This window comes from Poecilia mexicana, unplaced genomic scaffold (genome assembly GCF_051168715.1).
Source record: "Poecilia mexicana isolate PSO_F unplaced genomic scaffold, ASM5116871v1 scaffold_23, whole genome shotgun sequence".
NCBI classification, from domain to species: domain Eukaryota; kingdom Metazoa; phylum Chordata; class Actinopteri; order Cyprinodontiformes; family Poeciliidae; genus Poecilia; species Poecilia mexicana.
The window spans coordinates 22,520,269-22,580,757 of NW_028263392.1; the positions used below are offsets into that span (position 1 = coordinate 22,520,269).

Sequence of the window (60,489 nt, forward strand, 5' to 3'; positions counted from 1 at the left end):
GTGAGTGTGAGAGCCACTGTCCAGGATGAAACATCCAAGATCCATAAATACATCAAGGACAAAGCCTCAACGGACGATGTGCTCAGCGAATGTCTCAGGCAATGGGGAACAGAGGACGAGGTGCTGGAGGAACCATCATGGGAAGACAAGCCTCTACATGGGATGTACCACCGACAAATAACTGAAGTGGCTGATATCAGGAAATCCTACCAATGGCTGGAGAAAGCTGGACTCAAGGACAGCACAGAGGCCCTCATCCTGGCCGCCCAGGAACAGGCCCTAAACACCAGAGCAATAGAGGCTCAGATCTACCACACCAGACAAGACCCAAGGTGTAGGTTGTGCAAGGAGGCCTCTGAGACAGTCCAGCACATAACAGCAGGGTGCAAGATGCTGGCAGGGAAAGCGTACATGGAACGACATAACCAAGTGGCGGGCATAGTGTACAGGAACATCTGTGCAGAATATGGACTGGAAGCCCCGAGGTCAAAATGGGGGACACCCCCAAAGGTGGTGGAGAATGACCGAGCTAAGATCCTGTGGGACTTCCAGATCCAGACAGACAAGATGGTAATGGCGAACCAACCGGACATTGTGGTGGTGGATAAAGAACAGAGGAAAGCCGTTGTGGTGGATGTAGCAATACCAAGTGACCACAACATCAGGAAAAAGGAGAAACTGGAGAAATACCAGGGCCTCAGAGAGGAACTGGAGAAGGCCTGGAAGGTGAAGACCACAGTGGTGCCTGTGGTCATCGGGGCCCTCGGGGCAGTCACCGCCAAACTGGAGCAGTGGCTCAAACAGATCCCAGGAACAACATCAGACATCTCAGTCCAGAAATGTGCAGTTCTAGGCACAGCCAAGATACTGGAAGAGAACCTCAAGCTCCCAGGCCTCTGGTAGAGGACCCGAGCTCAGAGGATGAAAGAGACCACCTGCGGAGGGTGAGAAGGGAATTTTATATATATATATATATATGAGATAGACAACTTTATCATTACTTACTATGTACACCGGAACTAAGGATACACAGCTTCCAGCCAAAACGGAAGTTGTGTGACGTCATGTGAAAAGGGTCTATTTGTTGAATATTTTTTTTATTTTAAACATTGTAGTTGGTGGATGATGCCTGTAAAATCCCTCGTCCAGGAGCAGAACTCAACACATTATAATAGTTTAAAATAATTAAAGAATTAGTAAAATTATATATTGTGACAATTAAGTATAAGTAATCATATAAATAATTATAGAAGTATCAATAAATTGAATTAAAAATCATTTTTATATATTTTCCAACTCCATTGAAATTTGTCCCTAGTTTTTGTCAACACTGTCAGACATAAAAAGAATGTAAAAAAAAATCAGGCATTATTGGGGGGCACCAGAACTTCTGAGGACCCCATGACCTCTTCCTTTCTCTTTCTTTGCTAAGAGGCTAGTTAGCTCTGGTTAGCTTAAGTTATTCTTTAGTTTTTTCTTCTGTTTTATTCCTAAGTTGTTTGTCACAACCATGATGTGTCAACTCCATAACTGACAATATACAAAACTTTGATGAAATTTTGTGAAATAAAAGCTTAATTTTGGTAAACTGTAAAGATTTCATGGACCTGATGAGCTACAATATGGCCTCCTTCAGAATAACATCATATAAATTGAGGTAGTTTGGCTTTTTGTCAACTCCGTCAGAGTTTTTCTGACTCTTTCAGTGAAATTGTTGACAAATCTGAGTTAAATGTGCAATTAATTCACTTTAATGTATTTTACATAAATTGCATTACTTCACATGTACCAAGTTTTTCATTTTATTCACTAATTTGTCACCAACTTCAGTTCTGTGTCAGCTCCATCAGATGGACTTTTTGTTGTTTTTTGTTTTAAATAATATTTCTTTTGTTTCTTGAGAAGCATTTGTCTGTAAAATGAGTAAAAATATCACTAATGGGGTATTTTAAAAATCATTTTAGATTCATTTTTGTCAGATGGTGATGACAAAGTCCTGGGTCAGGTCGATTAAAAATGTAATTTTTAAAAAAAATGTTGCAACTGGGAGCCTGTACCTTAGCATCTTTACATTTCCTAAACATTATTTGTCATATTTGCATACATAAGGTTGAGAAATAACAAAAAAAAAATTATGGGAAAATTAAAACCCATTTTGTCCCTATTCTGAAGAATCACTGGTTTATATAAATCTGGAGGAAGCCAGGTTGTTTACATGTAGGCAGGAAGACGAATGTATTTACGATTCATAAATAAATTTGCTTTAATGGACTTAATGTCCAACCAGGGACTGGTGCTGTGAATTAGCTGTTGGTGCAACAAATCCGTTACAGACTCGTTCTGTTCTGTGTTTGTGTCAATGAACCAATAAATGAAGTGAAATTGAAGGTGTTCAAAGTATTCAGTTGTGCGTCACGTATTTCTGCTCAGAGGTTTATGCTTTCAGCTCATGCTGCTTCCCTCCCAGCAGAAATGTGAAGACAACTTGTTCCAGCAAGAACACTGATCCAAATCTCAACAGGGCCAGTAGAAACACATCCCAACTTTCTCCCTCCTCCTCTGCTTCACTTCTTATAAAACTCTGTGGACACTTTAAGGCTCCCAGCTCCCTCAGAGTTAGTGCTGCACAGGGACATTTTACCCCATGCTGTGACTGCAGCCTCTGCTGCACATTGACGGTGATTATTGGTGCAACGACTGCCAGAGGGCATGGCGCCCTCTGGCAGTCGTTTCCTGTACCTGCAGGCGTCAGCAGCTCCTGTCCTGCTGGACGGCTCCAGCACCCGACTCTCCTCCTGGGCAGGTCAGCAGTTTCTGCAGCAGAGATTCATCCAGAAGCTGCTGACCTGCTGGAGTCTCTCCAACAGGTGCAGAACGTGTTCACACCTGAGGCAGCTGGCAAGAGGCCAAGCTGTTCCTGTAACATCTGAGGTCTTTCTAGAGAAACGAACCCGGAGGAGGAGGAAGAGGAGAGAAAGGAGAAGGAGGTAGAGGGGGAGGAGGAAGAGGACTTTTGTTGATTATAAAAGGACTAACTGACAGATTTCCAACCCTGAAGCCAGATCACCTGTTGCTCTGTTCTCCGTCTGATCGGAAGGTTTTCTCCAGAACTTGTGAGGTAAAGTTGGTTTCTTATTTTGTTTGTATCTTTTAATTCATGTAAAGCATTTTGAATTGCTTTGTTGCTGAAAATGTGATATATAAATAAAATTACCTTACCTACCTTCATTTTGTCTTTAATATCACAGTTTTGTGTTTGAAGCATGATGCATAAATCTCTCTTATTGACTACCGTATTTTCCGCACTATAAGGCGCACAGGATTATAAGAGGGCAGAGTTACGTTATGCATCCACTAGATGGAGCTGCACTAAAGGGAATGTCAACAAAACAGTCCGACTCCGGTTGGCAAGGAGAGTCTTCCGGCGACTGGACCGGGGCGTGGCCGGACGGACGATGGTCACCCTTCTCGGTTCGCGCACAGCATGTTGGTGGAGAACGTGGTGCTAAATGACCTGCAGACGACCTGATTCTAGACGGTCGGTAGGTAGATAGGTCAGTCAAACTTTATTTACAAACCAGCATTCTGACAACCATCCCAGCATGCACCGCGCTCTTCTTCTACGGGCGAAAATGAAGTTGGCGGCTGTTTACCGTAGTTGCTAGACCTGTTGTGGCTCAATATTGGTCCATATATAAGACGCACTGTCGGCTTTTGGGGAAATTGAAGGTTAGTGCGGAAAATACGGTACTTTCATTGGAAACATCAACTTCCTTATTAAGATTTGCAGGAATAATCAGGTGAAACCAAATGAAGCAGGAAGCTGTGGTGAGGGAACGCTGGTCTGATCCGCATCATAATGTTGATCTTGTTTCTTAAGCAGCGTCTTCACAGTGACTGGATCCTCATCGAGCCTCAGCGCCGACACCAACTGGTCCTGTTTGAAAAGTAATCAACCCCTAACCCCTACTAACGTCTCCTGTCCGGTACTGGCAGGGTGCAACCCAACAGATTTACTTTCACTAGTGGAGCGTGACAGCTTTTACTGGATTAGAAATGACTTTGGGTTTGCTAAGATGTAAAAGACATGGAGACAGAAAACAAAGGGAGGAAGGTGATAATAAGTTTAAAGGGAAAGAAGGAGCTAAGAGAAGACTACGAGAAACAGAAAGAGACCACAGCAGCAAATACATGCAGAACACACAGCGCACCGATTTCCTCCATCTTGGGAGATGGGTTACCGGCCGATTTTCACATGTGAAGCTGATCTTATCCACTGGGTGTAAAACTCAGCCGCTATCCTCTGTCTCCGTTAGAGAGGTCAGCCTACTTCATGTTGTCAGCGGGACGGCTATACGCTGGAGCAAAAGGGGGCAGTGCCCCCTCAATCAAACGTCTTGCCCCCTCTTGCCGCAAATAACGGAACATCTCCTTTATCCAAGGTTCTGCTGCGCACCGTGCTGAGCAGGCTGCGGTCTGTCTGTCTGTCTGCGGTCTGTCTGTCTGTCTGTCTGCGGTCAGACTGCAGCTGAAACTACTCAGCCGCTTCTAAACAGCCAATCAGCTTTCAGTATTCAAACGAGCCTCACTGGAGCGAGATCCCGCTCCCTGCTAGCCAACCTGCTTGCTAACGATGCGACTTTATCTGTCAAGTTGTCTAAATCTTGCACTAAGGAGCACAATGTTTTGCTAACATTTTACTGACATTTCACAGGTCAGTAAAAGGTTTTAATTTAAAAAAATATCGAGGGAGGTGGAAGTAGGTCAGTTATGTTCCCTTGACTTCAACAACCTTAGCATGTTGTGCTGCGCAGTTCGGTGTGTTTCGGTTCCGTTTATAAGGCGACAGTCACACCAGCTCTGTGACAGAGCATCAGTCCAGCAGGTTTTTAAGTTATGAACCCCGCTGGGTTTACTTGCAGTAATCACAAAATAAACACAAGGACAGAAAAAAAAAACTGTTATGGACTGAATATTCTGTTCTTTGTGTGGGAAATGTTTGCGTTTTTGGCGCTGAATCCTGATACTTAACGCAGCGCCTCCTCTGTCAGCTATTGGATTTGTTGTTACTCGGTTGTTATGGCAACGGATCTGCGCGTAAAGCATACATTTGCTCCAAATTAATTTTTCCAAGAAAATGAAAGAAGATAAACTAGGTGAGTTCCGGAGACAGTTTGAATTGTGTTAAATATTAATAACACATTTAACACAAATTTGCGGAACTTTGCAAACTTCCGCAAAGTGTAACAGTCGTAATTGTGTAGTATCTCTTTAAGACACTCTAGTATTTCTAAAGACGTCACGTGTATGCGCCACTGCTTCTCTGTGGAGAGCCTGGGAGAAACGTGCTACATCCCAGCCAGCATGCCTAGGTGGGCCCCATGTGGGGGGGAAAAGAGGGCTGATATATGGGTCCCATATGGGTTTGTCCGCGGGTTCCACGATGGCCCCACATGGGATTGCCCATGTAGGGCCACAGCCCACATGGGCCCTACATGGGCCCTAAATGGACAAACCCATACGAGACCCATATATCAGCCCTCCTTTCCCCCCACATGGGGCCCACCTAGGCATGCTGGCAGGGATGCAGTAGGATACCTGGACTGAGACGGACACGTAGCTCTCTTAATGTTTAGTGACGTTACGGGTTATCTTGGACTCTGCTTATTTCATGTATGAATGTATAGCAGCCGTTCAACCGGGCTTGTAAGGTTGGTGAAGAGCATTTTATTAAAGGACGACACTGGAGTTCTCAGTACCAGTGTGGTTGTGAGTTACTAACCGTCCAGTCGAGTTTACCGCCTCCTCTCCTCCACACAACCCAAACCGTTACAAAAGGCTACCGGAATAGGGGCTTTGCGTGGCGAAGTAGTTGGCGCAGCGTGGTGCCCCGCATATAAACTTTAGACCAGGGGTCCCCAAACTTTTTCCTGCGAGGGCCACATAACTGTTCCCTTTTCTGGTCGGGGGCCGGTCTTAGTTTTTCGAGAAAGAAACCTTAGAAAACTTTTGTTGACCGGGGGGGGGTGAAACTGTGGACCGGGGGAGGCGGTGCTGGATTACTGCCGACGACATATTCGCGTTTGTAGATAGATTTTTACCCAGAATGCAAATGGAAAAAAACCGTGAGCGAAACGGTGACTGGTACTGACTGGTATATATTCCATTGAGGGAAACTAAGTTTCATATCTGTTCAAGAGCTCCCCTGGTGGTGGAAGAAAAATCCACATATATATGGAAAAAAAAACACTGAATGCTCTCTGGTATTGTTCAGGGGGCCGGACCAAATGAGGAGGCCCGCGGGCTGTAGCATGGGGACCACTGCTTTAGACCGTCATAGTTCGGAATCTGACTCTCGTTCGCTTGTCTCTCTCTCTGCAACTTTTCTGTTGGATTGTTGTCATAAAGGCAAATAGTGGTGAAAAACTTATTTTAAAGAAAAAGACTACTGGAGTAATGTGCAACAATGCGGCATGATGTCGGGCTTTTCCTCCATCCAACTGATCAGCGCCACTTTGCTGTTGAAGCTTCTAACCTGGCAGCTTTACGCTCTTATAAAAATACTTTTAGACAATATCTGGAAACGAAGTTAAAGCTTCAATCTGAGGATCTCTGCCGCAGTCTGCATGTTGGTTCATCCCGCAAAAAGAGCCGCTGCTGAGTCAGCGGACCGTCCTGCTGCGCATCGGGATGGAGGAGCAGCAGGAGGCAGCGCTGAATTTAACAGTAACTAAACAGGATCCGTTCATAATAAGTTTGGGTTGTGATGCACAAACCAAAAGCACCGTTGTGTCTCTGGTCAGTGTGATAATTTGACTATGCTTGCTGAAATGTGCTATACAAATAAAATTTGATTGATTGATTGTGCTGATAGCATAGCTCGTTGTTAGCTCCTCTCCTGACGGACTGACAGGAGATCGATGTGTGTGTGCCCTGGCAGACCCTGAACCAGCAGCCATGCCTGTTCACGGTGTGTGTAAGAACATCATGAGCGCTCGGCAGAAGGACCGCGGCTACGGGACGTCGCAGAATCCGGAGCGGTTCCAACAGCAGGACTACCTGCAGCTGAAACAGTTCCTCCAGACCCAAAACAAGCTGTTCAGAGACGAGGCGTTCCCTCCAGACCAGCGCTCCCTGGGCCAGGGCAAGCTGGAGCCGGCGCAGCTGGCCCAGGTGCAGTGGCTCAGACCAAGAGTAAGCACAGCTGATCTTCCTACTGGATCTACCGGATCTGTTGAATCTGCTGAATGTGAATCTGCTCAGGTTGGCTGACCTCTGGACTCGGCCTCATTGGAGGTTTTTCAGAAAACGCTGGCTGTCTGGAGTTTATGTTTCTTTCCTGCTCCAACATTTAGGAACAGCTGAATGATTTTTTGTCATTTATTTCAGGACATTGTGACCAATCCATTCTTCATCCTCGATGGCGTCTCCAGGTTCGACTTCGGTCAGGGACAAGTTGGTGAGTTGGGTAAAGCAGGTGTCTGCAGGCGTGCGATCCGTTGGTCACCGGCCGTCTTTTCTCAGGAAACTGCTGGTTCCTGGCGTCTCTCGGAGCGCTGACCTTCCACAAAGAGATCTTCGAGCTGATTGTTCCTCTGGAGCAGACCTGCCAGGGGAAGGACTACTGTGGGCTGTTTCACTTCAGGGTAAACGACTCCGGGTTCCGTCCTCCAGCCGTATCTTCTCCAGGCCTTCTCAACTGATCTGCTCCAGTCCGTCTGCAGCCCAGCTGGCCTCAGATCAGATACACAAAATTGTTCCACATATGTTGAGATGATAAAATAACGAACTGACAGTGGTGGGAACTTAAGTACATTTTTCGTGTATCTGTACTTTACTTAAGTAGATTTAATAATGGATACTTTCTAATTTTACTCCACTACATTTTACAGTAAGTATCTGTACTTTCTACTTCACTACATTTCTACTAAACTGTCCCGTTACTCGTTACATCCAAGTCGCGTTGCTCTTTTTGTCCGTTAAAATGTGAAGTTCAGGGTTTTAAGGTGGCGCCGTAAAATCCGAGCAATAACGTGACTTAGTGTCTGTTGTCACCCATCGCCTCCACCTTTACTCGCACGCGGAGCTCCAGACATGCGCAGTGGTTTCCTCTGAGCGGGAGAAGATGTCTAACTAATCGATAATAACTGCATAAATCATAAGATATGGCGACATGTAAAACCAGCAGCGCTTCGCTTTCACGGTGGGACTTTGTCCAACTTTTAGCGTCACTTGGAAGGAAAGCTTAAAGAAAGGTAAGATCTGTGGACGTGATGCTAGCAAAGCTAGCTGTACTGAGACATGTTGCATCTGGATGAAAAAAGTTGTCACTCATGCGCTGAATTATTGTGTGGAGGTGTTGAGTGAGGTGTCCATATATGGGACAACGCTGTGACCAAATATGATATTCAGGAACGATCCGATTCTTCTGGACGGATCTTTACTTATTAAATTTATTTCAGCTCTAAGTATTTAATATCTAGGTGTTTTATGGGAATGTGGATCTTTCAGATCAATTTGTGAAGTAATTTTGAAGGTAAAACTTAATGTTTTTGTGTTACGTAGCGCGGGGTGCTGGTCTTGATTTGGTCTTGGGTACGTGGTCTAGACTACAACTCTGCTACTGGCTCCTGGTTCCATGTCCTCCTCCACCCACCTTCTTTCCATCCCCTTTCTGTTGGATTTCTTTCAAAATAAAAGCCACTAGTGGCAAAAAAAAGTGAAGTTCATGCTATGTTAGGACAGGAGACAAGATGTTTCCATCCCTGAAATTATGATCATAGAATCACATGTCTAAGTCTAAACTATGTTACAGAGTAAACATAATAAAAACATGCTTTATCTGTGGCATTTCTAATGTATTAAAATTAAAATTAAATATGATTGGTTCACTTAATGATATTGTATTAGCAATTCAGCAAGTACCTTTACTTTTAATACTTAAGTATTTTTAAAAGCCAGTACTTTTTTACTTTTACTTGAGTACATTTTTGTCTGTGTATTTGTACTTTTACTTTGAGTACTTTCTCCACCACTGTGAACTGATAGCGCCTCATATGGGGCATCAGGTGGAAAGTCAATAATTCCCAGCAATAATGTGGGTTATTCAGTTTGCCATGAGCCTGTCAAGAGAAAAACTAAATGTTTAGTTAGAATATTTAGCTTAGTGCTAAATAAATGTAATATTTAGTGTGCAAGCCAACTAAACAATTTAGCTTGAAGCTAAATCATCTTCTGCAGACGAGGTATCTCTTTCTGTCCGCCGAGACAAACATCTGCCTCTAAATGTTCCTTCCAGTTCTGGAGGTTTGGGAAGTGGGTGGATGTGGTGATTGACGACAAGCTGCCAACAGTCAACAGGAAACCCATCTTTGCCCGTTCCAAAGACGAGTGTGAATTCTGGCCCGCTTTGCTTGAGAAGGCCTACGCCAAGTATGTAAAGACCTGCGGTCTGTTTCTCAGACATAGGATGGTGAACTGTTTGACGCCAGACATAACCTCCTACCTGAATACGGCAGGGTTTGTGGATCCTATGCGGATATGACGTCTGGGACTCCGGCAGAGGCCATGAGGGACTTCACCGGCGGTGTCCACATGTGCATCCAGCTGTCAGATCCTTCCCCTAATCTCTGGAAGCTCCTGTGCAGAGCTGGACGCTCCAGGACGTTCATGAGCTGCAGCACCATCCCAAAAACGGTGAGAAAATATACAGACCCGAACAGGGAACGCTGTGCAGACACTGACCTGTCTTTCCTACAAGGCTGCCGCCATGCTGGAGGGCAAATGTCACTGATTATGAAATGAAGAAGGGTCATTTGTTCTGACATGTAGATACGATCAGATTGATTTAAAATTTCACTGCTGGAGATAAAAGTCCTGAAAGACCAGCAGTGAGACCAGCGGTCCTCAGCTCCGGTTCGGTGTCCGGCTTCCTCTCAAAGCGTCTCTGCTCCAACACACCTGAGAGAAACAACGAGGTCATCAGCAGGATGGAGAGCCTGACTGAACGCCGTCTGGTTCCGGTGTGTTGGACCAGGGGCCCATCTACAGCGGACGCTTCAACGTCCCTTAAAGTTTTCCATATGTTCTCTGGGGAAGGATCACACCCATGGAGACCCCAGGGAGAATCTAAGACCTGTGCTTCTGTGTCTTCATCAGGAAGCAACTACTGGCGACAGGCTACCGAACGGACTGGTCCCGGGCCACGCCTACACGGTGACGGGTCTGAAAGAGGTAACGCTGTCCTGAACAGAGCCTGAGTTCTCCTTTAGCTCATCTCTGCCCAGTCAGTTCATCCATGAAAAGCTCTAATTTAACCTATTAACATAGTTTTTACTTTCATTCCTATTGTTAGGAGAGGAACATTTTAAAGCTTATTAACCCTTTTTAAAACTTTTTGACTCGTTATATCCTCTCAACCCAGAACAGCGTCCCAATAATTTATTAAAGACAGATGCATACTTTCACCACAGGAGCACATCACAACACATGAATTTACCTGAGAAATGGATAAAAGATGGAAACGACAAACAAAAAGCAGAGACGTCTTTGGAGAATTGCAAAAGCAAATCTGATTTGTTACTCCCGTGTTTTATAGTAAAGGCGTATTCTTCTCTTTAATTTCTTCAAATAAGGCGTATCTTTGCTCATCCAACCAGGAGCTGTCTCTGACCCTCTTAAGAGAGAAACTCCCTACAACTTGTTCCAAGATCAAACACCAGTTGTCTCCTTTATCTAGACAACGTGGAAGCTTAGCTTCTCCTCCACTGGCCTGAACTCAGGATGTTTTATGGCTTTTCACAGATCAGTGTGAAGCTGGAACTTCTCCTGATTGTTTCCCACACAGACAAAGGGCAGTTCAAAAGATCTTAGCAAACAATCTGCTGTAACTACAGGTAACATAAAGGTCAATAGGGCAGAATAAGTTATTAATCTGAAAACTATAATTAGGCTATTTCAATCAAGACATGTTGTTAACAACTAGATTACAAAGATTAGATGATGTGCCTTACAGATATTCTATGTTACATTCAGTTTCCCAGCTGTTGGGTTCTAAGACTTTTATGACGTTCTGTGAACAGAGGAAACTTTTGTCTCCCAGGCTCCTTCAAAGAAAACTGCCTTCCTGCTTATATGATCATTTTCTGGCCTCCTGTCCTCTTTGATAAGAAAAACAGGCCTTTGACAGAGCTTCCTTCATGTAAGTTAACAACTTACCCATCAATAGTTTTAGATTAAACCATTAACTCAAACTCCCTTTTTGACATGTGGTTAGATTAACTATTTAAACAGAGAATATTCCATTTTCCTCAACACTATGCAGCCCAAATCGATCAGTTACCCCAGATACACAGGGTAACCATGGCAACTGAGATTCAATAGCTTTACATACAAATGCAGATCTCAGGGTAACTTGGAGGAGTTGATGTCAGTGCTGACAGTGTGGTTTCCATGCTGACCAATCAGCTGCAGAGCCAGGAGACGACGGTGAACCTGGTGCGCCTGTGGAACCCCTGGGGCCACGGAGAATGGATCGGAGACTGGAGCGACAAGTGAGAGCTCACGGCTGGCACCGTTCGTTGTTTCTGCTGAAACTAATAAATTAATGCTTCCTCCTTGTTCTGCGAGGTCTCCTCTGTGGCGAAGCGTCAGCACAAAGGACCGCGAAAAGTGCCTCACTGTGGAGAATGATGGAGAGTTTTGGTAAACAGACTGAAGTTACAACTTCTGTGAATTACTGTGAAATATTAGTTTCTGATTTATTGAAAACACTCCAGTGCACAGAATACAGTCAGCATATGAAAATGTGTTCAGGATGAGCCTGGAGGATTGCTGCAGATATTACAACAACATTGAAATCTGCGGCATGAGACCCGACTTCCTGGACGAAGACCCGGCCTGCCACTGGAAGACGTCGACTTACGAGAACCGCTGGGTGGCAGGAACCACGGCTGGAGGCTACATCAACCACACAGGTAAGAACCGGAACCAGAACTCCACCATGGCCCAACATCTCTGCTCTGGAGTCATGACTTTTGACCTGCTATCGGAGGCCCGTACAGCCAGAGGTGGAGCTCTGGGTCGTTTCTCTGAGCTCCAGTAAAACGTTGCTGTTATGGTTCTGAGTCTGTGAAAGTCTCCTGGCAGAGAAACTGCTGAGCCTCGATGTTTTCCTTTCGTTGGTTCAGTTAAAGTTCCACGTTCCTGTTATTCCAGAGACTTTCTGGACCAATCCCCAGTATCGGATCAAGGTCTATGGAAAACCCAACTCCTCTCAGACCAGGAACACCCTGGTGTCTCTCATGCAGAAGCCGGACAAGAGGAACAGGCGTTCGGCGCAGCTCTTCTTCATCGGCTTCATCATCTTTGAGGTAAACATGTTTCTACAGGAAGTATGATATCCCAACCTTCCATAACTGGATCAAACCAGCAACTCAATTTTTCCATTTCGTTCACTGTTAAACGTTTGTAATTCTTCACTTTCTTTTGTCTCCAACATGGACAATTTTCCACTGATTTTCCTCAAGGTGTCAGAAAAAGTAAGTATGTGTTCTGAGTAACGGCTCCCAGAACCTGCTCCAGAAATAACGAGGCATGTTCATTTTCCTGCAGGATGAGAAACGCGCCGGAAAGTTCCCAGCATCGTTCTTCAGCAGCCATAGACCCGTTGCCCAAACCAGGAAGTTGATGAAGTCCCGTGAAGTGACGGAGTTCCTCACGCTGAAGCCTGGAGAATACGTCATCGTGCCGTTCACCGACAAGCCCAACCAGACCGCCTCCTTCCTGCTGACTATCTTCTCCCGGGAGGAGACCTGCTGCTAGTAGGTCCAGACATTTCCAGGGTGCAACGCATCAACCCGTCAGAAGAATCTGGACTGGGTCGTTAATCATTCATCCTATCGGTCTAAGATAGCAGAGCTGTGGTGGGTGAACTGGTGAACGGTCCCTGACCAGATGGTGGAAACTTTTTTTTATCTTTTTCTCCCCAGTGAAAACTCTGGACACAGTTTTAACAATCCAGTTGGAAAGGTTCGTTTCTGCAGACACGTTTTATCGATCCTGTTGTTGAGATGTTTTAATCTTTAGATTTCTCTGAACTGCTTCATTAACAGGTGAAGAAAGAGAAAAACTGCCAGGATGTTGAAAATAAAATGCTACTCTTCCGTCAGTACTCAGACAAGGTAACCTGCTTCAGACCAATGCAGCCTCCAGCGGTGAGCACCGCTAACTGAAATGCTAGCTGCTTTGGCACTAAAACATTAGTTCCACTAATGCTAAAGCGCTACACCAACACAGTATTTAGTCCAAACTGAAGCACTATACCAAAGGGTAATGCTAAAGCTACTATTGACGGTGTTGCTACTGACCATGTGTTAATGACAATATGTGCTGATGTGTTGAAACCAGGATCAAATTTGTCATGATTTAGCTTCCTGTCAGGTTTGGCTTTAGGCACCGATTCTCCTGGTTTCAGTTGCTGAGTTTTGCTAAATCTGCTGCTGATTTTGTTTACTGTAGAGCTACAGTGATGCATTCTGGGTAAAAAATAATTGTCATCTGGTATGCTGCACCCCTTCATGTGGAGAACATGAGGAGCGTTCTGCAGCAGAATAAATACATAATTACTTGAATAATTAACAGATGAAAAGTAGAACTTTATTCAACTGAACGCTTACAAAACTGCTGAGTAAATTAGTGCTTAAGAATTTATCTGGAAAAACAAAATGTTTTTAATATCAGCTAAAGCTCTAAGCTAAATATTAGCTTTGCTTTTAGCTCATTTACAAACTAGCAGAAATGTATCCAATATATTTCAAACTTACACACATTTTTATTTACTAAAAGCAGTTGACCCAATTTAATAAAATCTGAGGTTTGAAAGTCATTGTAGGAGGAACCAGTCGGTCTGTTGTCATGCCAACGACTCCAAAAATCAAATTCACAAAAGCCATGAAGTGGATCTGTTCAGCTGAATCTGTGATTTGAAATGTTCTCGTTTTCAGTATGAAGAAGTCGACGCTGAGCTGCTGCAGCAGCTTCTGAAAGGTTTGAACATGAATGGCAGTAATTCACAGCTTATGAAGATGCTAAGATGAATAACCTCTGACCTTTTCCCTGCAGGTGACCTGATATCAGGAAGCTTCAGCATCGACGCATGTCGCAGCCTGGTGGCTCTGATGGATGTATCCTGCTGGGGTGGAAGCATCTTCACTGCTTACAGAGTAAACTCTTGTTGCCTTAACAGCTCATTCAACAGGAATCTGGAGACGGGAAGCTGGACAGTCAGGAGTTTGGTTATCTGTGGCACAAGGTTACGAAATATAAGGTAGTAGATCCAAGCCCAGGAGAAATCTGGGCAGTATGGTTCTGCTTTAGTCAACAGATATTAAATAGTTCCTGTTTCCTTTCATCAGCAAGTTTTTGCAAAAATGGATGTTTCCCAAACGGGAACGCTGTCACTGACGGAGATGAGGAACGCTTTGAGAGACTCAGGTAAATCCAAGAATGTTAAGGAGCCTCATGTTTCTGTGCAGAGGACAGCAGGGACTGATCAGTCATGCTGGATGAGACTGAAGACTTAACATCTGAGTGAAAGTCATTAGCTAAAGCCCTGAGCTAAAGCCATCAGCTAAAGCTCTGAGCTAAAGCCATCAGCTAAAGCCCTGAGCTAAAGCCATCAGCTAAAGCTCTGAGCTAAAGCCATCAGCTAAAGCCCTGAGCTAAAGCCATCAGCTAAAGCTCTGAGCTAAAGCCATCAGCTAAAGCCCTGAGCTAAAGCCATCAGCTAAAGCTCTGAGCTAAAGCCATCAGCTAAAGCCCTGAGCTAAAGCCATCAGCTAAAGCTCTGAGCTAAAGCCATCAGCTAAAGCTCTGAGCTAAAGCCATCAGCTAAAGCCCTGAGCTAAAGCCATCAGCTAAAGCTCTGAGCTAAAGCCATCAGCTAAAGCCCTGAGCTAAAGCCATCAGCTAAAGCTCTGAGCTAAAGCCATCAGCTAAAGCTCTGAGCTAAAGCCATCAGCTAAAGCCCTGAGCTAAAGCCATCAGCTAAAGCCCTGAGCTAAAGCCATCAGCTAAAGCCATTAGCTAAAGACATCAGCTAAAGCCCTGAGCTAAAGCCATTAGCTAAAGCCATCAGCTAAAGCCCTGAGCTAAAGCCATCAGCTAGAGCCCTGAGCTAAAGCCATTAGCTAAAGCCATCAGCTAAAGCCCTGAGCTAAAGCCATCAGCTAAAGCCCTGAGCTAAAGCCCCCAGCTAAAGCCCTGAGCTAAAGCCATCAGCTAAAGCTCTGAGCTAAAGCCATCAGCTAAAGCCCTGAGCTAAAGCCATCAGCTAAAGCTCTGAGCTAAAGCCATCAGCTAAAGCTCTGAGCTAAAGCCATCAGCTAAAGCCCTGAGCTAAAGCCATCAGCTAAAGCTCTGAGCTAAAGCCATCAGCTAAAGCCCTGAGCTAAAGCCATCAGCTAAAGCCCTGAGCTAAAGCCATCAGCTAAAGCCCTGAGCTAAAGCCATCAGCTAAAGCCCTGAGCTAAATCCATCAGCTAGAGCCATTAGCTAAAGACATCAGCTAAAGCCCTGAGCTAAAGCCCCCAGCTAAAGCCCTGAGCTAAAGCCCCCAGCTAAAGCCCTGAGCTAAAGCCATCAGCTAAAGCCCTGAGCTAAAGCCATCAGCTAAAGCCCTGAGCTAAAGCCATCAGCTAAAGCCCTGAGCTAAAGCCATCAGCTAGAGCCCTGAGCTAAAGCCATTAGCTAAAGACATCAGCTAAAGCCCTGAGCTAAAGCCCCCAGCTAAAGCCATCAGCTAAAGCCCTGAGCTAAAGCCCCCAGCTAAAGCCCTGAGCTAAAGCCATCAGCTAAAGCTCTGAGCTAAAGCCATCAGCTAAAGCCCTGAGCTAAAGCCATCAGCTAAAGCCCTGAGCTAAAGCCATCAGCTAAAGCTCTGAGCTAAAGCCATCAGCTAAAGCCCTGAGCTAAAGCCATCAGCTAAAGCCCTGAGCTAAAGCCATCAGCTAAAGCCCTGAGCTAAAGCCATCAGCTAAAGCCATCAGCTAGAGCCCTGAGCTAAAGCCATTAGCTAAAGACATCAGCTAAAGCCCTGAGCTAAAGCCCCCAGCTAAAGCCCTGAGCTAAAGCCCCCAGCTAAAGCCCTGAGCTAAAGCCATCAGCTAAAGGCATCAGCTAAAGCCCTGAGCTAAAGGCATCAGCTAAAGCCCTGAGCTAAAGCCATTAGCTAAAGGCATCAGCTAAAGCCCTGAGCTAAAGCCATTAGCTAAAGGCATCAGCTAAAGCCCTGAGCTAAAGCCATTAGCTAAAGGCATCAGCTAAAGCCCTGAGCTAAAGCCATTAGCTAAAGGCATCAGCTAAAGCTCTGAGCTAAAGCCATCAGCTAAAGCTCTGAGCTAAAGCCATCAGCTAAAGCCCTGAGCTAAAGCCATTAGCTAAAGCCATCAGCTAAAGCCCTGAGCTAAAGCCATCAGCTAGAGCCCTGAGCTAAAGCCATTAGCTAAAGCCATCAGCTAGAGCCCTGAGCTAAAGCCCTGAGCTAAAGCCATCAGCTAAAGCTCTGAGCTAAAGCCATCAGCTAAAGCCCTGAGCTAAAGCCATCAGCTAAAGCCCTGAGCTAAAGCCATCAGCTAAAGCCCTGAGCTAAAGCCATCAGCTAAAGCCCTGAGCTAAAGCCATCAGCTAAAGCCCTGAGCTAAATCCATCAGCTAGAGCCATTAGCTAAAGACATCAGCTAAAGCCCTGAGCTAAAGCCCCCAGCTAAAGCCCTGAGCTAAAGCCCCCAGCTAAAGCCCTGAGCTAAAGCCATCAGCTAAAGCCCTGAGCTAAAGCCATCAGCTAAAGCCCTGAGCTAAAGCCATCAGCTAAAGCCCTGAGCTAAAGCCATCAGCTAGAGCCCTGAGCTAAAGCCATTAGCTAAAGACATCAGCTAAAGCCCTGAGCTAAAGCCCCCAGCTAAAGCCATCAGCTAAAGCCCTGAGCTAAAGCCATCAGCTAAAGCCCTGAGCTAAAGCCATCAGCTAAAGCTCTGAGCTAAAGCCATCAGCTAAAGCTCTGAGCTAAAGCCATCAGCTAAAGCCCTGAGCTAAAGCCATCAGCTAAAGCCCTGAGCTAAAGCCATCAGCTAAAGCCCTGAGCTAAAGCCATCAGCTAAAGCCCTGAGCTAAAGCCATCAGCTAAAGCCATCAGCTAGAGCCCTGAGCTAAAGCCATTAGCTAAAGACATCAGCTAAAGCCCTGAGCTAAAGCCCCCAGCTAAAGCCCTGAGCTAAAGCCCCCAGCTAAAGCCCTGAGCTAAAGCCATCAGCTAAAGGCATCAGCTAAAGCCCTGAGCTAAAGGCATCAGCTAAAGCCCTGAGCTAAAGCCATTAGCTAAAGGCATCAGCTAAAGCCCTGAGCTAAAGCCATTAGCTAAAGGCATCAGCTAAAGCCCTGAGCTAAAGCCATTAGCTAAAGGCATCAGCTAAAGCCCTGAGCTAAAGGCATCAGCTAAAGCCCTGAGCTAAAGCCATTAGCTAAAGGCATCAGCTAAAGCCCTGAGCTAAAGCCATTAGCTAAAGGCATCAGCTAAAGCCCTGAGCTAAAGCCATTAGCTAAAGGCATCAGCTAAAGCCCTGAGCTAAAGCCATTAGCTAAAGGCATCAGCTAAAGCCCTGAGCTAAAGCCATTAGCTAAAGGCATCAGCTAAAGCCATTAGCTAAAGGCATCAGCTAAAGCCCTGAGCTAAAGCCATTAGCTGTTTTCCAGGTATGAGTATCAGCGATGAATTGCTCAACCTGATGGCGGTTCGCTACGGCGCCTCCTCGGGTCACATGACCCTGGAGAACTTCATCAGCCTCAGCCTTCGCCTGAGCCGCATGAACAGTGAGTGAAGCTCTGAGCAGACTTGTTGACCCCTGACCCTGGGTCGGCCTGGTATAAACCTGACCCGGTTCCTTCTGCTTGTTCTGCAGAAATCTTTTCGGAGCTGTCGGATGGGAAAAACGTCACTCTGTCCAGGTCAGAGGTAAGAAAGCTCCAGGACAGACGTCACTTCCAGATTAAATCTGAACATTGATGATTCTGGTCGCTGATGGTGGTTAATAATCTGCCTCTGTGTGATTTTAGTGGCTGTTCCTCTCCATGTACACCTGAACCAGCAGGTAGAAGACAGGAGAGAAGATCTGCAGAAACACTTTGTTGGAATTTCAGAGGAAATGTGGCTTTTTTTCTCTTGTTCATAAAAATCTTGTGTGGTGATTTACCTTGACTTGTCCTCCTTTAAATGGTTACATTTTGAAGAACATCTGAGCTGCTTTATCTTTTATTACTTTATTATTTTAACATATGGAGTCCATAGCCAGTCTTGCTAGTTATCTTTACTCCATGTTTGATGTGATTTGTGTTCGGTGGTGTTTACCTTTTCCTGGCCTGGAGCTGGAGGCTTTCTTGATGGCAATAATAATGATAATAATCCATTTTATTTTTTGGCAACTTTCTCTGCACTCAAGGACACCTTACAAAATTAATAAAATCACTTGAATAGGGAGCAAACGGCATCAGACAGAATAAACAGTTGTAGACATGAATTTGATTTGATTGGTTCCTCTGATCTGCATGGCAGACGAACCTGATGCTCTTGGTGACCTTTGACTCTGGAAAAACAACAATTACCAACTTCAGGTTGCATCATTTCACCAGCCGCGTTTGATCCGCTTCAATCCAACTCCAGTTGGTTTGTCTAGTCAAAGTCCGGTCCGGTTGGTGAGGTGCGAACGCTAATCGACCTCTGACCTCTGGCCCTCCAAACCTCGGTCTGGGTTCGGTTCGAAAGTGAACGGCAAGCGGACCGGAGACCGCCTCAAAAGCAGGAAGTGGACTACAGCGCAGGGCATTCTGGGTAAATACAACCAAAGCTAACCTGCTAGCCTAGCGCTAGCAGCAGAAATGGCTCCTGGTCTTTAGCCTAAAGAGAAATCCTCCAACCGCTAAAATCTGATGCCTCCATCTTGTTTCCATCTGGTGAAGAAGGAAGTTGCTCTCAGTGTTTTCAGAGGTTTTTGTGTCGTTTCCTTCAGTGGTTCTTGTTGCAGCGCCCCCACAGGCCAGGAGGGGAACAGGTTGCTCAAAGCAGCTGGAGACAGAAGAAATGTTTTGGTTTCTGTAGAAGTGAGTCCACTGGACCATCAGGAGGAAACGTCATGAAACTGGGAATCCTTTGGGATCCTCAGGAGGAGCTGGAGGGTCGAGGAACTGCCTCTCTCACTTCCTCGCAGACAATCGGACAACATGGAAGGAAGGATAAACCTGAGACCACCTGCGACATAAAGCCATCATGCAGTAAAATTTGAAATATGTGTTTTTATTACATCAGTTGTGAAGTTGAAGTGTTTTCCACAGAAAACACATGAAATTAATTTAAGGTAGATTATTCTGGCTCAGTCTGAGGTGAGAGGGAGCCGATCTTCTTCCTGTGTGCCCGTCCTCCTGCAGACTCATGTGTACATGGAAACGTAGATCCACTGGAAACAGAGAGAGCAGCATTAGTGGTTCCTTCTGCTCCACTCAGAGGAGTGAGGCTGACGTCTTCACCTCTGATTCCTGCAGGCTCATCGTTTTCCCATCAGACAGCTGCCGGAAGATCTCTGTCACAGAAACTGAGATGTTAGCGCCTTTAATCCGGATTAGATGCTTGATCTGGACCAGAAGCTTCGGTCGCAGCCGGCTGACTCACTGAACATGCAGTCCAGACGCAGAATGAGGCTGATGAAGCTCTCCAGTGTCATATGACCAGAGGAGGCGCCGTAGCGCAGCGCCATCAGGTTCAGTGTGTCGTCAGAGACTCTCATCCCTGGAAACACACAGACCGGGTCAGGACCGGGCCCAGCTCAGAGCCAGGTCACATGACCAGGAGGTTCTGCAGAACCTGGAGTACCTGAAGCGATGAGTGCGTTCCTGAGCTCCGTCAGCGACAGGGTTCCGGTCCGAGAAACATCAGTTTGAAAGAAAATGTCCTGACGAACAAACGTTACACGTCAATAAAACACGGAGGTTTGTGGAACAGGAAGGTGGAAACACGTCTGGGTCTGAAAACTTTTGGAAGCCGCAGCAGCTCAGAGCCAGAGTTGATGTTGTTACCTTGTAAATGACGACTTTGTTCCACAGTCGGATGAACTCGCTGCTGTTCAGTCTCCCAGTTACTGACGTCTTTAAACTGATTGTAAAGGAAGAAAACATGTGACCTGCTGCTCATTAAACCTCAGGAAGCAACAAATGGTCCAGTCTCATCAAAGACGCTACAGACGGGGTTTCCCATGGCTCAGTACAGGGGTCCCTTCTGTTTAATATCCATTAAATCAGACTAGTTACCATGACGATGCAGATGATACACACCTCTACATTACTATGTCATCAGGTGACCTTTGACCCCATCTAATCACTGAACAGACAACAGATCAATATGTGAAGGTGACAAAACTTTCTCTGGCTGAACAGAAACTGGAGTTATTATCCTCAGACCTACACAGGAGCGATCTAGAGTTTCAGACCTAGAGTTACAGATCTAGAGTCAACACAGCTTCAGTTCTTCCAGCTGGATACCAGAGATCAGGCTGACCTCTGACCTCTGACCTGACCCTTTGGTTCCTCAGTGGTCCTTCTAGCAGCTGCAGAACATTTCAGGCCCAGAGGACTAAAGTCTCCGACCAGAGAAACTCATCCAGGATTTAGTGGCTTTGATTCCTGCAGATCTGTGATCTGGTACCTTTGGAGCAGTGTGCTCTGAGTTCACCATGGAATTTGCTTGATTGTGTGTGAAAGAACAAAATGAACAAACTGAATTAACAACTGCAGCAGCGTCTTGGCAGGTCCTGGTTCTGACTTGGTTCAGCCTGCTTCCTGCTGTCAGACGGGTTTTGTTCACATCATTTAATGAGGTCAGAGGTCAGGCAGCTCTCAGGTCTGGGTGTTACTATGGCAACTCAACAGAAACAGTTTGGTTATTTTTCTCTTATTAAATAAAATGTTAATTTAAAAGCTGCTTTTGGTGTTTACTCCATTTATCTGTCTGATGTGAGCAAAGGAGAACCCTGCCAGGCGGGCTGGGCGGTTCTGAACATCGCAGCAGGATACGTCCATGAGAGCTACCATGCTCCGACAGGCATCGATGCTGAAACCCCCGGATTGCAGGTCTCCTGCAGACCCAAGCACAGAGTGTTAGCATAGCAGCAATGGCAGCATTAGCAGCTATCGCTGACAACGCGATGCCAGTGATAGCTGGCAGCTTTAGCAGTGATAGTTAGCAGCGTTAGCAGTGATAGTTAGCAGCGTTAGCAGTGATAGTTAGCAGCGTTAGCAGCGATAATTGGCAGGGTTAGCAGTGATAGTTAGCAGTGATAGTTAGCAGCGTTAGCAGTAATAGTTAGCAGCAATAGTTGGCAGCGTTAGCAGTGATAGTTAGCAGCGATAGTTGGCAGCGTTAGCAGTGATAGTTAGCAGCGTTAGCAGCGATAATTGGCAGTGTTAGCAGTGATCATTAGCAGCGATAGTTGGCAGCTTTAGCAATGATAGTTAGCAACGTTAGCAGCGATAATTGGCAGTGTTAGCAGTGATAGCAGTGATAGTTGGCAGCTTTAGCGGTGATAACTAGGAGCGATAGTAGCAGCATTAGCAGTAATAGTTAGCAGCAATAGTTGGCAGCGTTAGCAGTGTTAGTTAGCAGCGTTAGCGCCTCCTGTTGATGATCACAGAAGGATTTTGCGGTCTGGACCTTTTAGAAGGTTCTCGTTTAGGATTTTCTGGAGCTGCTCTGCGTTCATCTCTTCATACTGCAGGAAACAAATGACACTCAGCTGATGTTTCTAACCCGGCATCTCTGCAATCTGTCTCTACCTCCGTTTTAGCAGCAGAGCTAATTTCTTGTTTCTGATCTCTAAAAACTCAGAACTGTTTACCTCCGTCTGGATTAAACTAGTGGTGGGACTCATTAAATTGTTTAAGTTAATTGCAGGGTCTGTAATTAATCATATCAACATTTTCAACTCAAAACCCCTTTATGCACATAAATTATTGAAAAAAATAACATATTTATGGTTTTTAATCTTCAGGTTCTTCAACCACCACATTGGAGCAAAGTTAATATTTCTAGAGTTTCAGGAACTCCAGACAAGTCTGGAGCTTCTTTAGAATGTGGACGCTAACATTAGCTTTAGCTGCTACATGTTTAGCATCAAGGTGCTATTTTAGGCCAGAACAGCTTTGCTGATAGGCTAAATCCTTTTAGCACAACTTGAAAGGAGAGTTTTGTCTTTTCCAGCGTCCAATTAAATTGTTTAGAAGCAGAAATTAACCCCAGAGGCCCAAGAGGAGCAGTTATGTTGTCCATTGCTGCCTTTAACATTATGTTGAAATATTTAACTCGTATAAAAGCCCTGTAATTAATGAATTGAAGTTAAAGTACTAAAGTTCTGGCCTTATTTTAAATAAATGTTGATAAATCAGAATATGTACCTTGTCTGAATGTTGACGGAAGAAAGCGTCCTTATTTTCATCCTCCTGTCTGTTCACCTTCATCGCCTGAATAACACATCGGCCATGTTTGAATTCAGTCAGTGCCTCGTCAGCCAGACATAATCTGTGATGATGTGATCTGGTACCTGTGGACCTGGTTCTGGAGAGCGCTCACCAGAGTTCTCACTGTGAACAAAAAACATTCACACAGAGTCTCTTTACAAACAAACACTCCTTATTCCAGAGTGGAACAGATGCAGAACGCGACGACGTTGTTGATGATGCAGAGACGTACTAGCAGCGGGTCTCGGTCTTGGACAGGATGGTCAGGAGGAAGGACGCCGTCTCGTTGGGATGGAAGGTGGACGGGACGATCATGTACTCTCCAGGCTTCAGCGTCAGCAGCTCCATCACTTCCCGAGCGTTCATGAAGGTCTTCGTTTGGGCGACGGGTTGTTGAGAGCTGAAGAACGAGGCCGTGAATTTCCCCCTGTGTGCCTGATGCTGTGGCACCACAGAACGTCTCAGGTCTCCAACGCTGATTTATTAAATATGAAATTAATCTTGAAACTGTGAAAATACATCTTACCTGTTCTTTCACCTGGAAAAATCAGATGAAAAGAAATCAGCTTATATTTAGACATGCAACAAACAACCTTATGTTTACCTGCAGGTGTAACAGAGTTACAAATGTACTTTTAAAAAAAATTATAATTTGTAATTCATTTTATATTGAGAATATGTGAATTTTATCTTATTTAGTTATTTGTTGTTTTGCCTGGGGGGGTCGCCTTTCTACACTTTGCCTCGTTTGTGTCTCCTGGGCTTCCGTAGCTCGGTCCGCCCTCATAGCATCTCCGCTTTCCCCTTTTCCCTCACAGCTTGTTCTGCGCTGCTGTGGGTAAGTCAGACAAGTTCACTGCTGCGATATATGTTTATTTTCTTTACGGATGTTGTTGTTTATGTTGAAGTTTTATCATATGATGTTTATTGTTGTTTGTTAATGCGTTATTTTGCAGTTTTTACCATCATTGTGGGTTTTTATAACCAGTTTTATTATAATTTTCTTTCTTTTATTTTGGCGCGAAAAACCGGTGCCAATCCAGCACACTCCGGTTGAACATTGTTTTTATTTTCACATTTAGGCTGGAGTGCAAGGAGATTAGAAGAGGAGGTTGATTTATTGTTTTACTCTTCTTCTCCAGAATAAAAAAAGATTTCATCGAAACCTGATTGCCTGATTGACTTACCACCCGTTACACAGGTGCCAACAGCGAACCACGGCGGGTTTACATGCCGTCTCCTGGATATTTATGGGACGGTGAGCGGACCTTTGGTGACAAGGTTCAGGGTGTCTACAGTGCTGTAGAACTAGAGACCGGTCTTGGTCTCAGACCACTTTTTGATGGTCTCGGGTGTTGAGGATTTTATTTCAAGACTGGTCAAGAACACAACTGTAAAATTATCACTTATCACTAAACAGTTAATTTGTTGTCGCATGTACGGAACAACGCTGTGACCAAAGCCTGCAATCCAGTGATGTTACATTCATGAACGATCTGATTTTACTAAACGGGTCTTTACTAAGGATGACAGAACTGGAGCCTCGCTCAGAGCCATTCCTTGTTCTTGTAATGCTCTGGTACTCTGCAGTAGCCATTATTATTTTATTTAATCATATACATTGATATTTATTAGTAAATAAATCAAACAAGAATTTAAGAGCAGACAGAGCATGCTCATTGCTCTCCGATTGATTTCGTCTCCTGTCATGTGGCAGATGTTACAGCTCTGAGCTGCTGGGCTTCATGCAGCAGGAGAGAGAGAGTCAGACGCCTTTTGCCTGGTTCCTTCTTGCTTGTTGCGCCCTGCGCAGTGTTCACAGATGAGCGTTGTTTACCGTCGGGGAATTGCGTTAATTGCTCCGTTTAATGGTGCAGACAGTGGGGGTTTCTGACATGGGCGATGTGGGCAACCGCCCAGGGCGTTGTCTTTTTGGGATGGCAACAGACTAGAGTTTGAATTGATAATGATACTGGTTAAATTTATTTCAGCTCCAAGAGTTTAATATTTAGGTGTTTTTATGGGAATATGAATCTTTCAGATCAATGCAAGAAGTAATTTTGATCATATTTCACATTGCATTGGGTCACGTAGCGCAGGGCTGGTCTTGGTCTTGTCTCGATACACTCAGGTCTTGATTTGGTCTCGGGTTAGGTGGTCTAGACTACAACACCATCTACAACAGGGGTCCCCAAACTTTTTCCTGCGAGGGCCACATAACTGTTCCCTTTTCTGGTCGGGGGCCGGTCTTAGTTATTCGAGAAAGAAACCTTAGAAAACTTTTGATGAGGGGGGTGGGGGGTTGTGAAACTGTGGACCAGGGGGTTGGGGGGGCTGGATTACTGCCGACGACATATTCGCGTTTGTAGATAGATTTTTACCCAGAATGCAAATGGAAAAAAACCGTGAGCGAAACGGTGACTGGTACTGACTGGTATATATTCCATTGAGGGAAACTAAGTTTCATATCTGCTCAAGAGCTCCCCTGGTGGTTGAAGAAAAATCCACATATATATGAAAAAAAACACTGAATGCTCTCTGGTATTGTTCAGGGGGCCGGACCAAATGAGGAGGCGAGCCGTAGCTTGGGGACCCCTGATCTACAAGTTCACGTGGTGGTACTCAAAGGTTTGCTTCCTAAATGCTCCAAGCCTCCTAAAGGTTTCCCTTCATGGTGCTAAAACCTGGTTCACACAGCGAGAGTTTTCTACACATTTCCCCTTCAGCCAGCCTTCAGGACGCCCTGACCATCGTAGTGCTGTAAAGATGATTTTAAGAGATCTGCAGGGTAATAATTAGAGGAATGGGTATCTGCTGGATATGTATTGAACAGCAGATTGGTTAATCACAGAGTTCCTGACTACTGGGCTCCACCAGCAGGAAACTTGCAGGTTACCGTCTCAGTACCTTGAGGAACCAGCAGTGCTTTTGGTTGTAAACCGGCCTTTATGTTTAAGGAAAGCCTGAGTGCAACAGGCCATGCAGCAGGATTCGGTCTCTCTGACCTCCATGCCAAACTCGACATGTGGAGGAAAAGTAACTTGGTGGATGTACTGGAGTGTGTGCTACCTGCTCCTTAACTAGCGTCTGATAAAGCTGGATTCTATGATGCAGAACCAGCCTCCACCATGCTCCACAATTAAACTGTTCCTGTTTGGTTTAACTGACACACAGCGCCTGACCCAGTCAGTAGAATGAGTCCTGGTGCCAAATGGATGAGATTTACCTCGAAGATGGAGAAGCCGATGTGGAGGTTCTGCACCAGGTGTCGGTTCCTCTTGTCATGTTTTTGCATCAGAGACACCAGGATGTTTTTCTCAGCCTTTTCGCCACACAGCTTGACTCGGTACTGTGGATTGGTCCAGAAGCTGTCTGCAGACACAGGTCAGGCTTCTCAGCAAGGAAAGGACAGCTACAGCCCAGAGGCTGCATGCACTGGGTCAGTGAGATGAAATCTGCCAGATCGTCTGCCTGCGTCGTGCCGCGGTCCGGTTCAGGTTCAGAGCTACGCTACGCTGCGCAGCACTCCACCAGCCAGAGTTCAGGGAAACCTTGTTCATGCTGTACTTTGCAGCTAGACAGCCTTGGTCTTAGAGGTCTGACATTATTTAACGTGTTTTGTCTTCATGTGTTTGTCTTACTGGGAAACTGGATCAGTTTCAGGAAAGCTGCAGTCTTTACTGACAGAGGACTTTCTGTTTCCTGATGTTGAAACAATGAGTCATGAACTTCTACCTGCTCTTATCAGAAACAAGAGTTTACTGACGTTCATGTTTGAATTTTAATAATTAATCATTAAAACTGAAAAGTTGGACTTGGATCTTTTCTGTTGGACTCCTGCTGAACCTTGTGCAGGGTTTTCAGTCCAAAGTGACTCCTCACAGTTCAGTGTTAGGAACCAGAGACACAACCCTCCGTCTCAGGTCTTCCTCCTGATTTAGATTCTCCCATCTTCCCATCAACTGACCAGTTTTCAAAAGATGAGGAGCAAACTCTAGATGGCTGCCCAGATAGCACATGATGTTAAATCAACGTTGAAAAATAGTTAGAATCGTTGATTTTTGGTTGAAGTCGACAAATGACGGTGGATCAACCATCAAACAACCATCCAATCAAACCGTTGAAACTGTGACATTGAATCAACGTTGTTTTGTGGTTGAAATCTGATCACTGAAATGCCGAAGTCTGATTAATGGTTGATTTTTGGTTGAAGACGACAAATGACGGTGGATCAACCATCAAACAACCATCCACCTCTAGCCAAGTAACCAATGTTGAAACTGTGTCATTGAATCAATGTTGTTTTGTGGTTGAAATCTAATGACTGAAATGCTGATGTCTGATCAACATCTGATCAATATTGAATCAATGTCAGATGCACCCCTTCCCCTCCTCTCCTCCTCATCAGCACTCTGGGTCAGAGCATTTTATTACTGAGTGGGGGTTATCACATTTAAATTAACCACTGCAGAGGATAGTCGGTGGTGATTCCTTTCTGTACATTTTCTTACTTGTTCATAATAATTCTCACTGACTGTGTGTGTGATATATTGACACAAAAACATCTACAACTTACTACAAGGAGTGGAGCGGTCCACCCCCACCGTTTACATGAGTGGGATGTCCCAAACACACAGCTGCTTCGCTGTTGGCTTGTTGGAAAATATGTTAATTCAATGTTGAATTGCCATCACAAAGGTTGCATGTTTGGTTGAGGTCGACAACTGATGGTGGATCAACTATAAAACAACCATTCAATTCTAGCCAATTAACTAATGTTGAAACTGTGTCATTGAATCAATGTTGTTTTGTGGTTGACATCAAATAAATGAAATGCCAACGTCGAATCCAGTGTGTTTCAGCACTGGTCCTCCAGGCCCTACAAGTTTTAGGCATTTCCCTAATTCAACACACATGATATTAATTGACGTCTGATTAACGGGGTTTTGCTGAACTGAAAAAACGCAGGTCAGTTTGATTGACGTCAAGGTTTGGGGAAGAACTACCCAGATAGCACACGATGTTAATTTAATGTTGAATTATGATCACAAAGGCTGCATGTATGGTTCAGGTCAACGACAGAAGCTGGATCAACCATCAAACAACCATTCAATTCTAGCCAATTAACATTCATTGATTGAAATGCCACATCGAATCCAGTGTTTTTCAGCACCGGCACCAGGCACACTGCCCTGCAAGTTTTAGCCATTTCCCTAATTCAGCACACATGATTTTAATTAACATTTGATTAACAAGGTTTTGCTGAACTGAAAGCATGCAGGTCAGTTTGCCTTGAGGATAAGGTTTGGGGAAAAACTAGTAATCAAAGTGTTCAGGTGTTTTTTGCACCCCTCACCACCGCCTGCCATTCAAACGCCCAACCCCCTTCCCTCCACCCGCCACCCCCACTCATGTAAATGGCGGGGGTGGACCGCTCCACTCCTTGTAGTAAGTTGTAGATGTTTTTGTGTCAATATATCACACACAAATGGTCAGTAGGACTTTTTTATGAAAAAGAAAGAAAATGTACAGAAATGAATCTTCACCCACTGTCCTTTACAGAGGTTAATTTAGAATGTAATACCCCCCACTCACTAATAAAATGCTCTGACCCAGAGCTCTGATGAGGAGGAGAGGAGGGGAAGGGGTGTGGCAAAAGAGCTGACATTGATTCAACATTGATTCAACATTGATTCAACATTGATCAGTCGTTGATCAGACATTAGCATTTCATTCATTAGATTTCAACCACATAACAACATTGACTCAATGACACAGTTTCAACATTGGTTACTTGGCTGGAGGTGGATGGTTGTTTGATGGTTGATCAACCGTCAGTTGTTGACCTCAACCAAAAATCAACCATTCTGACTATAATTCAACGTTTATTTACCGTTGTGTGCAATCTGGGCAGTTTGTTGCATCCCTCATCACCTCCTCATCTCCCCCTACTCCCTCCCAAACCTCCCCCACCCAGCCGCTCCTCCCAACCTTCTCCTCTTTACCCCCTCTCATCCCTTCTTCCCTCCCCCTCCTTGAGCTCTGGGTCAGAACATTTTATTACTAGGTGGGGGTTAATCATGTTTCAAATTAAGCACTACATGTTGAGAACAGTGGGTTGTGATTCCTTTCTGTACATTTTCTTACTTGTCTGTAAATATTATTACTACTGTGCATAATGTGTTGACACAAAAACATCTACAAGTCTGTACTAGGAGTTGTACAGTCCACCTCCCCAATTTTACACTTGTGGTTTGTCCCAACCAAACAGCCACTTTGCTGCTGGCTTGTTTGCTACTGGCTTCTGAATTGAATTCTCCGCTGAGCACTTTTATGGTAAGTTTTTCAATATTACTTTGATCTTAAATGTGTTTATTGAAAAATAAGGGCATTGTTTTGTGCCCATAGTAATCCTGGTTATTTTGGGGCAAAACGGATATTTTTAATAATTGAGGTCATGTCTCCTTTTGTATTATTTTCATCCTACCCACCACTCCAGGCCTAAGTATGAAATCCTGTGAGATTTTGTGGGATTTGAGTTTTTAAAATAGGGCGGGGCCTATTGTTTGGTCTGGGAGAGCATGTGGTGGACAAGGAAGTGTAAGGCTGGCTGGTCCAGGTGGGCTTTAAATTGTTGTGATAGTAATCACTTGTTTTTAACTTTTTATTATGATATGCTTAGGGTCGTGCTTAAATGAGCCTCTGTACCAGAACAGCTGAGTTGGATGATTACATGACCGTCTGCAGCCATCAAGAAGTGCAGAAGGTTGTTAATCATCCACAGATTCAATCCAGGTGAGGCAGAAAGGAAACACTTAACATGTAAGGCAGGTGAAACACTGAACTAAACCTGCTAATGACTGATTCAGTCTGTTGATCCTTGGATTGGTAACTGGTTAAATTGAACTGGACTATTGTTACTTGTGTGGGATCTTTATTAGCATATAGACTCTTTTTAAGGAATTTAATCAACTTATTTGGAAATATTTGTAGTTGATGGAAGATTGAACCAGCTATTTGATGGAAGTTTATTCTGTATAAATTATAATTTTTCCAACTACACTATAAATCACCTTTTGTTCGATTTATTTGTCTCTGGTGTGTTAAATAAACCCTGATCCTCCCTGAGTTTTATTGTTAGGTTTTCTGATAAACAGCCCTTTATTTTAAATATTGATTTAATATCAATATCATAAATCCTACACTACTGCAGCTTGATGGGTAAATGCAGTTGTATATGTAAACATTAAGATAAATATTAATGAAAGATTAAGATATTAATTTAACAGTGAGTGCACATGGGGAACTATATGGTTTGTATTTGTTCTCAGACCTGTAACCAGTTCACTGTTTAATCTTTCATTGTGTTTCAGAACTTTTCAAATGTTTATCATATTTCTAACTGGCACCTTCCTCACTTTTATTTTTTTCAGCTGTTGCTCTGCAGTTTGACCCAAAGCTGACTCTTGAGGACTGCAGCAAAATTGTCAAGAAGTGGCTTCATTACGCACCAGAACGAGAGGAAGACATCGCAAGGAATCAAAGTGACGCCAACCAGAGTCAAACTGGGGTTACCACAACTTGTACTGTTTCCCTACTTCATACAGTACAAAGCTTAACTTCATGGACTCTGTTCTTCTGTGGACAACATACTGTTGTTTTGACAGTCAAAAAGGAATCAAATATGTTTAAAGATCTGTCCCTCTTTTCTTAAATAAAATGTTATATCAAACCCATGTTGTCATTTTTAAACTTTTGTACACAGTTTACGCATCATCTGCCAATAATACAGTGTTTAACACCAGTGAAGAAACTTTTAGTGGCATGTTATGATGTAGACCTATCAGACGTAAAATGTACATAAATCCTTAGCTTTCATTCAATATAAAAACAACCCAAATCTGCATGTACATCCACAGTCAAATGAGTGTTGAATCAACATTGATTCAATGTAGAATTAACACAAATCTGCATGCAGATCCACGTTCAGCTGATGGTTGAATGAACGTTGATTCCTAACTGATTCAATGTAGAATCAACACAGATATGCATGCAGATCCATAGTCAAATGAGTGTTGAATCAACATTGATTCAATGTAGAATTAACACAAATATGCATGCAGATCCACGTTCAGATGATGGTTGAATCACCATTGATTCCTAACTTATTCAATGTAGAATCAACACAAATCTGCATGCAGATCCACAGTCAAATGAGTGTTGAATCAACATTGATTCAATGTAGAATCAACCGAAATCCGGATGCAGATCCACGTTCAGATGATGGTTGACTCAACATTGATATAATGTAGAATCAACATTGATTCATAACTGATTCAATGTACTATCAACACAAATATGCATACAAGTTGACATACAGATGATGGTTGAATCAACATTGATATAATGTCAGTTATGGTTGAAACCCTAACGTTGATTCAACATACAAGTCACCGACCACTTTCAATGTTGTTTCAATGTCAGCGTTCAACGTTGATTCAATGTTTCTGGCTGACATTGATTCAATGTTGTTTCAATCATTCTGTGCTATCTGGGTGGATTATGTAAGAGAAAAGTTGCTGCTTCCTTCTACATATCTCTTTACGTTTATTCTAAGCAGTTGTTTCTCCCTGGAATATTTTAATTCACTGAAAACCTCCAAACAGTTTTATCCACACTGAGCCTTTCAGCCTTTCCTCTGGTGGATTTACTGGAAAGATTACTTACATTGTTTAAAGCATTTTGATATTTTCTGCAGTAGTTGTAATAGATTACCTTTGTAATTCATGCAGCCTCCAGCCGTTGTTCCCGCCACCCACCAGCCCTCTGCCACAGAGGTCGTCCACTGGGAAGACGGGTCTTCGTCCAGGAAGTTTGGGTTCAGACCACAGATGTCAAGATCAGTGAAGAACTTGGAGAAGTCCTCCAGCATCATCCTGTCATGATTAATGATGTCAAATAAAATGTCAGCTTTAAGCTTTCAGGGGGAAATAAAACAAGACGTCTGGATGAATAATTTAACTCACCAAAACTCTCCGTCGTTGACCACTGAAAGGCATTTCTCTCGGTCTTGGGAGCTCACGGTCTGCCACAGAGACGAGCTGCAGGGACAGCAGCGGTTGTTAACTGTTTGCAGCATTATTTAGCTTCAGATGAATGAAGCATCTCCAGCTGCAGAGCCATTTATCATGAATCAGAGATTAACTTCTTCACCAGTCGCTCCAGTCTCCGTTCCACTCTCCTTTTCCCCAGGGATTCCACAGACGCAGCATCTTCACCGGCTTCCCTCTGCTCGTCATCTGACCAGCAACACACACTGTCAGCAACAGCCATGTTTATTACGACCGTGCCTGCTGGTGGGAGCCTTCACCTGGACGACTCCAGTCACAGTGTAGGCGTGGCCCTGGACTAGGCCGTTGGGAGACAAGGTCAACGAGGACGACTCCTACAGATGCAAAACAAGAATTCATATTTCTGACAGCAGAAGATGCTGCAAATCCAACATGGATGGGTGGTTCATGCAGCTCATCCATTACTAGGGTACTGGATGATATGCAGCATTAAACCAGCATGTAAAAGAACGGCGGACAAATCGTCTTATTGTAGGACCTGTTCTTACTGCGAGCTGATCGCTGTTTTGTTGTTGATTAAAAGGAGGAACCTTGAACTGATCCAGATCTTAATGTCCTTCAGACAGAGGCTTCAGTAACTGGATGTGGCTTTTAAAGGAAAATAAAGCTGAACTTCAGTGGAGCTGAATCTTGTGCTTTGGATGGATCGATCCTACTGGCAGCATGCTGAGAGATGGTCTCCACATGTCAGGGAATGCCAGTTTATCTAAAAAGATCATTGAAAACCTATAAAGATTTTTTTCTAGTTTCTTTATTATTTTTCTACTAACATCTAATTGGGATTAGGGTTAGCTGCATGTCTGAGTTTATGAATCATTGGCTCTCACAGCGGGGGTTTGTCATCAACATTTGACTTGCTCCATTGTTTATTCCCAACACTGACCCATTATTGCCTGGTCTTGGTGTCTTGGTGTGATGGAGGTCTGTAGTCAGGGTTTGCTGCCCCAACCAGCAAGGAATGACCACTACGTTTCTGTCTCACTCACAACAGACTGAACTAAGACAAGTTTTCCAAAAGGTCTCCAGCTATACGCGGTGTAGAAACCAGTGAAATCTAAACATTTTGAGGTGAACATCATAAGAAAATGGAGGACAGATTTCTCCGTACCCCTTGTGGCGTGCTACAGCTGAGCAGAGCGCCAAAGTTCCCTGCTCTGGACATCAGCTCCCACAGGTCCGGAGGAGGATCTGACAGCTGGATGCACATGTGGACGCCTCCAGTGAAGTCCATCATGGCCTCTGCAGGAGTCCCAGCATTCATGTCGGTGTAGGAGCCACACACCCTGATGGAGGAAGGCATGAAAGGTAACACGCAGAGAGGAAGCTGCTGAACACGAGCGGTCTGAGCGTACTTGGCGTATGCTTTCTCCAGCAGGGCGGGCCAGAACTCGTTCTGCTTCTTGGACTGAACGAAGATCAGGCTGCCGTTGATTGTTGGCAGCTTGTCATCAATCACAACGTCCACCCACTTCCCAAATCTCCAGAACTAAACAGAGAAAAAACGTTTTGTTAGCCCAGAGAACTAGCTGCCAAATAACCACTGGTGTTCAGAAGTTTACATACACCTATCATGGTGACTAAAGTCAGAACCATCGGAGGTTTTAATGCCTTCTGTTCGAACCCTTTATTTCCTCCATAGTTTTCCTCACTTACATGTTTGAATGTTCAGGAAAAATCCAGACCACAATCTGCTGCTCCTCTGCTCAGAGGAAACAAAGACTGAACAATTAGATCCCAATGAAAAGTCTGGGGGAGTCTTTAAGACCTGGGAGCACCCTACCAACCGTCAGCCATGGTGGTGGCAGTGTCATCCTGTGGGACCGTTTCATTACCAGTGGTCCTCTGCATCGTGCAAAACGACTAAAGAAGGAGGTCAGGCTCCAGATTCAACTCCAACCTGGACCCAGTTGGACAACGATCCCAAACACACGTTACGGTTCTGGTTCCCAACACTCTGGCCTCCATGGACTTCAGCGCCAGGAAACCAACCCGGGCTCAAATATCCACCATGTTACTCAGCCAAATGCAGAACCATCTGCCTCTGGGGAAGTTGAACCTACAACCCTGTTTGAAACTGGATGAGGAAACATGCAGACGGCACCAGAGTATAGAAAAACCCGCGGACTTCATCAGACTGCAGTGGAACGGACTCCGTCACCAAGTGAGCCTTCCCCATAACCAATAAGTCAGTTAATCACGTTATAAATTAAAATGAGCTCAATAAGTTCAGTTTGGACAGCAGTCATTAAAGAGATGCTTCTCTCACATATCTATTAAAATCTGGGGATTTTTAAAGATTCTGGGACTTTTGCCTGTTTTCCCTGTCCAAGCTGAAATATTAATATTGAGAATCATCATAATCCATTTTAATTATTGTTGTTTGTTTAATTATTTTGGATATTTAAAATGTTTTCCAGCTCCAGTGTTAAATGTTCTTTAGTAAATAAAGTCTTTGAGTGGTATGGATCATGATCCCCTTATCATCATCGTTATATTAGTTGACTTTGTTGTTTCTGGCGATAATTTCTGGGACAGTTTTCTTGTCCGGTAAAATGAGTCCTTGTGGCCGGCATAGACAGCAGAACCAACCCGGGGAGGAACGTCTCCGACCGGCAGCACGACTCCATCAAGGACTGCACAGTTCATCGAGCGTCACTCTGAAAGCCACGCCGACGGACTGGCAGGACAAGCGCTTGTAAGAACCAGGCCTGTTTCCATGGAGACGGACGTCGTTTTACCCTGAAATGAAACAGGCCGCAGTAGTTCTCATCAAAGCCTTGTTCCTGAGGGACGACCTGCTGGAGGATTTGATCCTGGAATGTCAGTGCGCCGATCGATGCCAGAAACCAGCAGTTTCCTGATCAGAGAAACAAACAAGTTACCAGGAAATCCGATGAAACGGCGTACAACAGGAACGGCGGCCTCACCCAGAACTCCTTGACCAAAGTCAAACCTGGAGAACCCTCGCAGGACGAAGGACGGGTTCTGAACAATTCTCTGCAAGAAGCAACAAGTCAACCGGATTTCCATCTGACACCTGCAGCGTCTGATCAGCCTAATCTGAAACCACTCACCGCCGGCCGGAGCCAGACGACCCGGGCCAGGTCCGAAGGGCTCAGGACTCCCTGCCCGATGGACTTCCTGTCAGGCGGGAACATGTCGTCGATGAACTTCAGCCGCCTGCTGACACAGAACTCCTTCAGCTGCTGGAAGTCCTGTCCGAAGAGCCGGCCGGGGCTGCAGGCGCGGCCGAAGCCGTCCCGGCGGTGGCGGGCCTCCATGATGTTCAGACAGGCTCCTGGAGGCGGCATGGCTGTGGGCCGACGGCTGGGCACGTTACAGACAGCCCAGGTCAAAGGTCGCCGGACTCTGAGTCAAGGCAAGGCCTGGTTAACCTGAAGCTCCTGTAAAGAGCTTTACATGAGAAAAGAGTTGAAAAAAACAGCAAAATTCAGAGCTGGTTCATCAGTTCAGCAACAAGCTGTAACCATGTGCCGTTTCTGGAAGTAACTAGTAACTAGTTAGTAGTAACTAGTAACTAGTGGAGACGTTCAGGACTGCAGGTCCAGTTCCATATTCCAGTTGATTTCCCAGAGAACAGCGTTTCGGTGGTTCTGCAGTTTTCTACAGCAGAACCGTCTTTATCCTCTCGTCTTTCTAAACCTTTTTCCTTTCAGGTGAAACTTTGTTGAGCTCCTCATGTTTCCTCCAGATCTTCATTCCTAAATAAAATCAAAGGTTTCCTTTCATCTGAATTTCCCTTTGGGAATGACTCTGGAGGAGGACTCTGGACCCTGATGGTCCGGTCCGTTCTCTCCGGCCCGGTTCTGATGTTTCTGCTTCAGAAGCCATTTAGCATAAAGATGGTTGGAGTCCAGCTGCTGGAATGTCTTCCCATTAACATACTTGGATGCAGCATTCTGCACAGTTAGCGTCTTTAGCATTGACCTACTGTCTGGTCAAAAACAGTGGACAACAGGATTTAACTAGGCCAACAGGTTGGATCCTGCCATTGGATCAGCTGGTGCAATGAGGAGCTTCTAATTTCTTACACACATCCTGTGTTTGATCTTTGGCATCAAGCAAAAATAATCGTCTACAGAAACTCCTAAAACTGGGTTGAGAAAAGTCCTAGGCTGAAAAACACCTGGAAGGAAAGTGAGAAGCATAGAAAACCGAAGCTAGAACTCAGGAATGGTTCAAAGAGGAAATAAAAGCGCTTCCACACCATGTGAAGGAACTGGAGAGACAAAGACTGAACAGCTGAGTTTCCATGAAACTCACAATGGGTGAGAAAACCGCTCTGATTGGTGAGCCTATGAAGGGGTTTACCCATCATGCCTAGCGCCTCCTGAACCTGTCTGCAATGCAGAACGCAGAAGTCATCCAGAGAAAGCGAAGAATCATCAAGGAGTCTCAGCATGTCACAGCGTCAGCTCCTCAGATAAAACTAAACATGTAAATCAGATTCCTGCTGCTAACCGCCGCTGTGTGTCCTGCACTGAGAGCCGGAGCAAAGACAAGTTAGAGCTTACCTGGAGGCTCAGAGGGCAGGACAGCTGAGACTTTAGATCTGAAGCAACAGAGAAACGATGTGAGCCACACCTGGAGGCACCTGCAGCAGCCGATTGCGGCTTCCTGCCTGACGAGCCAACAGGTGAACCTGCTGCTGCATTTATGACTTTATGACAGGTACGCTGATCCCAGAGCAGTGGCTCACCTGTCAATAATTACCTGAATAATCAAAGCAGTTGGAGCAGCAGAGAGGTGACCCTGATAAAAACAGCCTGAACCGTTTCCTTACAGAAACACTTCGCTGCCCTGCTGAGTTTAACAGCTCTGGACTGTTCGACAGGCTCAGCAGCATCACAACATTCAGTCGTTTCATAAAGTCTCTACTCCTGGTGTCTCCTGTTCAGTTTTCATAAAGCTGCGGAAGCAAACAGCCGCGCCTTCCTTCTTTGTGTTCAGCTCTTACAGAGTTATCTCCCAGCTGGAACCAGAAACAGCTCTGTTCTGTTTCTGGTTCTGGTCGCTGTGAACAGAGACGTTTATTCCAGCCGCCTCTCTGAACTCGGCTTGTTGGACCACAAAACTCTTCTCTGAGTTTTACAAACGCCTCTGTAAAATTCTCCAAATGCAGTCAGCCCTGTCTCAGAGGATGTCACAGACTCTCCATACAGACACCGGAGTACATAAATCTCCATCCAGCTGGGAACGTAGCAGAGCCGAGACAAGGCCAGCAGATGGCAACATTTAGTCCTGGTTTAGGACTCGCCTGTTTCTAGATGTTTCTGTGGAACAAAACTACAATTATTCCAAAATATTCAAAGAAGAAAGCTGAAAAGCCACAATGCCACTCCAATCGACCGGCACCATTCATTTCCCTCGGTGCTGATTGGTTGAACCTCCATGGCGGACCCCAAGGCCAGAACCACCTGGCTGCAGAATCTCCTCAACCTTTGACCCCGATGCTGAGGCAGCAAAGACCTGGGATCAAGGAGCTGCAGGATGAAAGTCGTGGACCTCACCGCACCTGCATCAGTTCACCTAATGAACTTCCTGCTTCAGAGCCACGTCTTCTCCTCCAGCCAGGTTCTCAATCTGACCAATCCTGAAACAGACAACATGGAAAACAGCTGGATGAGTCTCTGGCAGCTGGAGCCATTCTCCTCCAGGTGAGAACCAGGCCCTTAAACGCCTCGCCTCTGGAGCCTGCTCACGGTTCCACCATCTTCTCAGCGCCGGTCTGCTGGCATCCATGAAGAAAATCAGTGCAAGACATTTGGAGGTTAAAAACTCCTTCCTTCACAGTCTCTGATGTGCTTTAAGATTTTCTGCATCTTTTCCAAAAACGCTTTAAGAATCCAGACAAGCGCGTCTGATGGTCACACACCGGGCTGAGTTTCATGCTGAGGCGCCGACATGTTCACCGACAGAGATTCACTTTACAGAGGAACTGAGGAAGAAGCTGCTTCTGCAGGTGATTCATGCTGTTTCTACGAATAACTTGGAGAAATTCACCAAACTTTGGCAAATCATTCCAAACATTTCTGGTTTCATGCATGGCAGACTCTGCTGCTTGACTGAGTGTGCAGGTCTGAACGCTGTTCCTTTGGCTTCAGCTCCATCCAATGGCAGCTCAGCTAATGAGTCTGCTGGAGAACAGCCTCAGGTGTCAGCCGCTCTATAAAGGAGCTGCAGCTGCTCCTCAATCTGCCCCCCAAATCAGACTCAGTCTTCCCTACAGCAACACCAGGTGAGATCCTGACAGAAACTTTTAAAAGGTAAGTCTGACTGCAGTGTTCACAGCAGGAAGCTGCTTCAGTGAATACAGTGATCTATGAAATAGTGAGAACCGCAGTGAGCGTCAGGGTTATGTATCCTTCTGGGGACATCTTCAGTGGATGTTGCTGTTGTTTTGAAGTGGTCTAGAGGCAGACTGGTGGTGCTTTCTGCAGGACGCTGCAGCCATGCTCGCTCCAGGTGTCTGCATGAACATCATCAGCGCTCGTCGCTCTAAAGACGGATATGGAACCCTTTCCAACCCCGAGAAGTTCCTGAACCAGGATTTCCAGCAGCTGAAAGAGTACTGCCTCATCCGCCGGGTGAGGTTCATCGATGACATGTTCCCCCCCGACCACCGCTCCATCGGCAGGGACATCCTGCAGCCCGCCGACCTGGTCCGGGTGGAGTGGGTCAGACCGTCGGTGAGTTCAGAACACGCAGAACGCAGCTGGAGGTCAGAGGATGTTTAGTGAACTAAAGAGGCTGAGGATGATTCAGGTCCAGAGAAGGAGGCCTTCTTTTCATGTATTTTTGTACTGGAAAATAAGTAAAATCAGGAAAGCAGGAAATTCAGAAGCAGGGCCGGCCCAAGGCTTCATGGGCCCCCAAGTGAAGTTTGGTTTTGGGGCCCTCTAGTTTTGCTAATATTGTAGACTGGCTGCAACCAGCAGTCAAATTGTTAGATCATTCAAAAACCTGCTAAACTTATTGCATCTCTGACAGTGATGTTTACATTATATCCAATATGCACTTATAATATAGGATACATGTGTTGGCCCATTTATCGGCGCCGATTTCCTTAACTTTGGGGAAATGGGTGATCGGCCAATGCTTACATGTGACGTTGATCTTATCCACATCAGCCTCTGTCCTTTTCTGCTCTGCAGTGAGAGGTTTTACTAACAGACCAGCCCACCAGGTCAGGTCTGCACATTTTCAGTTAATATTCACCCCACTGTTACCAACTCAGTACATTTAGCAACATTTCAGAGAAAAAAAAAGTGGTATCGTGAAAAATCTAAATTGAATGGTAAAGCTTTTTAAAGATTGGTAATCCGCGATCAGCCAGAAAACTGAAATTGGTGCAGCCCTACACACATAGTCATGACATTCTCTGATTACATTAATTTCTGTTAGGTGTAATTATAATAATTTATACCAGGAGTCTTTCTCACCTGACCGGTACTGAACTGAGTCTGAGCCTTCAAACAATTTTAACTGGACAAGTTTCACATAACTTATAAATTGATATAAAAATACTGTTTGTTTGAGACATAATTGTGCTCAGCAGCAAATTAATATATATTGACAACTAAAGCAGAGTAGCTCATTGATATATTAATGTAGCAGCCATGTAGCCTGATGTAAAAACGTTTTGCTAGACAATGTCAGACAATGAGAAGTTTTAATTATCAAACATTATCAAACTTGACGTTTTGAAGCCAAAAATACCTCAGAAATATACAGAGCCACCATGAGAATCAACTCATTTAAAGTTAAAACTCAGTTTAACACAAAGACCCTAGCATAAATGTTTGGCTGGTGAACTGGACCGTTCCAGGTCACTAAGTTTCTAATAGTAGCTCCACAAACCTTTCTGATAAACATTACATTACCAAGAAAAACAAACCTTTTTCTTTTCTTTATTCTATTCTAGCTCCTTTTCTCCCTCCCTGAAGGATAAGTCCTTTTTGGCGACATTGTTTTGCCAACTTATCTTCCACCGGAGCTTTGGAGGTTTGGATGCTCTGCTCATTGCAGCTCATATCACCGTGTAGTGCGATACCTACCACGGCCACCGGGGGCCCCCCAAGAGCAATTTATTTTTTTAATCTTTATTTTTGTCCATATAAGAAAAACTTCTACATACATTATCACATATATATATTATTGTAAAAAAAAATCACAACTTTATAATGAATTTGTATGTTTTTGTTAATATAATCACATAAAAAATCATTACTAAAAAAACAAACAAAAAAAAACAGTTCCACTTAGGGGGCCCCCTAGCTTCCCTGGGGCCCCTAGCTGCCCTGGGGCCCTAAGCGGCCGCTTAATTCGCTTATACCTTGGGCTGGCCCTGTTCAGAAGAAACGTAAAAGGGAGCCAAAGTTTCTGCTGCTGGAAGATCCGGCATCCATCATGTTCCTTCTGCTAGATCAGGCCTGCAGGTCCTGAGTCTCTGCTTCATCACCGAGTCACATATTGAGGTGATTAGCAGAACCGAACTTTGGAGGTCCAAACAGGACTCAGGTTTCACACTCCTTTACTGAAACATCAGAGCAAATGTGTGTCGTTTCATAAATACTTCCTGGTGTCTTTATGTCAAAGGTCACAGCAAACTGTTGGTCAGGGAACTAAACAGAAACAGAAAGCTAAGCAGAAGAAATTGGCTGAATGCTCTTAACGTTTTAAACCTTTAAATAAATAAAGTTTCTGAAAGATGAGCATTAAAGAAAAGCTGCTGTTAGATGTTCTGCTCCTCCTGGTTCTGGATGTTTGTTCCTGTGAAAAATGAGTCATTTCTGTCCACTGTCACCACATGCTTGCTCAGGAGGACGGGATGGTAGAAACGATAAAACAATAACAGATAACTTTGATAAACTCCATGTGACTGTATCCTTCTATATCCAGGATTGAACTGAAAAGTAGTGAGCAGAATATGAATATATTCTCTGTACAGAATATGTGAAACCAAAATAGTCCAACTTGTCTGGCATTTGTCCAGCTGTTTGTCATGTTGTGTTTGGTTGTTCTGTCAGTGAATCTGTTCGGTCTTGCTGAGTTTGATCTCCTGTCATCAGAGCTGCTGGCTGCATAAAGCGCTGCATTCACATGTCAACTTGTTTGTGCTGTTTCAGAAAATTGTTCCCAAACCTTCCTTCATTGTTGACGGAGTCTCCAGATTTGACTTTGGCCAAGGATTGGTTGGTAAGGAAATCTCCTTAATCTTTCAATAATCTGCCCCTAAAGCAGGTTTTTGTTCATGCAAGTTGAGGCAGGAGATGCAGATCAGAGGAACCTGGACATGTTCAAACCGTGTTGAGCACTTCATAAACACTTCATTTAGCTTATTTTCATCACTTATCAACACCAGCAGGAGGTGTTTTCCAGGATCTTCCCTCCGGCGCAGGCCGTGGTTTGAACTGTCGTGTTGCTGAAATGTTTTACACAAGTGAACCTGCGTCGTCTTGCCTTTCAGACGCTGCTGCATCCCAACCATTCACAGCTTCATGTTCAGATGGTTTTCTGTTGTTGCCTAGGAAACTGTTGGTTTCTTGCCTCCATTGGAGCGCTGACCTTCCAGGACTTCATCCTGAAACAAGTCGTTCCTCTTGAGCAAACATTTGATGAAGATTACTGCGGCCTGTTCCACTTCAGGGTTTGTTCCATGTTTTGTTCTCCAACTGGCAAAAACCTGAAATCATGTTTAAGATAACATTATTTACAAACTTATTACTCTTATTCCTTCAGATTTAATCTGTTAAACGGGACAGGAAGTGGGTCAAAAACACAAATGGAAGAAAAACATTTGGAAACTCTTATGGTTGCAGATTTTCCAACAATTAATAGAGACAATGATTTTACCACTAATATGTACAAACATGTTAGATATTGGACTAAAATATGTGCAAAATAAAATGTGTTTTTATTTTGTTCATATTGTTCAGAGTTTATGTATGAGATCTCAGAACATTTGGTTCATTTTTTAAGTTCAGATAAGAAAGATCTTTTTTAAGATTGTTTTGGTCCTTTTAGTCTAGAAATTATATCTTTACTGGATGTAACTTGAAGCAAACTGTTTACTGCTGAAGAACAGGTTTTACTTTTTGGACCTTACGTGTGTCTATGATAAAGTTCAGGTTAGTTTTCTGAAAATTTTCAAGAACTGGTGAATTATTTTGTCGTCCTGCAGGTTGGGTTGGGGCGAGCAGTAACTTCAGATTATTTGCACAAAACTTTCCGGTTAATCTCTGGAGCTTGGAAATCTGGACCTTATCGTTTCCTTTCAGGGATTTAATTAACTTAACAGTACTTCTTAGACTTTAAATGTCACAGAAACTGCAGGCTACTTTATAAAAAAAATACTTTTCAGACAGGTAGATGTACTTTCCTAGAGTTTACTGGTTACTTTCTGAACTTGTTACTGTGAAAGTTCTGGAAAGTTAGGTGGTATTTCTGCCAATAACAGCTAATGAGCTTTAAGAACTCCTCAGAGTGGTTAATAAAGTAAGTTTTTAAAAGTAACCATGTAATCTGTAAGATCCAAAATGCTAAATATTACAGAAAGGAAGTAAATCATGACTCACATAGTTCCCTCTGGTTCCAGCCGATATCTTTCCAGACTTCACAAGTCACTTTGATACTTTTCTGGATTAGCAGATTACTTTTATAAGCATCCAGGCTAATTTTTAGATTTTACATAATTCCACACAAGTTCTAGAAAGTAACCTATAGGTTCTGGAAGGTGTTTAATGATGCATTCACACCAAGAACGTTTTGAGCGTCAGGCGCATCTGGTTTATGTTCAAAGTCTATGTGGAGGAGCTTCCAGGGCAGGGCCGTGCAGAGGCCACTACAGGGGCAGGTGCTCAAAAAAGGGGCCCATCTTACCGCCTTCTAGGACAGAATATTAACAAAGCCACACAGCTTTGAGTTTAATTAATGATAAATTACAAAATTGTGAAATATACAATCAAAGCTAAGGAAAATCTCTATATAGATCATACAACTATGCATATGTAAGATATTTTATTAGTAATTTCTTTCTGCAGGTCTATTTTGTTATAGAAAAGTTTTGCAATATTCAAACCTGCAATTTAGCAAGACATGTAAATCAGAGCTGGACCACCAGACATATTTTTACAGAATTACACTATTAAAATATAAACAAGGCCCAATGCAACCTTTTAGTGGACTAATCTATAAAACAGAGCTGCCTGTTTGCTGCAGTGGAGATGAAGATGGTCCATTCAGGAAAGCAGAGCTGCAGCAAACTTTAACTGGAGCTGCAGAAAAAAAACACAAGCAAAAGTTTAATTGTTAATGCATGTCACCATGAGAAAAGCCTGCTGAGTTTAGCTTAAAAAAACTTTTTAAAAAATTAAAATCACACATTTTTGTCTCATGAAGTAAAACTTTTTTTTGCAAAACAAACTTATTTGCTCTTGTCATAAATCTTTTCTTGCTATTCTAAGTTTTTGTTTGTGATTCTCACATGACATCAGGGGCGGGGCCTAAAATCACAACAAAAGATTTCTGATGTGTGCAAATAAAAGTTTATGTTTGGCAAATAACTTTTTAAGTTCACAAGACAAAAATTAGTTATTTAAAGTTTTTTAAACAAAACTTTTTGTTTTAAAAATAAATCATTACTATTCCAAAAGTTTTGATTACAATTGTATTTTACTTAACTGAGGTTAGTTTTTTTTTTTTTTTTTCATTGAATTGGGAAAAAATTAACTCCATACTCTGAGAACCAGACCCTAAACTTAAAGTCTGGTTGAGTTTTTCCTTCATTAATGACTTTTATTACATACATTATATCTATCATGGTAGTTCAGGTGAGTTATTTTTAATTCTAAATGAATATCCTTGTTGGACTTTTATTTAAGTGCTATTCTCCTTCAAGCTACATTTACCTAACGCCAGAATAAATGCCATGTACTTTATTCAGCAAAGGAAATTAGACATATATCCATTATGGAGATGATCGGTTCTGGACGGGCGATGTTCCCCTATTGCATAATCAATACTGAAGAATGACTGATATCATTAACGATACAGGGAAGAAGCTTTTTGTTATCTAGCTTTGCTAGCAAAGTCGTTAGCTAGCAGCTAGCTAATAGCACAACAACAACAGCCTAATGTCTGTATGATAAAAACACTGAATGATAGATAAGAACAGTTTCTCCTCACCTGGCTGTCTCCTCCCCTCAGTAGTTCTTCAGAGAAAGGCAGACAGAGGCCTGTCAGTGTCTGTTGTATCTCATTACCTCTCTGCTTAAACCGCTGAAGCAGAAACGAGACTTCAACGTTTTCCATCATCTGACAAGCAGCAGGTCTGCTCCACTTTATTCACCAAAACGTTTTAATTCACCAAAAACTGATGTGTAATCTGGAACGTTCTCTATGTTGAGCTCCAGTTAGCCGCCTTATCTCACTGCGCAAGAGGCAACTGGGTCACGGGCAAAAGGTCAAAGGTAACAAGGTGACCGGAGGGCTTATTATGTTGTACAAAAAAAAAACTAACAAAAAAAAAATAAAATAAAAAAATTTTAGTACATGTTATTATGTGTCAGAAGAAGGCTTAGCAGCTATCCGTTTTGTTGGCCAGCTAGCCTCTAGCAGCTATCCGTTTTGTTGACCAGCCAGCCTCTAGCAGCTATCCGTTTTGTTGGTCAGCTAGCCTCTAGCAGCTATCCGTTTTGTTGGCCAGCTAGCCTCTAGCAGCTATCCGTTTTGTTGGCCAGCTAGCCTCTAGCAGCTATCCGTTTTGTTGGCCAGCTAGCCTCTAGCAGCTATCCGTTTTGTTGGTCAGCTAGCCTCTAGCAGCTATCCGTTTTGTTGGCCAGCCAGCCTCTAGCAGCTATCCGTTTTGTTGGTCAGCTAGCCTCTAGCAGCTATCCGTTTTGTTGGCCAGCTAGCCTCTAGCAGCTATCCGTTTTGTTGGCCAGCTAGCCTCTAGCAGCTATCCGTTTTGTTGGCCAGCTAGCCTCTAGCAGCTATCCGTTTTGTTGGCCAGCTAGCCTCTAGCAGCTATCCGTTTTGTTGACCAGCCAGCCTCTAGCAGCTATCCGTTTTGTTGGTCAGCTAGCCTCTAGCAGCTATCCGTTTTGTTGGTCAGCTAGCCTCTAGCAGCTATCCGTTTTGTTGGTCAGCTAGCCTCTAGCAGCTATCCGTTTTGTTGACCAGCCAGCCTCTAGCAGCTATCCGTTTTGTTGGTCAGCTAGCCTCTAGCAGCTATCCGTTTTGTTGGTCAGCTAGCCTCAGCTCTCCAGACTCTTGAACTGCCACAACATTTAGGTGAACCCAAACTTAGCTGCATGACGTTGGTCCAGTGAATCTAACAATCTAACAAGCTGGTAAGAAGTTACCAGATCAAGCTGAGAACCCTCAGGAGCTCCAACACCCAGCTAATGCTAACTGAAATTAGCTTGTTAGCTGCAGGTGGAGGACTTCAGTCCCTCAAGGTTCCTTCTGTCAGACAAACATCCATCTTCTCTGGAAAATCTTGCTGTTATTATTTAGTTCAAAATAACTCTGTTTTCTTTACATTTCAGTTCTGGAGGTTTGGAAAATGGGTCGACGTCGTCATTGACGATAAGCTGCCAACAATCAACGGCCAGTTAATTTTTGTCCACTCTAAGAACCCGACTGAGTTCTGGCCCGCTCTATTGGAGAAGGCCTACGCCAAGTACGTGAGCTGCTGATAAAACGTTGCTGCTGACGTGTTTGTGTCTAACCTGGCCCTGCTGTGTCAGGGTCTGTGGCTCCTATTCAGACATGAATGCAGGAACTCCAGTGGAGGCCATGGTGGACTTCACCGGCGGCGTCCACATGTGTGTGCAGCTGTCTGAGCCGCCTGCAGACCTGTGGGAGCTGATGTGCAGAGCCGGCCAGGCCAAGTCGCTGATGGGCTGCGGGACTCCGCAGGGCGTAAGAGACGATCACACCTCAGCCAGCTCCAAACTGAGAAATCCCTGCGAGTCTGAGCAGATCTGGACCTGCTATAATACACCATAATAACACAGAGAAACTTGTTCTGGATGTCAACCAGTTAGAGAAAAACCTGGGGTTGCCACCAACTGACTGTTGATACAGGATTAATCTGCTGAAACATGACAGAAAGGACAGGTGAAGGTTTCATGAAACTGCCAGGATCCGGGAAGCTCTAAGTTCAGACATGCCAGGACTCAGGTTTCATCTTTTCACCCCAAGGAGGGAAAGATGACGAGAAGACATAAACAATTTATCTACCTTTTTAGAAACAAAGTTAAACAACTGGGTCAAGTAATAACATTAAACCCGTCCAAACCGCTCTGACCAATCAGAAGTGGGTTCTCCTCCCGCTGGGTCGCTCCAGCACCAGTCGGCACCGGACAGATTCAGAACTTAAACCTTTTCATCAAATTCACTGGGCAGTTTGTCACTTCAGTTATTAGGAAATATGATGAAACAACTGAAAAAGCAGAATCAGAAAATTCAAAGCAGAAATGTTGAGCTTCTTAATAAACTCTCATGTCTGCTAACATTTTGATCAGCTTGTTTAGAAGTCGTGTGAAGGTTAGACCTCGGCTCTAGATCCGGTGGATTAATCTGGAAGAACAATCTGTCAGTCTGCAGATTAACAGCCACTAAAGCTCTTCAGGTTTTGTTGTTGTAGGTCAGAGAAGGCGTCTGTAGCTGAAACCTTCCTAAGTCTTCACTGACTGATGGAAGCAGCTGACGCCCAGCTCAGGCTTTCTATAACATAATATGTACATTTACTGACTTTAATCCTGAATTTACTCCTTTCTTAGGAGACTTCTGCCAACACCGTCTTACCAAACGGCCTAGTTCAAGGCCACGCCTATGCCGTCACTGGAGTCAGGGAGGTAAAACATGGATTTCAACAGGAACTCCAACATGGAGAGAATCAGCCTAGTTCAACATGTAAGTGCTGCAGTCAGACTGATCATCTGGTGAGTGCTGCGTCTGCTACCTGTTGGCCAGGTGCTGAGCAGAGCGAAGACTGAGCGTCTGGTGCGTCTGTGGAACCCCTGGGGCCAAGGAGAGTGGAGCGGAGACTGGAGCGACCGGTGAGAACAAACGCCTCTTTCCTCCATCCTTCATGCCGACACCGTCTGGCCTTTCTGGGTGAAGGAGCCGGATCTCAGGCAGTAAGCAATCTGAGGATGAACTAGCAGACGGCTGAATGGGACGATGAAGGGATTAAAGATGGATTCTTCCTGTTCAGAAAGCTTCCCAGGACCGCCAGCAGGAGGCGTCCTTTAACAGCCACTTTACGTCATCAAACTCGGTTTGATCTGTGCAAATATCTACCGTTCCCCAGAGGCTCACAGCAGAAACACACTCAGTTTGGAGCCAACAGAGCGGTGTTGGGTTTCTGACCCATCAGAAAACCAGCGTAGCACTGGTTTCCTTCTCATTGGTTCCCATTTGAAACAGGTTTGATGGTGCTGATGCATCAGTGTCATTATTATCCAGGCAGCAGCCATTACAACATGGCCGCCCTCCCTCAGTGGCTCCATCAGAACCACACTGACCAAAGTTCTGGGCTGTGGTACCGGGCCCAAAGGCTCAGGCTCTGAAGTGACTGAAGTTGACCAAGATGATCCGGAGTTGAGGATGTTTCTGGCTGTTGAGTTGATCCTACAGAGTTCTGTTCACCTGTCCTGTTCCTGCTTTGTTCCTGAAGGTCGCCTGTGTGGCAGACGGTGAGTCCTCAGGATCGTGAAACCTGCCTTTCAGTGTGTGAAGACGGCGAGTTCTGGTGAGCTGGACCCGCTTTCTCCGAGCAGACTGCTGAGAATAAACTCTGCTCTTATTGTTTCCCATCACCTCACTCCTGCTGTCAAATACTGTCCAGGATGACTCTGCAGGATTTCTGCAAGTTTTACTCTGACCTGGACATCTGCTGCTCGTGTCCGGACTTCCTTGATGGGAGCTCATCCTGTCACTGGAAATCCTCGTTCCACGAAGGCCGTTGGGTCGCAGGGATCTCAGCTGGAGGCTGCATGAATCACCCCGGTACGAAGAAAAAATATAAATTAAAAAGAAAACAGCACAGGGCCGGTCAGACTCTGGATCGGTTCAACCTGCTGTCAGACGGTCAGGTTACTGCAAGCTTTGGGTAAAGGGAAAAATAAGGAAAATACAAGAAAAAATAAGGAAAATACAGGAAAAAATAAAGAAGATACAGGAAAAAGACTGAAAAAGAGGGGAAAATGATAAAAAGAAAAGAACAAAACAGAAAAATCAATGTAAAGAAAAAAGGACATGAGGAAAAACGTGGAAAGAAAATAGGCAAAAGATAAAATGAAGGAAAATGGCGTTAAATAATTTAGAAAGAGGAGAAATTTTGTTGAACCTATAAGGTGAATTAAACTGATGATTGCATCAGCTTCCCAGGGATGAATCGGGCTTCTTCATCCTACGTTCATGGAGGTCTTCCTCTTTTCCTCCCAGAGACCTTCTGGACCAATCCGCAGTACCGGGTGGAGGTTGGAGGCTTGCAGGGCGGCTGTGCAGACAGTCAGGGTGAGAACAACCTGCTGGTGTCTCTCATGCAGAAGCCTGACAAGAGGAACAGGCGGCTGGTCCAGAACCTCCACATCGGCTTCTCTGTGTTTGAGGTGAGCGTCGTCTTCCTGCCGCCATCTTTGATTCATCTCACACTTTCTAACACCTTTCACCCTCTCCTTTTCTTCAAGGTGCCTAAAGAAGTAAGTGTTATTTTTTCATCTGCCAGTGTTGAGCAGGCGACGCTGTAAAAAATGAGTTAAAGTTATAAGTTGTGGCGCTCCAGTACAGGGCCGTGAGGGGGAAATTCCCAGCCGTTTTCTTCGGCAGAAACAAGCCGGTGGCTCAGATGGACAGATACACCGACGCACGGGAGGTGATGCAGCTGCTGAGCCTGAAGCCCGGAGAGTTCTTGATCGTCCCATCCACCTTCAACCCCAACGAGACGGCGTCCTTCATCCTCACCGTGCTGTCCAAGGCCGAGACACACGTCCAGTAGGTCACAGCTCGGACTGGGCCCAGTACGGTCTGAGGGCCCAGTATGGTCTGAGGGCCCAGTATGGTCTGAGGGCCCAGTATGCTCACAGGGTCCAGTATGCTCTGAGGACCCAGTATGGTCTGAGGGCCCAGTACGCTCTGAGGGCCCAGTACGGTCTGAGGGCCCAGTACGCTCTGAGGGCCCAGTACGGTCTGAGGGTCCAGTACGCTCTGAGGTCCCAGTACGGTCTGAGGACCCAGTATGCTCTGAGGGCCCAGTATGGTCTGAGGACCCAGTATGCTCTGAGGACCCAGTAAGGTCTGAGGGCCCAGTTCGCTCTGAGGGCCCAGTATGGTCTGAGGACCCAGTATGCTCTGAGGGCCCAGTATGCTCTGAAGGCCCAGTATAGTTTGAGGGCCCAGTATGGTCTGAGGGCCCAGTATGCTCACAGGGTCCAGTACAGTCTTACGGCCCAGTACGGTCTGAGGACCCGGTACACTCTGAGGGCCCAGTACGCTCACAGGGTCCAGTACAGTCTGACGGCCCAGTACGCTCTGAGGGCCCCGGTACGCTCTGAGGGCCCAGTATGCTCTGAGGGCCCAGTATGCTCACAGGGTCCAGTACAGTCTGACGGCCCAGTACGCTCTGAGGGCCCCGGTACGCTCTGAGGGCCCAGTATGCTCTGAGGGCCCAGTATGCTCACAGGGTCCAGTACTGTCTGACGGCCCAGTATGGTCTGAGGACCCAGTACGCTCTGAGGGCCCAGTACGGTCTGAGGGCCCAGTATGCTCACAGGGCCCACCAGTCACCAGAAGCTAAAGCAGCCGGTGTTCTGGTGGCCGGCGGTTCCTGAACGCACCGCGGACAGCCCCAGTCCTAAAGCAGCCGGTGTTCTGGTGGCCGGCGGTTCCTGAACGCACCGCGGACAGCCTCAGTCCTAAAGCAGCCGGTGTTCTGGTGGCCGGCGGTTCCTGAACGCACCGCGGACAGCCTCAGTCCTAAAGCAGCCGGTGTTCTGGTGGCCGGCGGTTCCTGAACGCACCGCGGACAGCCTCAGTCCTAAAGCAGCCGGTGTTCTGGTGGCCGGCGGTTCCTGAACGCACCGCGGACAGCCTCAGTCCTAAAGCAGCCGGTGTTCTGGTGGCCGGCGGTTCCTGAACGCACCGCGGACAGCCTCAGTCCTAAAGCAGCCGGTGTTCTGGTGGCCGGCGGTTCCTGAACGCACCGCGGACAGCCTCAGTCCTAAAGCAGCCGGTGTTCTGGTGGCCGGCGGTTCCTGAACGCACCGCGGACAGCCTCAGTCCTAAAGCAGCCGGTGTTCTGGTGGCCGGCGGTTCCTGAACGCACCGCGGACAGCCTCAGTCCTAAAGCAGCCGGTGTTCTGGTGGCCGGCGGTTCCTGAACGCACCGCGGACAGCCTCAGTCCTAAAGCAGCCGGTGTTCTGGTGGCCGGCGGTTCCTGAACGCACCGCGGACAGCCTCAGTCCTAAAGCAGCCGGTGTTCTGGTGGCCGGCGGTTCCTGAACGCACCGCGGACAGCCGCAGTCAGCCAGACTCCTGCGTGTCTGGCAGCAGAGCATCATTTGGGTTTTGGCCCAATGCAGCTGGATTTGGACTGTAGTTTATTTTTCGCTACCAGTGACGTCTACATTGTGCAGGTCTATGTTCAGGTGAATTATTGGTCATTTGGAGCAGCTTATTGCTTCAGTGTTAAAACGTTTCGCATCGCTGACGTTTAGCTTTGTTCATCCAAAGAACCAGAATCTGTCAAGCAGCGTTGCTAATGATGACCAATAATGATTATGAAATATTTTACATCCATTGCTCAGATTAAAATGCTATTGAATATGCAGAGAGAATCAGTGAAATTTGTGGTTTTGTGAAGGTGAATGCTTGTGGTTTCTCCTTGCAGTGAGAGCTCTGGTGGAAACAACCCGGAGCAGATGGAGACAGAGAAGGTAGGCCAGACTGCCAGGCTCTCTGAGGGTCAGCGTGTTCTGCCCATCTCACGCCTCACATTTCGGTTTGAATGGAACCGATACCAAGTGACGCTTTGTGACTTCCCTGCAGCCCTCTGCTCAGGACAGCGCAGCGGATGAAGACAATAACAGAACTCTGTTCAGGCAGTTCTCTGACAAGGTGAGGCGCTTTTCACTAGAATCACTCTGCAGCCACCGCCAGACCCTCCTACATTTCTGTTCCTACAGTACGAGGAAGTGGATGCCGAGCAGCTTCAGAGCCTCCTGAACGGCAAAATCCTGAAAGGTTTGGACTGAGCCTCCATCGCAGGGTCACAGGGTCACCTGCATCACTCTCACTCCTTGCTGTGTTTTCATCCAGGTGACCTGAAGTCTGGCGGCTTCAGCACCGACGCCTGCCGCAGCATGGTTGCCCTCATGGACGTATCCTCCACCCAAACTCCCCACAGCAAAGGGGGTAAAGTCTGACCTTTAACCCCTGCCTCTGAATGAACGTACCTTAACGAACTGATCAAACAGACATCCATCACTGGGAAGCTGAACAGTGAGGAATTTGTCAGTTTGTGGAGGAAGATCGTCACGTACAAGGTGAGAGCAGTGAAGGTCGTTGAGTATTTACCACACAACACACTGCTGCTTTTAGCCGATACTCACTAAAGAACATCCAGTTAAGTTTAATGGATGAAGAAGGACGTTTCTGATTATTTATTATGAGGTTACAGAGACAAACTAGAGCTTCATGGATCATAATCACTAACAGCCACAGGCCAGTGGACCGACTGCTTTCAGAACCTAAAGACTGAGCTGCCGAACTCTGGTTGCAGACTGATATTTACAGAGTCATAATCAGATCATGAAACATTCAGTACATCATCAACGGGACACAACACCAAACACATGGACATTTTAGACAAATGTGACAGCACAGATGTTAAACATCGACTTATCTGCTGCCTTTATGAACACAAATCATACAGAAGTCAAATAATACCTGAGAATTAACAATAAAATGTCTAAATATAAAATACATGACCTCTCCTTTGCTAGTGATAACAGGTGAAATACTGTGTGGTGTGAATGAGAGGAACGCTGACAGCAGATCATGAAGATATGAAATAATCTCTCCTTCACCGTCCTGCTGCCTCTGCTCTCATCTAACATGGGAAGAACAACAACATTAATATTCCTGCTAACAGGGAACGACTGGCTTAAGGCCCAGATTTCACATACAAATAGAAAAACACTGGCAGAATGCAACACAGTAAAAGCAGGAAAACGGAAAGATAGTTTCAACTGTCTGTAGTCTGGAGATCCAGACAGCTGACTGTCCTCTGTCTTCCTTCAGGACATCTTCTCTCACTGCGACGTCTCTCGGACGGGGACGCTGTCGCTCAGCGAGCTGAGGAAGGCCATCATGGCTTCAGGTCAACAAGGTTTTATTCATGCTGGATTCACGGCGCAGTGTTATTTGCTCACACCCTGCCTCATGTGCAAGCCTGCATTAGTTTTCAAACAACCCACAGTCAGCCCCACATCCCCCAGTGTGCTGTGACCGTGTGTAGATTCATCAGTTTAATGTTTTTGACTGTTAGCCGTAGCTTAGTGCTCAGCAGGTCTGATAAAAGCTCTGACAGACTTTGCCCTGTTGCACAGGAAAGACGATCAGTGACGACATGCTGAACGTCATGGCTCTGCGCTACGGCGCCTCCTCTGGATTCATAACGCTGGAGAACTTCATCGCTTTGGTCCTTCGCTTTGACCGCATGTCCCGTAAGCATCTGATCAGAGGACATCGTGTTGGTGATCGCCAAGCCAAAACCTAAGTAGAGTGTGGAGCCAGATCTGGGGTTTGGGATTTTACTGCTGCTGAGATCCTGATAAACCAGGCTGGTTGTGTGTTAAGCAGATGAGGGCAGAGAAATTATACTCAAGTAAGAGTAAAATGATCAACTATTTAAGATTTAAGATTTACATCATCAGGCGGACCATAATGTAAACTGATAATTCATTTAAGTAACAAAAAATAACAAAATCAGGCAAAATGAAATATTTCCAAACCATTTTTTTTTCCAACAAAAAATCTTTGAAACTTTAACAGAAACTGCAGGTGTATGTCTGAGTCTGGTGAAATTTTGGATAAAACATGTTTAATTTTCATTCAGTGGGTAGAAAATCCAGAAATTTTACTCAACTAAATGTAACTAATTACTATCCGTCTCTGGCTACACTGAAGGAATTAAATATGACACTGTATTTTATGAAACTGGAAAGTCATTGAAAGCTTATTTTAGTAATTCAGTTTATGATTATTTCCTGTTTATTGATAATTATTTCAATTTCTTCAAATACTGCAGAAATATTCAGACAGTTATCTGATGGAGCAGCCGTGACTCTTCGAGAACCAGAGGTAATTAAACTGATTTTTCTCTGACTGAACTGTTGCATCTTTACAAACACATGGCAGAAAACAGATAATGTCCGGTCTCTGCCTGCCTTACAGATATGAAGGAAATAATAATGTCTTTCTTCTAGTGGATGTACCTTGTGATGTACTCCTAACCTGGAAAAGAAGAGCTGAACAGGAAACGATCAAGCAGAGCGAACGTCTCCACCGACTGCACCACTACGAGTCTGACCCTAACGGAGCATCAGACACATTTTAGGCTTCGCTGAGCGTGTTTTTTAAACATTTATGAAAAAATATCCAAATCATATTTACTGAAAACATGTAACATGTGAAAGTTTGATGAAAATCCTAACTTTCATTTGAGAGCATTTATTCACTTAAGAAAATAATTCCACATTAAGAAATAAATATGTTTTAACAAAATTGCTGTTTTTTTCTGATGACAATTCATATAAAATAAAATGTGGTGTGAGCCTGAGATCTGTTTCCTTGTGTCACTAGCAGGAGCACCAGAGATTATCTGACACATGTTCACCTTCTCTGACTTTAACTGGACCTTTGAGCTCCGTCAAATCAGACTCAGCTTGATATTTTTCAGCAGCAGATCCTCCAGGTGGCTCTTATTCTGAAACACAGGATGTCTCTGGAGGACATGATACATGCAACATTACATTTTGTTTCAACAAAATATGTTTGTTGAAACAAGCAACAAACATTACATTTTGTCAAAACCATCATCAAGAATAATAATCAAACATTAAATTTCTGTAACCCAGACAAACATGTTAGTGATTTTAAAATAACTCAAGTTACATATGCTCTAAATATAGCCAAAATGTGTTTCATTGATTTAAAAATACTTAAAAACTGCTTAAAATGCCCAAGCATAATTTAATCCATGGGCCAGAGGCTAAAATTTCACGTTTTTCTCCATTTCTAAGAGGGTCTTAGCCCTGTCAGTCATTCTCATATGGGCGCTGCTCTACCCTGGTTTTCCTGGAACATAAAGTTACTTCTCAGTTGCTTTAGAAACACGAACATGAGGTTGATTGACAGCACTAAGATTCTCCTCCTGACTATTAATTTTGGTGTAACGAGCTCTAGTGACCTCTGTGTTGGTCAGAGAGACTCAAAACCTGGTTTAAATGAAAGCCAGGAGTGTCCCCTTTAAGATGTGTTAGGAAAATAAAATATCCTAGTTTTTAAACTTAACCATATGTACAATATTATATAAAATCATCAGCGTTTTAAAATAAGAACACTGGGTTCCAAATTGCCTATATGTTACTTTAGGTCTAAAGCAGGAATCTGTTTTTTGATGAATCGCTCAGAAAAGGAAACAGATGCTGGGCAGTTCAGATAAAAACAGGATGGAAAAGACAAGTTCTGTCTGTTCACAGGTCAAATTCTTTGGTGATTTTCTAGGGGTAAGGAAGACACTTAAAACCTGGAGAAAAACAAAACAAGGTCTAGGTGAAAAATAAATGTCTTTCTGACAACTAGGGTCTTTGTTCAAATGTTTAGGAAGGGAGGAAGAGGAGAGACTCCAGATGTAACCGACATGAGAAAATCCTGTTTGAGAATGACCTCTCTCTCTCTCTTCATCTTTGGTTTGAATAGGTCTCAAAGAAGGTGACAAAATCATTTAGACCATCCTATCTAGGTAATCTGAAAGTGCTTAGAGGTTTAGAAGGAGAGGACAGGCCTTCAATGAAAAAAAAAAAATGTAACTCCATACTCTGAGAACCAGACCCTAAACTTAAAGTCTGGTTGAGTTTTTCCTTCATTAATGACTTTTATTACATACATTATATCTATCATGGTAGTTCAGGTGAGTTATTTTTAATTCTAAATGAATATCCTTGTTGGACTTTTATTTAAGTGCTATTCTCCTTCAAGCTACATTTACCTAACGCCAGAATAAATGCCATGTACATTATTCAGCAAAGGAAATTAGACATATATCCATTATGGAGATGATCGGTTCTGGACGGGCGATGTTCCCCTATTGCATAATCAATACTGAAGAATGACTGATATCATTAACAATACAGGGAAGAAGCTTTTTGTTATCTAGCTTTGCTAGCAAAGTCGTTAGCTAGCAGCTAGCTAATAGCACAACAACAACAGCCTAAGGTCTGTATGATAAAAATCCTGAATGATGGATAAGAACAGTTTCTCCTCACCTGGCTGTCTCCTCCCCTCAGTAGTTCTTCAGAGAAAGGCAGACAGAGGCCTGTCAGTGTCTGTTGTATCTCATTACCTCTCTGCTTAAACTGCTGAAGCAGAAACGAGACTTCAACGTTTTCCGTCATCTGACAAGCAGCAGGTCTGCTCCACTTTATTCACCAAAAACGTTTTTTTTTCAAATTCAAATTTTTTTTTAATTGGTAAGTTAAAAGCAATTTCCGTTTTATTTTGAAAAGCTAACGGAAGTGAGCAGTCTGAGCAGAGCTTGATGACAGTGACGGGAAGCGACGCGCAGGAGGTAAAATGTACGCCACAGCTTTTAGTAAGTATCCTGCTCGATAACCCAATGGTCAGTAATTGACCTTTGATTTATGGTTTTTGGACTACTTATGGACATTTTCAGATTTAAAAATTTCCTGTTTTATATGTTTATTGCACTTTGAGGCGGTTTAACACTGAACAGTTAGCATTCGCTAACTAGGTAAATGCAGGTAAAAGCTGCACTGGAAGCCAAGTTTAGCTAGCTCAGTTTACTATGGTGACCATGGACATAGTAAGGAGCGGAGGCCTTATGGACCGCTTTAGCCTCGTTGTCATGACATGGCGTAGTGCCGCCATCTTGGAGCGGTGGACATTTGGCAGGTGCAATGAAGGAAGGATTTAATCCATCATAAGTCACTGAACGCTAAACTGATTTTAACGCTTTTTATGCTAACTTTATTTCTAAACCTTATTGACATAGCTATCATAGCTACATGTATAAGGACTGTTAAGGAAGAAAATATCTAAATTGGTTAACTTTGGAAAAAGTCTGGCTCTGTCTCTTCCTCTGGATCCCAGGTCCTCTCGGCGGGTCACGTGTGGCCACAAGGAAAACAACAGCAATGCGTGTTGACGTCACTGAATTACAGAGTTTGATCCAATATAAGACAATGCATAAACTTACAACAGAAACTGCAGAACAACGGAGACATACATTCATTTACCTGACATAAATGGAAAGAAGAAGAAAAGCAAAGACGTCTTTGGAGAGTTGCAAGAGCAAAATCTGATTTGTTACTTCTGTGTAGAAAGTTTTATCTTCTTTTCTTTAATTTATTCAAATAAGGCGTATCTTTGCTCCTCCAACCAGGAGCTATCTCTGACCCTCTATCTGAAGCCAGAAACCCCTGCCGTGTTTACGGCCTTTCACAGATGAGTGTGAAAAGCTACAACTTCCACTGTATTGTTTGAACTGCCACAGACAAAAGGCAGTTCAAACGATCCTAGCAAACCATCTGCTGGAACTACAGGTAAATTAAAGGTCAAAAAGTCAGAATACATTAGTAATTTCAAAACCACAATTAGGCCATTTGAGTCAAGACAAGTTAAGTTTTAAAACTAGCTTATTTTAAATGTATTTTCTCAACAGCACACATATTTTTAAAATATGTGGATTGATACATGGTTCAGCATATTTAAATATATTTAGTGGAGTTAACACTAATAGAATACAATATTTTGATTTGATAGGTATTTTACATACCACACAGACACTCAAATTTTTATATTTTTATGTATTCATATATATATATATATATATATATAATATATATATGTGTGTGTGTCATATTTTATGTGTACAGCATTTTTATAACAGTTGAAGTTAACAGAGTTTCTGCCTCTTCCATTCCAGTTTGGATGTGAAGACTACCGTATTTTTCGGACTAGAAGCTGCTACTTTTTTTCTAAGCTTTGAATCATGCGACTTATAGTCCAGTGCAGCTTTTCTGTGAATTTTTCTTCAACCACCAGGGGGCTATTTAGCAGGAAGTGAATCATTGGAAGTCAAAATTGGAAATCAAAGAAGAAAGTGCAGATTTTTATTTAGGACAAGCACATGCTAGCATCAGGCATGATGGAGAAATGTTTTCAAACTCATGCCCCCTCATCATGGAAACCACACGAAGGAAAAGATGACTCTTTTAAGTTGAAGGGTATCAATCTGGCAATACAGGAGGGAAATAAAGCCGCTGCACTTAAGCTCGGTGTGAACGAAACCACGGTTCGGCGTTGGAGATGCAGGGCTGTGTCCTTAATATATCCAGCAGATTTATTAGGACGCTCCCTTAGCTGCGTCCTTATGAAAACCGAGCTGTGGAGATACCAGCGGCTTGTAGCCCGGTGCAGCTTATATATGTACATTTACAGTTTCTTAAAAAAAAATGTAGGTGCGGCTTATGGTAAGGTGCGGAAAATATGGTAGTCATAACTGAAGTGTTAATAAACTGTCAGAAGAGTGACTATGGATTATATATTTTTCTTTCTTTCCCTTCTCCTGAACATTGATTATTGGACTTATACCCTGGCACAGCAGATGGAGGATTGCGTCGTCATCTTAGGACATCGTTTGGTTTTTCCTCTTCACCTCAACTGGAAGCAGCGTCTGTATGAACTGAACTACTAAAGCTGGTACTGCTTTGTTTTATTTTCTCATAGTGTGCAACAGCCTTTACGTTTTGGGTCTCACCACAAGCAGGGCCAGATTAACACTTTGCTGGACCCTGAGCCCCATGATCATGCCCAGAAGATCACCGTAATCTGGCAAAATACAGAATAAAATACTGTAATAATACAGTAATTATACTCAATACTTTAGATTCAGTTTGGTATACAAATGACCAAAAACTTTTAGAACTACAAACACTCCTATGTCTTCCTGTCAGTGACACTCAGACAAATATGATGCTAGGAAAACAAAACGCATGTCAGTATCAGAATGATCTGGTAAAATTCACCCACTACACTGAGAGGGTGTAGTGGTTGTTTATTTTATGAACAATAAACAACCAAACCATTGATGTTTACCCAACGCTGACCCCCAACAGAAATGTACTGAACTGATAGAGATATCTCAGAGGAAGTCCACAGAGATCAAGAAACATTTTAAACAGAAATCATCCGGTTGCCCCAGAATTTAACAGGACTATTAAGTTATTAGCCTTTTGATGCCAGTGTTCCCTCCACAACTATAAACAATTTACTGCATTTTCATGGCCATACAAGAAAAAAAACACAATCAGGGTTCATCCACTTTTCACAAAGTAAAATTCAAGCATTTTTCAAACATTTTCAAGGTAAGTTTTCCAACTATTCCAGCGTCAGACGTTGGAGATAAAAACAAAACCAATGAACTAAAAAAAAGACGATATCATTTATTACTGTTAGTAATTTATTTGAATGGTATTTTCCATTCTATGCCACATACAAACTATGACAACATTTTATGTTTTCAAATGTCTTTAAGACACACCTTTCACACCTGACCGGCCTGAGAACAAATAGTTATAAGCCGAGCGTTATTTCGGTCACACATGTCATTGAGCCTTTAGGAATAATACATATTGGTTATATTGAACAAATACGAACAAATCTTTAGATAAGTGACCTTCCTGCTCAAATTAAATGCTTAAACACAATTACAAAGTTACAGAAAATGTTCTTGATAGGTTTTCTGACATTAGGGAAACAGAAATCACTGTGGTAATTGTATCCGACCTAAATCAAGTAAAGTTTCCAAATTTAGGCTATTAATAAAACGTTTAATTTGGATTTTATTTAAAGAAACTGTGCAGTATGGATATCAAGCATGTCAAGGACTTTATGCAGAAATCAAGCACTTTCCAAGCCTTGAATTCACCTAAGTGAAGGATTTCAAGCACCCTGATCAATAAAATACGGTATCAGTATAATTTTCTGAAATGAACATGTTGGTCCAAAACTCATTTAACCTGTTTCAAAACAGAAAGCAACCTCTCACCCTCACAGTTAGACACAGCAAAAGTAAGAACACAAACAATCAGTCATCACAGCCCCTCTCAAATTAAATCCCAAACAGGTCACACACGAACAAAGCCTGTCAGTGATGACATTATATATTTCAAAGGAAAATCTCTGACTGTTGTCAGAAAAAGCCACTTACTTTCAAGTAACCGATACTTGGCAGCTGGGTTCTGGAAAGCTGCAGATCCTCGGTAGATCGACTCTTCCCGGAAACACTCTGCAGCGCAGCATCGCGAGCGGCTCAGGCGCCGGGGAGACCGGAGATCCGCCATCACCGCTTCCGTCAGCGGCCGCAGCAGCATCCGCGCCGTTGTGCTGCCGGTGTTCTGGCTATCTCCGCTACGCAGCAATGTGTCCCACCTTGAGGCAACGCTCGCATCGATGTTACCTCACAGGTTGCTTACTCAGCAGATTTCTTATCAACTATGATAAGCTTAATTTATGTCATGACTAGCCAGTCATGACATAAATGTCTTTAAGCTGCCCTGTTACTTCTTGTTTTAAATTTACATGATTGGTGGCTTGTAAATACACTTTATAAATGGCTTTAGTTTGTCGTCTGCCATGTTGTTACCATACTGTAAACGAGAGTCACTGCTCGGCACTGACCACGTGAGTCAGGACAAAACATTTTGTCCCTATACTGTAAAATATTTTAGTTTAATAATGCTTTGATTATCAAACTGCTAAATAGATGTTGATGGTGATATTGATGTGACTGAAGCTGTGCATGTCTCTGGTTTAATGTTAAAGCATACCCAATCATGTCAGGTGCACAGTGACGTCTGCAGTTCGGTGGAGACATTTTGACTGCACTACATTGGATAAAGACTGCCATACAATGTATTGATGTCCAAAAAAGAGTTTGCATGGATCTGTATTTGTAGATTTTTGCGTTTAATTTAATTTCAATGGAAACTTGTTTCCCCTGTTTGAAACTGTTTCATTCTTACAAACATTTATGTTTAGAAATTGGTAGGATATTACAGTGTTAAGACATGAACTGCTATACCTTTGTATTTTACAAAAAAAGGCTGGAAATTCTGATTAAATAATTTAGTGCATCACCATGTACACAGGTAAAATTTTCTAACCAGGGAATTTCCTAGATAAACATGTGCGACCTACCAATGTGAAATGGGTAGGATATCCCGATGAAGGGTTTTGGTGCATCAATATGTGCTTCCTCCGTATTTTATAAAGATTTTCAAATGAAGGAATCTGGTGTTGCAAACTGTGCGTGTATTTACCAGGTTAGATGTCAAAATGTGCTCCCAGGTGTTTATGGAGGTAAGATAGGTCAGAAAACTAAAGGTTCACATTTAACTTAAGGTTTGGTTGTTTTGCTTAATTTTAAAAGAATGTGTGAGTCTGTGCGAGTTGATCATGATGTGTATTG

At 44.1% G+C, this 60,489-nt stretch overlaps 3 protein-coding genes and 1 long non-coding RNA gene across 4 annotated transcripts; 3 read left to right on the top strand and 1 right to left on the bottom strand.

Moving 5' to 3' along the window:
- Positions 1 to 2,625: 2,625 nt before the first annotated feature.
- LOC106904867 (calpain-9-like) lies at positions 2,626 to 18,243 on the top strand. The gene is made up of 22 exons (XM_014969362.2): positions 2,626 to 3,118; positions 6,941 to 7,194; positions 7,390 to 7,459; positions 7,525 to 7,646; positions 9,299 to 9,432; positions 9,519 to 9,696; positions 10,159 to 10,233; positions 11,467 to 11,552; positions 11,629 to 11,703; positions 11,815 to 11,975; positions 12,217 to 12,371; positions 12,528 to 12,539; positions 12,613 to 12,821; positions 12,990 to 13,029; positions 13,113 to 13,181; positions 14,004 to 14,046; positions 14,122 to 14,183; positions 14,258 to 14,326; positions 14,415 to 14,493; positions 17,748 to 17,864; positions 17,954 to 18,006; positions 18,108 to 18,243. Exons 2-22 carry the CDS (start codon positions 6,958 to 6,960, stop codon positions 18,132 to 18,134), a joined length of 2,073 nt encoding a protein of 690 aa, XP_014824848.2. The 5' UTR covers positions 2,626 to 3,118; positions 6,941 to 6,957; the 3' UTR covers positions 18,135 to 18,243.
- Positions 18,244 to 19,325: 1,082 nt separating this feature from the next.
- On the bottom strand, positions 19,326 to 37,552 carry LOC106904864 (calpain-8-like). Its single transcript, XM_014969357.2, has 21 exons — positions 34,756 to 37,552; positions 34,609 to 34,678; positions 34,420 to 34,538; positions 33,034 to 33,167; positions 32,790 to 32,964; positions 31,921 to 31,995; positions 31,764 to 31,849; positions 31,577 to 31,651; positions 31,326 to 31,486; positions 25,777 to 25,922; positions 23,077 to 23,088; positions 22,783 to 22,991; positions 22,634 to 22,673; positions 22,488 to 22,553; positions 21,748 to 21,805; positions 21,111 to 21,172; positions 20,118 to 20,186; positions 19,915 to 19,993; positions 19,714 to 19,830; positions 19,572 to 19,624; positions 19,326 to 19,501 (listed from the first exon to the last, which is right to left on the bottom strand). Exons 1-21 carry the CDS (start codon positions 34,990 to 34,992, stop codon positions 19,475 to 19,477), a joined length of 2,070 nt encoding a protein of 689 aa, XP_014824843.2. The 5' UTR covers positions 34,993 to 37,552; the 3' UTR covers positions 19,326 to 19,474.
- On the top strand, positions 28,926 to 30,282 carry LOC148152649 (uncharacterized). The gene is made up of 2 exons (XR_015762197.1): positions 28,926 to 29,345; positions 29,984 to 30,282. It is a non-coding gene; the product is annotated as an uncharacterized LOC148152649 (long non-coding RNA).
- Positions 37,553 to 37,859: 307 nt separating the features above from the next.
- On the top strand, positions 37,860 to 53,556 carry LOC106904866 (calpain-8-like). Its single transcript, XM_014969360.2, has 22 exons — positions 37,860 to 37,968; positions 38,143 to 38,391; positions 40,831 to 40,900; positions 41,233 to 41,351; positions 45,253 to 45,386; positions 45,454 to 45,628; positions 46,492 to 46,566; positions 46,685 to 46,770; positions 47,391 to 47,465; positions 47,562 to 47,722; positions 48,161 to 48,327; positions 48,406 to 48,417; positions 48,501 to 48,709; positions 50,605 to 50,650; positions 50,763 to 50,831; positions 50,900 to 50,957; positions 51,033 to 51,094; positions 51,191 to 51,259; positions 52,017 to 52,095; positions 52,325 to 52,441; positions 53,026 to 53,078; positions 53,204 to 53,556. Exons 2-22 carry the CDS (start codon positions 38,155 to 38,157, stop codon positions 53,228 to 53,230), a joined length of 2,100 nt encoding a protein of 699 aa, XP_014824846.2. The 5' UTR covers positions 37,860 to 37,968; positions 38,143 to 38,154; the 3' UTR covers positions 53,231 to 53,556.
- Positions 53,557 to 60,489: the final 6,933 nt, after the last annotated feature.

Bases quoted from the DNA above. Each gene is read 5' to 3' on its own strand.
- LOC106904867 (XM_014969362.2), top strand. From the start codon at position 6,958: ATGCCTGTTCACGGTGTGTGTAAGAACATCATGAGCGCTCGGCAGAAG. The intron at 9,697-10,158 runs GTGAGAAAATAT...TGTCTTCATCAG, and splicing joins GCAGCACCATCCCAAAAACG to GAAGCAACTACTGGCGACAG. The intron at 13,182-14,003 runs GTAACCTGCTTC...TCTCGTTTTCAG, and splicing joins TCCGTCAGTACTCAGACAAG to TATGAAGAAGTCGACGCTGA.
- LOC106904866 (XM_014969360.2), top strand. From the start codon at position 38,155: ATGCTCGCTCCAGGTGTCTGCATGAACATCATCAGCGCTCGTCGCTCT. The intron at 41,352-45,252 runs GTTTGTTCCATG...TTTACATTTCAG, and splicing joins GCGGCCTGTTCCACTTCAGG to TTCTGGAGGTTTGGAAAATG. The intron at 50,651-50,762 runs GTAGGCCAGACT...ACTTCCCTGCAG, and splicing joins AGCAGATGGAGACAGAGAAG to CCCTCTGCTCAGGACAGCGC.
- LOC106904864 (XM_014969357.2), bottom strand. From the start codon at position 34,992: ATGCCGCCTCCAGGAGCCTGTCTGAACATCATGGAGGCCCGCCACCGC. The intron at 34,679-34,755 runs GTGAGTGGTTTC...TGCTTCTTGCAG, and splicing joins TCGTCTGGCTCCGGCCGGCG to AGAATTGTTCAGAACCCGTC. The intron at 21,806-22,487 runs GTACATATTCTG...TGTTTCCTGCAG, and splicing joins TCCGTCAACATTCAGACAAG to TATGAAGAGATGAACGCAGA.